This window comes from Salarias fasciatus, chromosome 1, assembly GCF_902148845.1.
Source record: "Salarias fasciatus chromosome 1, fSalaFa1.1, whole genome shotgun sequence".
Lineage (NCBI taxonomy): Eukaryota > Metazoa > Chordata > Actinopteri > Blenniiformes > Blenniidae > Salarias > Salarias fasciatus.
Genome location: NC_043745.1, coordinates 35,736,450 through 35,808,538, shown reverse-complemented (window position 1 = coordinate 35,808,538; position 72,089 = coordinate 35,736,450). Strand labels below are relative to the sequence as shown.

The 72,089-nt window shown below is 40.2% G+C and overlaps 3 protein-coding genes across 4 annotated transcripts in view; all 3 read right to left on the bottom strand.

Annotated features, from left to right (window-relative positions):
* LOC115386574 (excitatory amino acid transporter 2-like) overlaps positions 1-11,552 on the bottom strand; it is a 12,066-nt gene extending 514 nt beyond the window's left edge. Inside the window, exons 1-10 of the mRNA XM_030088955.1 lie at positions 11,409-11,552; positions 9,489-9,628; positions 7,999-8,151; positions 5,778-6,028; positions 5,578-5,686; positions 4,392-4,518; positions 4,062-4,295; positions 3,248-3,442; positions 2,058-2,192; positions 528-738 (exon numbers count right to left, since the gene is read on the bottom strand). Of these exons, the coding sequence (XP_029944815.1) occupies positions 528-738; positions 2,058-2,192; positions 3,248-3,442; positions 4,062-4,295; positions 4,392-4,518; positions 5,578-5,686; positions 5,778-6,028; positions 7,999-8,151; positions 9,489-9,618 (1,545 nt within the window). The 5' untranslated portion in view covers positions 9,619-9,628; positions 11,409-11,552. The remainder of the gene's footprint in view (positions 1-527; positions 739-2,057; positions 2,193-3,247; positions 3,443-4,061; positions 4,296-4,391; positions 4,519-5,577; positions 5,687-5,777; positions 6,029-7,998; positions 8,152-9,488; positions 9,629-11,408) is intronic.
* A 12,240-nt stretch (positions 11,553-23,792) lies between these two features.
* pamr1a (peptidase domain containing associated with muscle regeneration 1a) lies at positions 23,793-41,858 on the bottom strand. Its single transcript, XM_030097356.1, has 11 exons — positions 41,562-41,858; positions 40,569-40,730; positions 40,106-40,231; positions 36,754-36,868; positions 35,181-35,398; positions 33,562-33,759; positions 33,273-33,467; positions 32,857-32,923; positions 28,497-28,645; positions 26,814-27,139; positions 23,793-25,125 (listed from the first exon to the last, which is right to left on the bottom strand). Exons 1-11 carry the CDS (start codon positions 41,650-41,652, stop codon positions 24,559-24,561), a joined length of 2,214 nt encoding a protein of 737 aa, XP_029953216.1. The 5' UTR covers positions 41,653-41,858; the 3' UTR covers positions 23,793-24,558.
* Positions 41,859-44,297: 2,439 nt separating this feature from the next.
* On the bottom strand, positions 44,298-48,895 carry slc35c1 (solute carrier family 35 member C1). Of its 2 annotated transcripts, XM_030097377.1 has the most exons (3): positions 48,846-48,895; positions 46,957-47,475; positions 44,298-45,388 (listed from the first exon to the last, which is right to left on the bottom strand). In XM_030097377.1, exons 2-3 carry the CDS (start codon positions 47,471-47,473, stop codon positions 44,808-44,810), a joined length of 1,098 nt encoding a protein of 365 aa, XP_029953237.1. In that variant the 5' UTR covers positions 47,474-47,475; positions 48,846-48,895; the 3' UTR covers positions 44,298-44,807. The 2 variants fall into 2 exon arrangements, with proteins under 2 accessions (XP_029953237.1, XP_029953228.1); XM_030097368.1 differs by lacking the exon at positions 48,846-48,895 and having other exon boundaries at positions 46,957-48,290.
* Positions 48,896-72,089: the final 23,194 nt, after the last annotated feature.

The window sequence follows — 72,089 nt, the reverse complement described above, 5'->3', positions numbered from 1 at the left end:
ACCCATGGCTACAAAGGCTCTTTTTAACTGGTGGTCAATAATTGGAAATTGCAATTTGGTCAGGGTTGCCATAAATACACGCCCAATTACTGTATATAGACAACATAAGAAAAGAAAAGTCATATACATGGACAGAAATACAACTTAAAGTGTGTACAAGACAATGCAACAAGTCTTTTAAAATAAACATTTGCATTTGGTGAAACAGAAAGAGTTTTTGAAGATGATTTGAACTGAGTGTATTTTAAAAAATGGACAATATTTGCTTTTGGTGCACCAGGTATCACAAAAACTGCTTTTTCAAATGACAAAACATACATTTAAGTACACATAGAAATGTTTTTTTCAAATCCATATTATGAAAAAACATTTCTCTGGATGGAAATATAACTATTTACATCGACACAAACACACCAATATAGAAAGTCACGTAGAAAACAAACACAGACAGAAAAAGAAGGAGGAACACAGAGTTGGGGGAAGATGCTCTACATACAGGTCTCTATGTCCGTTAATGTGAAATGTACCTTGCAGTCGTCTATCAAGATTGAGTTGTGGTGAGCGTATACATTCTGGTTGGTGTTATTTTCAAAGAAGGACTGTGTCTTAGCCATCTCAAACTCGTCCATCCGTGTCTGCTGGGCGTCGAAGCTGTCGAGCTCGTGTTTGGAGAGGTGATACACGATGCCCGCTCCGTACGAGTCCCCAACAACGTTGACAGAGGTACGGAAACGATCCCTAGGAGATGAAGACGAAAGAGGCTCACAAGTCAGACTGACCATTTCCATCCATCTTTTGGATAAGTTCATCCGACTGATGGCCACGAGAGGGTAGAGCCCGTCCCAGATCACCACGGATAAACACACACACTCACACACACACACCTGTGGTTAATTTAGGCACCATTTACAGGTAAAAAATGGAATGTTTTCATTTCCTTTTGGGTGTCGGTTCGCACCACAACTGTGCTTGTTACTGTGATTTTTAATTTTTTAGTGTTCGCTATGCACGTGTGTGGTTTCATCACAAAAACGACCAACAGCACCGACTAGTGGTCCAACACGAAAACTAGTGTACGAGGAAAACGTTTTCATTTAAAAGGACATAATTTTCAAAATGTTGCTGTGTAAACGCTAAATATTTCTGAAAGAAAAACTCAAAAATGATGCATTTTTAACTTGAAACGTGTGAACGACCCACAAGACGACCGTGGGATTCAGAGTTCAGGCTGCTTGGCCTCCCCTACCTCCTCAACCCAACATCCGTCCCTGGACTCTTTTAAATCCCACCTTAAAATCCATTGTGTACTGTGAGAAATCATCATTAAAGTAAAAATCAAAATTTTAGGTAAGTAACCAGGATGAAGATAAGTCTGTGTGACTGCAGCCTTGCTTGTGGGATTACCCTCTTTATATCAGTACCTGAGTCTGAGCTTCCATTGGAGTGCATTTAAAACTCATGAACTGTGTGAACAGTTTCTTATTGTTTTTATCATCTTTCACATGAATTCTTCAGAGCCTTTTTTTTTTTTTTTTTTGCCAGTAGCTCCACGGTGCCTCTAGTTGGGCAGATGTGTAGGTGGGAAGGGTTTATTTCCAGCTGAGTAATATCAGTGTCAGCCCCTTTTGTCCTGTTTCAAAGATAATAGCTGTGTGTTTACTGAGTAAATATGAAAACGGCACTGAACTGGAATAATGATGATTTTTTTCAACACCTTCACACCATATGTTAGGCATCGCTTGTCAAACATAAACCTGCACATGTAAATAAATGTGTATATCAGTTGCACTGGAGTGTATAGAAGTTTGAAAAAAGTATGAAGACATGAAGAATTGTTTATGCGATCTATATTACACAAAGAGAAAATAGTGACCAGCCAAACTTTAGGCGGGCTTATTGGTGAGATATTTGCTGAACTGTTCGAATGAGCCCACATAGTGGGAAGGGATGGTTATCATTATAAACTGACGAGAAACAGCTTCAAAGCTGCTGTGAGTTGTGGAGATGTGCCCGTCTGTGTCTGCGGTGAATAACGGTGGTGGTGGTGGAGAACTCACAGCAGCCAGTCGACGGCCACCAGAAGGCTGATGTCCTGAGTGGGCAGACCCACCGCAGTGAGGATCAGAAGCATGGTCACCAGTCCAGCGCTGGGGATGCTGGCTGCACCGACACTGGCCAACGTAGCCGTCATGCTGCAGGCAGGGAGCGGTTCAAACGGGCAGTGATGAGAGCAGGATGCGAGACGCAGGCATACCAACATGATTTCACAGTGCTGTTATTGCAATGGAAGCTTTTTTAAGAGGTGGCGAGTGAACGGTTTCACTGGATTTCAAACACATTTCGCTATGTGAAGACAATCAGTGTTCATTTGTATGGCGCTTTGCAATGCCTACAATAACCAGAACATGCGGAATAAAAAAGACTGTTAATACAACTGTAGTCTACAATAGAGAAAAAAACTTGAAAATACAAAAGGGATTAACTGAAACTCTACAGACACATTAAGGCATATATCTATGTTTACCCCTTAAACTCAAATTTGGTAACTTTTTGCAACCTCCAAACTTGAAACAACAATAACATTTCAGCAAAACATTAAATATGGCTTTTAAATACTGATGTCAACAGAATTTTGAGAAATCCTGACAACACTTCTGCTTTGTGCATCAGCTCCATTCTGTTTGAGCACAATATTTCATTCAATGCACTGACTGAAGAAAAACATTACAGCAAATAATCATAGATCTGCTTTACCATCTGGTAAATCATAAATAATTCTCTTTATTTTTTGAAATAACACAAGATATTGTAATTATTTTCAAATCCAAGAGGAAATTTACCTAATTTAGATAAATATTTAGGCTTTACGTGGTAAAAACAGATGCATTTGTATTAACTGTAACAATCTCCTTAGGTAAATCTTGGAAAAAAAAAAAAGAGCAGAAAACATTCATTTTATGAGGGGAACTTCTATTATATGTCCAGAGCAAGAGGACTGTTTAATTTCAGTTGCAACATCAGTCCATAAATTGTGCAGCTTATAAGTCATGTAATATCGTATTGAACTACTCTCTCACAGTGACTGATAATTGCATTTCTTGGCTTGGACCAACTGTTGCCCAAAGAAAAGGATCTCCGTTCTTACTCCCAGGCAGATTTAATGTCCCACAGAGAAGAATTTTCCTGATGCACTGCCTAAAAGTGACATAGCACGCGTGGCGATATCTTTCTGCAGCCATCTACTCACCTCACAGTAATGATCTGGCCCCAGTCGAGCGCAATGCCATTCATCTGAGCGATGAAGATGGCAGCCACTGCCTCATAAAGCGCCGTGCCGTCCATGTTGATGGTGGCACCCACTGGGAGGACAAAACGCGTTACCCTCTTGTCGATGCCGAGGTTCTCCTCTAAGCATCGGAACGTGACAGGCAAGGTACCGGCGCTGCGGGGAAAAAAAACAGGAATGCATCATGGTAATAGTTGTAGACAGCAGGTCATACGTTTTAGCTCGCAAACTGTGCACATCTTTTCCTGAATTTTGCAGTAAAATGTGCAGAAATGAAGAAATCCAAAGCAACAGGGCAGCAAAAGGGACTACCCTGATCTTGTATTCATTGTGTAGTGTGATGATTGAAACACTTCATATCTATCTATCTATCTATCTATCTACAAGTATCTATCTTTGCCTGCAATGTGGATTTTTTTGAAGACAACTGCTGTGACTCAGCAGTTGTTTTGTTTGTTTTTCCCTGAAAATTTCTGGTAGGTGGCACCCAGCGAGCATGCACGGACTTGAAAAAGCTGAGATGGCCTCACGAGGAGAGGGAGTGCATCCCATGTCATTAATAAAACATAGAGGAAAGGAAAGCTTGCCCACGTGGAGGTGAGGTCAGACTAGTTCAGTTACCGCTCGAAAGAAAAGTTGTTGGCATTAATCTCCATTTTTGAAAAACACTTATTTTTTTTACATCATTAAAACATGCAGAGGTGGCCATACTGTGCACGCCAGGGCTGGAAAATATGGAGAAAGGCAAAAAGAAACAAACGAATGTGTTTCATACCTGGATGCCGTTCCGAGCGCGGTGACCCAAGCCTGGAATATTCCCATGAAGAACTTGAAGGGGTTTTCTTTCACGATCACAAAATAGATCAGCGGTAGGAAAATGCCCCCGTGAATGATGAGGCCCACGATCACGGTGATCATGTACATCCCCAGCTGCCTCGCTACCACCTCCAGGTCGGCGATGGAGATGATCTTCCCACAGATGAGGCAGGCGATACCGACAGGAGAGTACCTGGAGGTAAAGTAGAGTTTCGCCATTAAAAACGTCCAGAGACGAGAAGTCCCAGACACCACAGAGACTCGATGTTCCTGGGACGTGTGCACTCACCACATGATCGCACTAACGAGTCTCATCACGATCTCATTCAGGACGTTGAAAAACTCCAACATCAGCTTGGCCTTCTCTCCCATCTTCCCCATAATGACTCCAAAAGCAACGAAGAATCCGATCAGACCTTTGAGATGAAAAAAAACAACAACAACATGAATGATGGAGTAAATATTTTGACAAGATTTTAAAAAATGCTGTTGCATCAGCATTTAAATAATGATAATGATGATCTTATTGAGGAAACACTTTCAGTCAAAGTAATGCATATGTGCATTCGAGCACAACAAACTCATTCAAAAATTCTGTTTCCTCCTATTTGTTCCAAACTGTCCGTCACAAAGAAACTGAAAAAAGAAATAAGCGCTGCCTGTCCGAACATTGACACTTCTGCTTCAAAAATTGGGATTTTCCCCTTTGCCTTGAAAAAGAACCTCATCTAAAATCTGACCAAATGTTTAATCTCAGTACCCGTGAAACAACGAACACAGTGCCTGGTGTGTTGAGCCGCACTGCATCGTGGGACAGAAATGCTGAATGAAATGTGTCAACAAGATGCTAAAGCGTCTGACATGAATCCAGTGAGAAATGTCACCTTATGAAGATATACTTTAAAGCTACACATTTTAAAAATCTTTTTTACACTTGACCTGCATGATTTATTAGAAATAAGCCACATAATTGCTTTAGTTGTTGTTTTTCTTTGTTGATTGTATCGTGATTATACATGTAAATAGTGATGGTTTTTCCAATTTACTTTTATGAAAAATACAGAAAAAAAATATACAAAGGGACAATATAACGAATAAACAATAACCAACAAACATCCTATATAACCAAATACAAGTGGATGAATCCCATGTACAGATACTGTTTCGGCAGCTCGGGCGGCTGGATATACATATTGTACATGCTAGACATACCTATATAGTATAATGGAACAGCTATGGTGTAAATATGTTGTTGTCATTGCCTAAATAAGGTTTTTTTTTTCCTCTCCAGGATGTTTAAAAAATGAGACACAGATTCACAGACAGAAGCTTAAAAATGGAGGCGCAGTATCTGGGTGTTTCATTGTTATATAACTGAAAAATGAAACCAAAAGAAAAGAAGAACTTTTCTTAGACTGAGACTTTTGTGTCTATTTCAGTTGTGCTGTGGGTGCATTTTCAGACTTTTCACCTACCCAGGACATTCATCCCACTCTTGAACTGCAGCGACCTTTTGATAGTGAATTGCGGAGGTGCTTTGGTCCTGTTTGTGGGCACCTGTACTTTGGTGGTGACTGTCTGGATCTGGACGAGAGGAGAGAAGAAACAGTTGGAGCAGTTTGACATATGAATCAGAATCTGAGAGGTAGGTGAGAACCTCCTGTGAGACTCCTACCTGTTGGAAGCAGGCCTGCACCAAGTTCTCCGGGAACAGATTGCGGATCAGATCGAAGAAAGCGTCCACGCTCGACACCTCGTCGTTTTTCTTGCCCTGGCCGAGGTTTGCCCTCAGCTTGGGGTTCCCGGGGTGGATGAGCAGCACCAGGATCACGCCCAGCACGGCGGCGATCACCGTCGTCGACATGTAGTACACCATGGCTCTGGTGCCCAGGCGGCCGCTGGATTTGGCATCCAGACCAGCAAGTCCTGCAGGAGGAGTTGGTTTTTAATCAGAAAAAAAAACAATGCAAGGAAATGAACACTTCCATTTTAAAACAGAAGAAGAAAAAAAATACAAGTGCATCTAAAAAGCATGTTATTTCTGCACTAATAACTGTAATTAAATTTGGTAATGATGGCATTCAGATGAGATACTTTATTTTAAAACTATAAATAAAAAACCAAAAGACTTGATCTTTTTCAGTTCTTTTATCATAATTCTGGACGATATCAAACTTTTACTGAATTCCTTGAGACACACCTGTATAAGCCCTCCTGACAACTCTCATCTATTCTTATGAATAATTATAATTATCATCTATTCTATTGTAAGTTGTTAAATGTATAACCTTCCAACTAAAGCATCACCTCATGTTTCCAGTCTGTGGTTGTTAGTGGTGATTGGCACTTCCTTGCTTTTAAAGGCATATATTGCACATAATTTGTGAGGAGACATTCTGTACTTTCATTTTAATTCAAATTGTGTTTAACCCATAAGATCACATCCCTGCAGTGTGACACTTTTGTTCTACTTTGTAAGACCGAAACATGTGGAATAATGATGTGCAAATGGACCTAATTGTAAGAAATCTGTATAGGATTGATTAATTTGCAAACACATTTATTAACTTTTATCTGTTTTATCGAGAACACGCTCTAGGAAAAAGAAAACATTGCTATTTCTCCTGAATACATTCCTTAATTTGATCAGCAGTGAAAGATGAATTTGTCTGTTGAGCACTCTGATCAGTAGATTATAAAGACCGCACACTATATGTTAAAAAAAAAATGTCATTCATTTGATCTCTTACACAAGTTTTGCATCAAAATGATTCAAAAGATTATTAAATTAATATGTCCTGCTTTGATTGGCTGCACAAGTATTTCTGAAAATGGCAGATTATTGTTGTCTTGAATTTCCTCTTCATGATGCTTCATCACAAAATGGTCAGAATTCCTGTTTTTTTTATGTTAAGTAAGACAAATAAAAAAAACAATTCAAGTCTGTTTCATTGCTGTCAATTTAGAAGCAATTTTTCTTGTGTCTCTTTGGTTTGTTTTGCATAGTTGTTTAAACCAACTTCTTGGGTTCTAAAGAGATTCATTTGACCATGTCAGGGAGAGAGGATGACGTTTTCATGAATTTATTTTTTACATTTCTGAGAAGCAAATCATGATGGAAATAGATATGTGGAGGGAAAAAAAACCTGTTATTTATTTTATTCAAACACATTTTTCTGACTGAATTTAATCTTGAAATGAATCAGTGCCTGGTTGTTTAAAAAAAAGTAGCCTGGGAGCTGGAAGGGCTGCAAATTGGTTTTAAGTATCCTTCTACACTTTAAAAAGGCCCCTAAGTAGCCAAATCTAATCATTTCTCTTGATTGATATTGGAGTCTCAGATCAGAGGTGGGCATGAGGGGCCTGCCAGGCACTTTGCATGATGACGGTCATTCTAAGCATTTTAATTTGTGCAGCTGAAATTGCTCCAAGCTGCTGCATTCCCCGAATTTATTTGGAGATGAGGGGTATCAAGTGCACACATGTTCAATGAATTATCTATTTTCATCAAACTAGAAAACACACTTCTCATTAAACCTTGTAGGAGAAGCACTTCATTGTAATTTGGCTCTCTGGTAGTGTTTCTGATTTTTTTGTCTGGATGATTTATTTGAAATAAAATGAGTTTTTTAACAAAATATTGCTTTATCTGTTTGCATCTAGCTAAAAAACATATGCATGCTCTTGTCCTGCAGACAACTTTTCTGCCTATAGACAAAATATGAATTTTTAACAATGGTTTCTCAGTTTGGCAGGAACATAATGCATACACACATCGACTCATTTCTGTTGCAGGAAAACCAAAAAAAAAAAAACAAGCAGCTCCATGTGACCTCGTTTCAGGAAAGTTTTGGGTAAATTCGGCGTAACATTGCACGCATTGTAAACTCACCCACCTGTGACTAGACTGGAAACAACAAGAGGTAAAATAAGCATCTTCAGCATCCTCATTAGGATCTCCCCGGGGAAGGCAATGATCATGATAACATCGGGAGGAAGGGGCGATATGTGTCGCAGCAGCATCCCAGCAATAGATCCCAGAAACACACCTGAGATACACACAGGAAAAAAACAAAAACAAAAAAAAATAAAAAAACAGAAATCACTCCCTAAGAAAGTTCACTCTGACCTTTAGATTACCTGGACATGGAAGGATCTGGATTATGTCAGTCAGATGTGTTAATAGTGAATAAAAATATAAACCATTTGTGTTCATTTCTAAGATTTATCATACAGGGTTCATTCTCTATGCCGATGATGCATTTCTTAAAGATTACATGCGTCCACCTGTTGGTCCAGATTTGCATGAAGGTAAATCTGATTAAACTGTAATAATGGTAATAATTTGAACAGAAAGTAATGATAGTTTAAGCTAAAGGTCAGGATAATTTGAATTTGGACGCTGTACCAATTCGAGCTAAAAGTTAAAGTAGTCTCTGATAAAATTCATTATAGTTTGAGGGAAAACTTATGATTCTTTGAGCCGAATATTGCAATAAACATCCTAATAATTCAGTCTTAATGTCTCAATAGTTTCAGTTTACATTACAATGTTAGCTAAACATTCTAACAATTTGGTTTTAAACTAATTGTTTTTAGTCTTGCTCATCCCAACACTATATTTCACATTTTCGGAAAATTTACCTGAGCCGGTTCCAAACTTAACAGCCACAAAATTCTTATTTTCAGAAGTTTAATATAAGGATGTTAATAAATAGTGATAATAACATTTTAATCGATATATATATTATATTGTCTGTACCTTATGTTGTTTTTTTTACTACTACTTCAATCAGACTGCTTCGTAATGTGTGTGTGTGTGTGTTTTTTTTTTGCCTCATCCAGAAAGTATGAAATTTGAATACAGTGCCAAATAAACAACCATAAAATATATCTAATTTTCATATAAAACTTGCAGGTCAGACTGTAAATGCCATTGCTTTAAGCTCGCTAATATATCATTTTAATCTACTTTGTGTCCCAAAAAGAACTACGATTAAAAAGAAGAATAATTTCTGGAAACATCGAAATATATTGATTGGATTATATTTTGAATCTGGGTGGTATTTGAAAGGATTTGCATCTTTGGTGTCCTGGAGAGGCTTTTAAGACAGCTGGAAACAGAATCTTCGCTGTATCTTTTCATCTTTGACCCCCTGTTGTCCAGACTTTCTCTCTCCAGTTCTGCACAGGCTGAAAGTTCATCTCCAAAGTGTGAAGTATTCTACCCCACGGATTTTGCCAAGTTTAGGTCTCAAACAGCCAAGAATAGCACAGTTCCACTGTGCATTAATGCATGATGAGAAAGACAAAGCCCCCCCTCACTTTGCGAAAAGTTGAAAAGCAAAAGAAATGCATGTGAATGAAAGGGAGGGACGGGACTTACCGAGGATTGTTAGAGTGAGAACCATGTTTTTCATGATCTTGTCGCAGAAGCTGCTGCATGCGCTCTCAGTGGTGTCGACCACCGGCTCCAAGTGACTCTCGTCCATCCTGACCTCCACTTGCTTTTGCATTTTGTTGGCACTAAAAGACACACATAAAGAACAATGAAAGAAAACAAGAGGTAAAAATGATGATCCATAAAAAAAGAGTTTTATTATACAAACTTTGAATTCCATGAATTCCAGCTTCAAAAAAGAGGCAAATTCGATTTAAAAAAAAGCAAAATGGGTGTTTATGCTCGATATTAGTGTTTTTAAAAAAGTTTTGACAAAGTACCGGTATTTAGACACGTGTCCATGCATAAATTCAGCTCCAAATGCATGCAGGGATTAAGATGTGGAAAGTTTGCAGATGGTCTTTCACAACTAGTAATTGACATTTCCAAACAATCAACAGCGAATCAATAAAAGAAGCTGTTCACAATCTGCATTTTAAACCATTTATTCCAGTCTTCGTTGGTAAATTTGAATAAACAGAACAGCAGCTGTTGCTCATATCCCTCCCTCCTGCACTGCTGGGGTGTTTTTTTGTTGCAGGTCTTTTCATGATGATTTAGGGTAATTTGAGGCGTTCGTGCCTTAAAGTGCAGATGCACGCAGGAGAAAACCTTCATGTGAGTTGTACAAAAGGCTTGAAAAAAGAGCGGACAGCTGGATATTCCACAGGCATATGTTGCTCACTTAAAGCGTGTTTGTGTAGTGACATTTGCAACACACAAAAAAAAACAAACAAAAAAACATGGCGTGTTTACTGCTAATTGTAATTCCAAAGTTCCTCCAGCTCCTTGTGGATGTCTTTCATTGAGCGCTCTGAAGCAACAGTATCTAACATTTGTTGTGGTCTGGAGTAAAGCCTCTTTGACTTAATGATGAACTCTCCCCTGCGCAGCCTTTAAGTCTCCTGAAGAGCACAGACGTACGTGGTTATGTAACGGCGGACGCCCGTGTCATTCCAACAACCTCAAACCTGTTGACTTCAACACCTTGAACCTCCATTCCAGCTGCAAACACTTCAGAAAAACACTCATTTTTCCCCATCGTGGGTTGTGAGCCGTAAGAGGACCTCGTTTCACAAAAGAAGAAGAGTGAAATCCACAACGCTGGTGGAGAGAAAGCAGCGGAGAAAAACGTGGGTTTTCTACACAAAGTGGGTAAGATATTTCATGATTCAGAATTTGCATCACCTTGTGCACAAGACATGAAAGAGAACAGGTAAGGTGAGGCTGGAACAACTGCCAAGTCAATCACGCCTGTCTGATACACCGTGCTCCAGCATTAATGGGACTTAAGCCCTTTAAAGAGGATAAAATTAGCACCTCCAGCACACAAGTGATTGAGTTACGTAACAGAAAAGGGGCTTCCCAGGAAAAGTCAAGGTGTCACCACCACCCGCCTTAAAGTGTTATGCAGGAGATTACTTGTTTGAATTTCAAGTTTATCTTCGCTTAACTGCTGAAGTTCACAGAAGAAGAAAAAGCCCAAGCCTTTTCAAAACAACACATTTCCTCATGAGTAAGCAGAGTAGGAAGTGTGGCTGAGAGTTATTTGCTGAGGTTTTTCTACTTTCATTAAAAGTCACAGAAGATGCGATCGGTGAAGATCCTAAGCTGCGAGGGCGGTTTGAACACAAAATATCATCAGAAAATTAGCGATGCATCAGCAAGAACTTCACATTGACTATAGATTCAAAACCGACTGCGATAAACACTCATATATTCCTGAACAGAGCAGATCACAGGTACTGATGAGTCACCGATTACAGAAAGGTGCTCATCAACATTCTGTTGGCGCCTCTTGAACGCCATTGTTTCGATGAGTCACTCAATGAATTACCATCGCTACATCCTACTGAAAGTGCTTACCGGCTGTTTTCACGAGTTGCAGCAGTTTGAGGTTGTACTTGAGGAGAGCTACTACACAGCCACAGGCGTCAGAGGAGACATTAACGAAGTCATGACTCATCTATTGATAAATCCAATCAGAACCTTGTAAAAGAAAGAAATCCCCTTTCCGGAAGGGCGCTTCCAAAGTCTGCAGGTCGACTGCTTCCTCAGATGTAAATCCACAATCGCAGGTGTCTGGTCATTCAGCTGCACAGAGGCGTGGATAGGTAAACTGACTGAAGTCGGAGGTTTGACAAAACGCTCCCAGACATGAAGGGTGGAGTCAAGCCGCTAAGATTAGCCCGGGAGGGAAAATCCTCACTGCATTCTCTTTGCTTCAGCTTTGATTTGTTTACTTTACCTTCCCATTCACTGACAACGATTTACACGGTCCATCAACGCAAATATGACCTGAGCTGTTCTCAAATGTGCAAATTCTGCAGTTGCAAAGTTCAAAAGATGCAAGATTTGCTGATGTTTGTTTTTATACATCGCCAATAATGCAATCCCAAGACTTTTAAAAGGCCTTGTTTTCACCAAAGGCTGCAATTAATATTTAATTCATGTCACAATCAAGGAGCCTGTTCTGAATGTGTGTGGAGATCATTAGAGCCTTTGAAAATGTCAAATTTATCACTTGTTCAGAAACCAGTGATATCCTTTTTTAATTCTCAGAAATACAGTTCTCAACAGTCAAATATAGATGTTGGAAGATCTTGGAAAGGTTTCAGCTCAACACATTTTTGATGGAATGCTGCAGATTTGCAGGGTTGTTGGCATGTTGCTGGTGTGCAGGAAACCAAAATTTCTGATTCACGCCAAGTTTTTAATTGATGCTAAGTAAAAAAGCCTCGAAGAGAGTTCATTCAGCCGTATGAGAGCTAATTTGAACAATAGCGAAAAAACCGATTGCGGCTTTTCTTTTTCAGTTTTCATTTCCAAATATTTACACCAACTAACAGCTCGTTTTTGTAGGATTTCCTAAGTTTAATAGAAGTTTCTTCACGAGTGTGACGTCGATCACGTATTCTTTACTCAGCTTCACTGGATCACTTCAGACGACTTCTTTTATTAAAGGGGCCGATAAAGTGCAAGTCAAGGAACATTAAACCTGCTGTCGGTTGTGCTTCGGCGACAGAATCCTAAATGTTTCCTGTGCTTGCTGCCAGCACAAGACTTTTCTCTGCTATTTCCAATCAGAACGCACAGCGAGAGGGACTCTGATGCAGGATATTTGTGGAGGCACAGCTGTTCAGTGCTGCTTAGTCAATGAGCGTCCTCAGTGTGATTATTCTGTTCCGGGAAGTTACCACAGCTTCATTTAGCCTCGCAGAGTGACATGGCTATTTTTCATGCTGTCACTGTTAATGCAGTTTCCTTTATATGATGTTTTTTTTAGCGATGGATTCTACATACAGAAAAAAATACATATTCCACAGGTGTTCATATTTGAGATTAATGGTGGTCAGTGAGCGAGAGATATCCACAGACCGTGCAGCTGGCTCAGTTTATATCATGCAACTGAAGCACAGTTTTGCTTCATAGAGTAGAATTGAATAAAATATTGATAAAACATTAAATATATAATCAGAATAGATTTTTAAATTGTAAATATCAGTATATGTGTTAATTATAGTGTCACTTGTTCAGATATAATTGAGTATTTGCTGGATCATTTCATCATAAAGTGACTCTTTATTTTAGAAATATATCATTAAAGGGCATTCAAAAATATTTTCCCTTGGTAAAATAAAGTGTTTAAATTAGATTATTTTCTTTTGAGCAATAACTGTGAAGGTTTATGTAGTATTGGTAAATTCTGCTCTTTCAAAAAGATTTTCTGGTGTATAAGTTGAATTTATTGGTGTTTATTTAAAAAAAAGAAAAATCCCCTCTGGGGTTAATACAATATTTTCTATTCTTTTCTCTACTTTAATTCAACTTTTAAATCAAAAGAAGTAAGTCTTGAAAAAGCATTATACAACACATGTTTCAGAGATGCTTCAATGAGTGATTAAGAGAGAAATCCTTCCTCGCGGAGTTACAGGTGTCAGTGTTTTGAGCAGTCTGACACCGGAGAGTGTGTGACGATCCCACTAAACCGAGCTGCTCTTAGAGCTTTGAGAGAAGTGGCGAGCGGGAGCACATGGCAGAGCACTGGTCCACTAGTCCCTCACCTGGCCCCGCCTCTTCTCCCTTCAGCAGCAAGCCCACCTCATGCTGCAACACCTGACAACACAGCGCCACGCTTAGACAGCAGGTGTCTATAATTATCTAATCTGTCCTGAGCCATCCTAATCCAGTGCACATACACACTGAGATGGATCAGACACACTCGGGGAACAAGTCTACAGCTGTGAAATCTCCCAATCTACGTCTTAAAGTCGCTTTATAACAGAGGCGTCGTCTCCTCTGCAACGCTGCTTTATGGTGGTAGTGGTACTCCACTGTGTAAGTAGGGACGATCTGAGATGTTGAGTCTCAAAGCCAAAACCTGCAAAGAGACCAAACACATCAAAATTTGTGTTCCAGTTTTTGGCCCACGAGCCTTATGTTTGTCGCCCCTGTTCAATCCGGCTTCTCTGAATGACATCCCTGATGTTTTAATCTCATGATCTCACAAACGTGCTTTTTCAAAGCAGGAGACGAAACGATTATAACGCAGTATTTCATCCAGTCACAAGCAACCACATGAATGCATGAATGGTTGTCATTCATTCAACTGTTTCTGTTTGCAACAAAAAAAAAGACTATCACACCTCTAGGTTATTTCAGTAACAAATTGGCCTAACATGCAGGAGAAAGTCAGTTGACCCTCACATGCGCAGGAAGAAAATGCAAACTCTGCAGGCACCAGGCTTTTTCAAACTGTAAAGCGAGTCTGCACACTTGTCGACCATGCACTCTGCATTTAATACAGTGAAGACCAATTTAAAAATGTGATTTTCCCTGAAAACTCTCCTTTTCTTGAGACTCGCAGAGGATTTGGTGAACACATTGCACGCTTTAGTTGGTCTCCGCGATGTTAGGCGAAATTAAATCACTTACTCACAGTTTGTCAGTAATCAACTTAATGTTAGTTACCACATAAAAACAACAGGACTGCAATAAAAGCACCGTAAACAACCAGCCAATCAGTCAAACAGCACTTTCAGTGGCAGCATTAATTAGGTGACTTTATTTGAAGTGAATCCACATTAAAAAAGAACAACATATTTTTTAACAACCATCATCAATTAAATTTCAATTTTAAACTAATAGATGGATACATAATGTAATCAATCTTGGCATTTTTATTATGGCTCTGCTTTGGTAGTGCGCCAGGAATTTCTTAGGTGTGCAGGACATATTTTAAGCAAATAAAAAAGAAAAAAAAAATAGCCCAGAGGGCCAAAGTGGTCAGTTCAGTGTTTTCTGTTACTTAACAACACCTACGAGCCTCGGTTTTTAGTGGAGCCACTCCTGTGCAAATATCTTGACTGGATTACCTTTCATTTTCTGCATATTGTAGATATACATCTAAATGCAAGTCCATAACCGCAGAGGAATTTACTGAAAAGAGCCCAACATCTAGTGGGAAAAGATAATCAGACAAATTATCACCCTCCCACAAGGATCTGCTTACACGCATTTAACTCTCTGTGTGTCAGTGAAGTGCAAATAAAGCTGCCACGACAGAGGCTGGGAGAACATATAGACACTGGATCGACTCGCGCGACTGTCGTGTCACCGTACGCAAGGGGTCTGGAAGTGTGGGAGAGAAGATGAACATTATGCCCTCCAGCTCCACAACTCCCAGCAGCTGTGAAGTTAACTGTTTGCATGCCAGATGGAGGCTCAGATGGAAGTTTTCGATCACGTTATGTACATTCCTCAATCGTCGTTACCCTTTTAGTTTTTAAATTAATGCCTATTTTCTAACTATAATTTGTCTCTTAACAAAATTCATATGTAATAATGTTCTTTTTGATAAAATTCATAGAGCTTCACCCTGAACTAACAGTAAAGTCTTGACCTCCGTAGCATAACTGCCACAAGGTCAATCAGGAATTTTGCTTCAGAATTTCCACCACGTATCTTGTGCAGCCAGCAGCCTGATAGCTAACCCGACTGGAGATCATCACCTGACGCATGAGAATCTCATGATTATTAAGACTGTCCAAAAGTTTCAAACTAAGGCCCATTTACACAGCAGCGTTTCAATTGAAAATTTTTTCGCATTTTTGTTTGGGAAAGGTTTCCTGTTTACACAACAACGTTTTGAAAACCATTTATACGAAAATGGCAGAAATGTTGAAAATGATGTAGTGAACATGCCAGGCCACAAGTTGGCACAACCGTTTGTTTTGCAGAAAATAATAAGATGACTAAGGATAGATGACAGAGCAGGATTTCTCTCTCTCTTTCTCTTGAAAAAAAAAAAAAAAAATTGTGTGACTCAGCTACAAAACTATGGTACCCAGGAGAATATGAACCGGGAGCTGTGACACTCTGGATCCTGCCATTGTTGTCTATCTACTCACGTATGTGCAGAGGAGCGATGTACTACGGCTGTGAAGCATTTTCTCCTGTTTCCATGGAGACAGAGTTGTACGGTTTCAAGAAGTTCCACCTTGGGAGTCCTTTCTTTTCAAAAGTTATGTTTTCAGTGAGTCTGAGCACTGCTGTCATGTAAACTGACACTCAACATGCAATGAAGCTTTTCAGTTTTACTCGAAAATGTTAATCAACATCTCACATCTTCACATATATGTAGAAAACTCATCTGCTGAACAATTGCTCTTCTGCACAGAAACAATAAAATGATATTGAAGGGTTTATGCTTCAAACTGAAACTATTAATTTGATATGCATGCAAATACAATATATTTTCCAGCTAAATTAGAGAACTGTGAACAGTCATTAAATACAGCTCAGTGGAAACAGCTCTGGAGGTTTTCATGTGATAAAAAGACACTGCCGCATTGAAAAACAGAAAAGATTCCTCCTCTAGTTGCAATTACTTCCTCATGCATCAGTTTTATCTGCCTCCTTTGTCGGGCCAAGTTTTTGCAATCGAAGTGAAATAATTCTACTAAAAGAGTTACTTTAATGTTTTTAACAAGCGCGGTGTACATCTCTGCAAAAGTCAGTCCAAGGGGAAATGAGAAGCTAATTTCCAGCTTCGGCGGAAACTTGGGTTTCTTTTGTTTTTCTTTCTTGAAGAGTCTTTAAAAAAGAGAAGAATGTGAGCCTGAACGTCTAATTAAGAAGGATGGTCTTTGTCGCGAAGCACACCGACAGCTGCTGTGTGTAAATGACTGCCTTCAGTAGATATGCAGGATCTGTTTATTTCACAAGTCAGAGGAATACTAATTCACTGTGTTTTGTTTCTTTCATAGAGGCGAGGAGGAGTAATCAGGTAATTTAACATATATGTCACCTCTCCTTTATTTTATCCTAATTTTAACTGTTTATATTTTGTAGTGCTGAATTTTGTGGGTAATCTTTTTATAATATCAGAATGGAATTTTTATTGTGAGCAACATCTGACAAATAGGAAATTCACTGCAGAGGTCTGACATTTTTGTGCTGTACCAAATTTTAATTGGTAAAGACAAATCAGCCAAGCAGGACTTCACCGTGAGTGATGCGAGCAGACAGCAAATCAACCAATCCATCATGTCAAATCTCTTTCTGCAGAGAGCTGCACTGTGTGAAAGCAGGTAGACAGCAAATCAGGCAGAAACAGCCCCAAAATCCTGAGAAATGTATAAACTGATCTCCAGTAAAAGCGTTTGAAAAAAAAATTGTATCGTTCAAACCTTTAGATCCACTTTTAGAAATCTAGATATCACCGCCATTTGAATGGTTTAAGAAATGCATGCAGGGATGCAACGCAAATCAGTGCACAAACTAGTGAACGCTGTCACCAGCTCAACAGCAGCCCCACCTCATGTTTTGCATAAGTACGGCTTGCAATCACGACGCGCGTCTGATGATCATGTTTTGGTAATGATTTTAATGACATCTATCTCGTAAGAGCAGGATTTCTGTTGGATCGGAGCCAGAGCTCGTGCTCCGGCTCCTGATTATGAGTTAACTGCTCTTACTGATGCAGGAGATGTACAATTAAAAGATTTCAGATCGGATGAGCGGCTCTTGACTTACTCCGCCATCATGCCATCCACTTGAGGGTGGAGCAGCGAAGGAAATGATGTTACCACTCAGACTCCATTCACAAAGTTTTTCCTGTCCTCCCTCGAACGCAGCCAAAGTTAAGTTTGCAGATGTGATTGCAGATGTGACTGCTTTGTTTTTGCCAGTAAGAAAACACATAGCAGGGTTCATTTAAAAGTTGGGACCAGAAAAACGTCATTCGCAGTGATTTTGACTGTTTGAGTACCAATTAGGTTCTAGATGACATTAAATACTGAACTGATTCAAACGGGTCATTATGCGGCTCTTGTGGACACTATTACGCTTCTCTAGTGCACTTGATGAGGACACGTCAGAAACATGCTGGGCAGAAAACCTCTGCAAACGTCATCAATTACCCAGAGTCATAAGGTCTGTGGGAAGGTGGCCTGGACTCAAAATAGGTTTATATACACGTCATTGCTGCATATAATGGCGCAACTGCTTTCAGTTTCTGCTGGTATACATACAGTATATCCCAGGTTTTATACATGTACAAGTGCTATCTCCAAGTCCTCCAGTTTTTTTTTTTCCAAAAAACATGCGCTTGAGGTTAATTGGTGACCCTAAATTGCCCCGAGGTGTAAATGTGTGTTTTGCCCTGTGATGGACTGGCGACCTGTCCAGAGTGGATCCTCCCCGTAATTAGCTGGAATTGCCTGAAGGAGGCTGCTACCCTGCACAGGATAAAGGAATATAGACAGACGGACAGATGGATGGAAAATCCAATAATTAGAAATACTGGGAGAAAGTTTCTCTTAGGAAGACAAGGTTCACACCCTCCAGTCCCATCGTGAATCCTACCTTTTAACCATGTTTTGCAGATGTTCTAGGCACAGGCAGCACCAATTAGAGCAACTTTCAACTGATGAAAAATTATACTTATATAATATGTTGTATAAATGTCCCCCAATAATGCCTGTTTTCAAAACTGTGTCATTTACTTGGTGGATGGTTGGAATAAAACCCCACTTTGTCACATTCAGCTGAGTTATGCAAGAGAGATGCATCGTGATTTGTCACCATCATCATCGTTAAAAAACTAGTGAAGCAGAGCTGTCGTCTCTCAAACTCACACCATCAAGTGTATCGACCAGACTGGTATGATACTGACCACCTGAAGCACCTGCTTTGATCTGATTCTTCTGAAAACATTAGGTCTTAATAAAGCTGCAGAGACTGGTCTTTTAATAACATTCATTACATTTTTACACTCATTTATATATGTATTACTTTCATGGAATGTTTCATCCACTGTGTTTAGGAATAAAATCGTTTGCAACTCCATTGTGGAGACATTTCTTGCTTGTTAAGATCAGCTAAAATCCACTGAAAGTCTGAAACTCACCCTTTGCACTTTCATGTGACTTCTAAATGCTGCATTTTTTTCCATAATTATCTAATCTTTTCTCATTTAAGTAACACCTTATCTACAGATTATTCCATATAATCCGTCTTTTACTGCAGTTTTTTTTTTTTTTTTATCATTGGTCGTTCACTAACTATTTTTGTGGTTTATTGACTCTTAAACTGTTGCAGTTTTCTTTACTGATAAGCTCTTTTGATTGATTGACTGTGGAGGCGATTCACGAACACACTCTTATATGCAGACATATCTTTGTGTGTATGTAATGGTCTCTTTTCTTTCCCATTTAGTGTCTATAAGCCTCCATGCAAATAGAACTTGTCTGACTGATGGATTGAAAAGAAGCTGGAACAGGAACGGCACTTAGTGTTTGCACATGTAAATTATAGAGCCATGTCAAGGTCCCTCTCAGGGCTTTCTCCGCCTTTTTCATGCTTTTCCGCACTTACTGAGAGTAATTGAACATTAAAAGGTTAATAACCAGCCCCGTGCCTGAGGCTGTAAATGGGAAAACCGAGGAGATTGAGTTTAAAAGGACTAAAATGCATTTTAAATCTCATAAACTCTGGAGGGGCTATACCCTCTAGGGAATGAAAGAAAAAGCTTTATTATTTTGCAGTGAATGTTGTGTCTTTCAGGGTTTTTTCATTCAGAATTGAATGGCGAAATGGAACCAAGATGCAAAGAGACGAAGCTCAAGTTCAACTTTTCTGCTATCATTGTATCAGAGCGCCTCATTAGCCTTGGAGTGTATTCTGGTGCGATTGAAGCAACTGGATCTTTAAAAAAAAAAAAATCAGCATTACATGATTTAGTCCATTTAATTTTCTGAAGATGACCATGAAGTTGCAAAGCTTTGTATTTCAATAAAGCGCTCTTACAAAAAAAAAAAAAAAAGAATAATTATTTATCACAAATTGGACCTTGTATACGCTCTGCATACACTCAAGTCACAAACAGACTTGTTATTTGGTTTAATTACAAAGATAATGATTTATGTAAGAGAAAAACTTTAAATATGTAATTGTTTTCACACATGTCCGTTAATGAAAATGGAGAAATGTGTACTTTAAGTAGACACACCAAACTTCAAATTGATTGTATAATTTGTCCTTAGTGAACTTAGTGAATTATACCAATCATTGGAAAATCGCCCAACAGATTTTAAAGACACCGTTCTGATTTGATGTACTAAAACCATTTACGGCGGTTTCTAGCTTTAAAGCTCAAAGGACGCCTCGGGCAGCTGGTCAGTCAATCACAGGGTGGAGACACACTACAATTCATGCTCGTATTCACATCTTGTCATCAAAGCAAACCATCATCTCTCGTCTCGAATGTGGCGAAACACAAATGCAAGCACAAGGAAAACATGCAACCTCCACCTTTGAAAGCAAACGCCTGCCTGACAAGTGATGTGCAGCAGTCAGAGTGGGCTCTGATGGATGCACTTAGCAGTCTCAGATAAGTGCTTCATGCCTTAAACCATTCATCTCGCAGGAAAGAGGGAGAAAAACCTGGATCCATCCAAGCTTTGTGGGGATTTTTCAATCTTCATTTTTAGCTTGCTGTCCTAATTATGACGCCCCACTTGGCTCAGGTCAAGCTGGTAAAGAAAAGTAATTATATTCCTATTAATCAATAGAAGAGAAGGCAATTTCACATCAGACTAGGAAATGATGTGTGGATTTTAAATTTGATTCTCTGTTTAAATCAACATCTTAATTCAAATTTTAGCTGGACTTTTAATCGACTATTTTGCACTTAATTTATTTCATGTCTTGTCTATGTTGATTCCAATTTACTATTGTTGTCTGGAAGTGTTGCTGCTGCTTGCATGTTTTGATGAGCTGCTGGACATTTGGCTTTTCCTTTGCGGCTCAATAAAGTGCTGTCTAGATTTCTAGATGTAAATCTATGAACTTACATTTATAAGTCAGCGCGAGACCTCAGTACAATGCCATGTGTTAAAATGTTTCAGAACAGGGGGCAAAAAAAGGCTACTGCACCATTTCCCTCTCTTTACAAGAATGAAAAACTTAAAAAGACAATATATTAAATATGTATACCAAAAAATCCTAACAGCGGAAGAAGGGTGGCATGCTGGCATCCTCAACTGGCCAGTTGTCCCCGTTTGTCGCATTCCCAAACAAGAAGCAGAGAGAAAGAAGCTGTCTGATGTGCAACCCATCTAGTTAATTTACTTGGGATTTACAGTGTAACCCTGCAGGCTATTCTTTTGAACTCCATCCTCATGCAGCCTTGTCTGGAGTTAAGGAGTGTGGTGGGAGTCGATCGCACGGAGCACCATATCTTTAATGATGCACATGTGGCCTACGGCGGGCAGTTTTGCATTGCTTAAAGAAACTGTCACTTTCATAAAATGCACTGGTTGACCTGTTTATGTCTGGAGATGCAAAGTCATTAATCTTTTTGATTCAAATGTAGCCGTTTTCAGTGCGTTTCTGGCAATTTTGGTCCAATCCGGCTTATTTCATGACTTTGAGCAATGATGATTTCCACCAGTTGGCATTCTGCCTGTATCCTGAATTGACCCACAACAAGACATTCGCTCATGAGGACGAGTGGAAATACAATCACGCACCAGCCACTGCATTTAGGTATGCTTAGAAATGGGTCACAGCAGTGTGTCTGGCAATTCCTCCCTAATAGCTACACATTAGAAAATATGTCTACCCTAGCAATCATACTTAGTATGATGACTGTCATTCAACATCAACATAACAAAAGGCAGGAAGCAAGTTAAGGTTTCAATCAGCAGGATGTAAAAATTCTCCATTACATTCATGCATTTTGAAGTACTTTCACACAAAGCTCGCAGTCACACTTCAAGAGCAAGTTTACCTGCAGGAAAAAAGAGAATAGCTCACCTGTGGAAGTCCTCTGTTGGTGAAATCTGAAATTTCCTTTTGTTTGTATGCTGTGTGCGCGTGTGTGTGTGTGTGTGTGTGTGTGTGTGTGCAGTCAAAGCAGCATCGAGACTTTCAAGAGAAATTTTTAAAGAGACACTAAAGGAGTGCAGCAGGTTCCTCCTAGTCTAAGGTATAGAAACCTAAGCAAGCTAAGCCTGCTCATGCACAGTGCGACGACTGATGTGCACACAGGGCTGGGGATTTCAGATGACAGGTCAGTGCCTCCGCTCAGGCGTGGGTGTGGTGTTCTCTCAGTTAAAGAGTAATAGATTAGCAGACTTTCGCCCATTTATAGCATCATGACATCATACGGTGAAACGGAGACCTTCGCCTTTGCAAAACAGCTCAAGTCAACTGCGTCCACTTCAGCGCAATACTTCCATAAACGTGGATGTGGTTGCATTGAAAGTGCATTATTTGCAGATGTCAGGATAGGTTTTGGGTGCACAATAATAAAGACGATGCTGTATTGCATTGAAATGCATTTCGCCTGTGACCTGTCCGTTCGCTCCGCTGCTCTGCTTAAACACAGTGCAGTAAAATGTCTAACAGCTGAGATGCAGATCTTAAGTTGCCAGTTGTTGCTTTCTCTTCTTCTTCTTTTTTTTTTTTCTTTTTTCTTTTTTCCAGGCAATTCACTTTGGAAGTTGCAGAGACCGACCGCAGAGCTACTCAGTGTTTAATTGGCCGGGCTTAAAAGGTGTCCTGCACAAAGCCGCGGAGAGCACAGCGGGTGTCTGCGTCTCAGGAGTAAGAGCTAAGTTTAGCAAATCCTCTCAGTGTGTTTCTCAATGACAGCACATGTTGGACAGTCTGCAGGGGAAACTCACGAATGCATAACCTCACATGCGAGCGCGCCGCCGGCACACAGGTACGGCGATCGGCACATGGCGTGCAGCCACACATGTTCGCACATGCAGAGCTCGGAAATACATGCAAACTGTAAACTCATTCTATAAAATAGCGGGTGGGCTTTGTGTATGAGTTTGGAACACAGTGCACAAACTGAGAAGACATCAGAGATCTAATTACAACTTTTCAGCCGAGCAGAATTCTTTCTTAAAAAAACTCTCATATGCATATTTGCACAGCTGTGAGCCCAACTTTGCAGATAATGAGTCCTTCTTGGAGAATGGTTATCTCTAATGTAGTCAGAGGTAAGAGGCCTGAAGCTGGCGTGGAGTCAGTGGATTGCCAAAGATAATTCATGCAAAAACTTTTTGTCTTTTTTTTTTTTTTAATCCACAATTTTGAGGAGAGCTACAGATACTTCAAATTTGCTGCCAGTCGTGGTGCCGCCAACTTGTGTCGTAGAGGTGAAACAGATGTAGAAAACAGAGGCCATTCCATTTGAGAGACGATTACACCTGACAGCATTTTACATAACTTTGAGTTGTTTGACATGTGAGTGGCTCTAGCAGACTCAGACAGCAGCAAGACGTCTTCCTGCAGATGTAACGGTTCACAAGACGACATAAAATATAGACATAATTCTGTTACTAACCAACATTACTGGATACTTACAATTACAAGGTGAAACTCCTGGTTTTTTTTACATGAAACATGTCAGAGTTACGGAGCTGCTGTGACTGTGGGGGATCTCAGATTGCAGGATTCGTGGTTCGATTTCAGTCTAAGGACGTCGTAGTGTTCCACATGAGTGATCTTCAAAGTGTGTGGCGGGGGAAGCGTGGGGAGATGGGGGAATCGTGATACAAAAGAAAGAAGTGAGAGGTTCATCTAGTAATAGTTGCCTTTACTGAATACAGTGGAAGTGAAGTTGAGACAGATTTAAACAAGTTGGAGACTACAAAGTCTCATTTGTCATATTAAAAGAGATTAAAAGCATTTAACTGGCAATGGGCTGAGAATGTCTGTGTATGTGAATGTGTAAAGCTGTAGAAAGAAGCGGGCTTGGTAAAACGCACAGTTCAAGTGAAGTCTGTATTCCCTGTTACTGAGGTGCCAAGTACTATATTCTAGCTAAAACATGTGTACTTTCTCTTTCTCCAAACTGGCTCAATGCTTGTTTTAACGATTGAGAGTTAAGAGTGAAAAGATGAAAGCGGCTGATTGTAAGTTTTCCCAACACACAACCACAAAATGCTTCAAGGTGTGTATCAGCCAATAACGTAAGAACCGACAGTTCTGTAAAAAATATAGAGACACAATTGACAGAGCTGCATTACATGAATGTTCAAGACCTACTTTTAATAAGCAAACTGCACAAAACCTGCAGAGAAGGCTTTTATTTTCAAGAAACGCAGCCCTATTTATACATTTTCACAAAATTGGCAACACAGACTACATCTATGAAATATCCCATTAGATTATTGGCATAATGTTATTACGATGATGGCTCAAACATCCTTTTACGTTATTGGCAAATTAATTCATTATTGGCTTTTTCACAACTGAAATGACTAAAATTAGAACAGTATTGGCAGGTATTGCATTATTGACTGATATTACACTGGTGGTTCTTATAAGGTGCTTTAAGAAAGTCATTTTTACTTGAGTGCATTGCAGAACTTGTACTTTCTGTTAGGATTAGCAGGAGACTGATGGTGTGTTGTTGCAATGGTAATCCTGAACAAGTTCATTTCACCAAACTTTTTTCTGAAATCCCGAGGAATGTGAGCGCTCTCTCCATCTACTTCATATTTTCTTCAATCCAGTCAAGAAAGTTTCCAATTTTGGTCTGAACCGAGTGACTCTGCTGGCAGTTGTTCGTGTCGACGGAACTCTCCAAGGCGAGCAGCTGCCAGCCGGCGCCCGAGTCTTCCCGAGTCTCCTCGTGACCCGGCGAGCGTCTCCCCGAGGAGAGAATCCGAGGTGGCAGGACTGTGATCCCTGGAAGAACAGCGGGACAGAGGCCCGGAGGACTGGCCGGCTCGCTCAGGACACACAGCGCAGTGTCACCGATCTCTCTGGTCCGCGCTCCACTTCGAGCAAATTCTCTCTCGCACTGAGCGACGTCGGTCAGCTGGACGGCTCTGGTCTCGCTCAGTGCAGCGTAGTGGCTCAGGTGCCTGTGATCACCCGGTGAAGTCCACCTGGCGGTGAACGCCTCCTGCGCCGTCACCTCCCCTCCCTGCACTTTGGGCAGACACACTGGCAGCACGCGTTGGCTGATCTTGGCCTTGTCTTTCAGTTTGAGCACAGCGACATCTGAGTCTGCCGCCGAGTAAAAACGCGGATGGATTATAACGTCTGAAACCTGTTGGGGCAGAAAGAGAGAAAAAGTGAAGGAAAGTGGAAGCACCTGAGGAAAAAAAAAGACTGATGCTCCTCCTGAATGTGCCAAGTTCTGTTGGTTTTGGAATATATATCAGACCAGATTATATGCATCAAGATGCGCACGTATTTCAAGTCCAAGTCAAATATATTCGTATCCTATTCAGGCATACAGTGCACATCTGAACGCCAGAGGATTTCATCTTGTACCATTTACAAACATATACTTATCCAGAGGATTACGCTTATTTAAAGAACACTCTTTCCTTAAGACTTTATCACTGCTGTCAGGTTGATTTTTTTTCTTTTTTTAGGTATGAGAAACTTTTGGTTTTAGCTGAAAGATGAATAATCAACTATAGCTGTGTTGTCCATGATAGCTCAGGCATCATATAGAGCTAAATATGATGTCCAAAGGGCCAACTTAGTAAAATAATTGCTCATTAACCTGAAAATAGCAGCTGACCTGTTTTCTCTCTGTTTCAGTACAAAATATAATGAAAAATCAGAATTAATTCAAATATTGTTTCAGCAGCAATGAACAAATTGATCCTTTGAGAAAGAAAAGTGCAACCTTAACATTATGAAATTTTTAACAATGCTTGGCAGGAAAAAAAGCCATGTCCTCTGTTTTCTGTGGATTTTCTCACACTGAATGAAACATGCAAACATGTGGCATACAACAAATGACCTAACCCCGCCCTTAAATCTGCAGAAAGATCTCAAACCCTGTTTTGCAGGAGTTTTTCTTTTCAAATGAATGTAGGCAGAAGCCTGTTACGTCACCCTCACAGAAGGGCTTTGATTGCTGAAGCTTCTTTGTAAGCGATATTATTGCTCGCTTTCACGGATGCATCTCTGATCTCTCAGTGTTTTGTTATTTCTGCTTCTCTTACTAGAATGAGAACTAATCTTTCATTGACTAATTAATCCTGTCTGCTTTCTGATTTTTACGCTTTGCAAGGTCATCCCAGGTCCGGGTTTGGCCTGCAGGATGCATGTTTGATACCTGTTATCTACATCAAAGTTTGGTTCAGAGCAGGGTTTTTCAAACACATTTTAGTTCAGGGACCACATACAGCCTAATTTCAACGCGCCTGGGCTGCACCGGTACAATATTAACCCTGAAATGTAAACTTTGAAGTTTTTCTTTGCTGTGGCACACAGGGAAATGTCCATATTTCTACAAAACCAAACAATTACTGCCGAAAATGACTATAGGCATTTTTAATCTTACCTTTTGGTGCAAAACACTGTGGAATATTCCAAAAGGAAACTTCTATATCTGTTGTATTGTACATATTTTTACAAACTCACTCTGACAATATGGTATTGAGGCTAATGCTAGTTAGCTAGCTTTCCTGACAGCTTCACTGAAATCTCAGCTCCAGTCTCAGAGTTGTGTTGTGTTCTTTAATCTTAAGAAATGTCCTTATGTTAGTTTTAAATTGAACCTGGATTAGACTGTAACACTGCAGTTAGGTTACACTTAAGAAGTTGGTCATTGAAGCCCAGCCTGTTGTGTAGCGTGTGGTTTGACACACGCTACACAACACGTAGAGAGTTAAAGTCAAACAACAACACAAATCAGAACCTGCAGCTGGACACCTGAAAGCTCTCCTCTCAGCAGTCTGATCCAGCGCCAGCGGTGTTTTCTGGTGAGTGTTGTACCCTGAGGTGGTAATTCCTGGATGTCTGGTACTGCGTGCCTGGGACGACCTTCACGTGCGCGGGGTGGAGGGGCCTCTGGCCGTCCGGGCCCACCACGCAGCGGGCGGCCACCAGGACCCTGCGCTGAGCCACCAGGGCCCCGCTGCAGACCAGGTGCCAGAATGACGACTCCTCTGAGGCCCCCTGCTGGCCCAAAGCGCTCCTCCGCTGGGCTCTGCGGGAGCTCACGGTGTGATCAGGAGCTGAGCGGATATAGATGGTCACATGCCACGGCCACTGAGCGTCTGGAAGGTCGCGTCTTCTCAAAGGGTCCATTTGGCCGCACGCTGTGGAGAAACACATCAAGAGAAAAACATGCAAGGAAAAGTGAATCTTCATCATATTCTTCTCAGTAAGAAGTTTTAATCTTAAGGTATATTTGAAATGAAACATGTTAAACATGAATTAGCTGAATTAACACCGATATAAAAGACTGAACACGAGTCGAATGCAACACAATGCATTTCTTTTTTTGAGAACTGACAAACACATTAGATTCATTATAAACTTGCTGTCTCCAAATTCAAGGATTTTCGGTGACACTCAGCAGCTAACGATGTGTTAACATACACTAATGCAGATCTTTTCTCATAATAATATCACAAAATCAAAGTTACAAAGAAAAACTCTTGTCAAAGTGAAAATAGAGGAGAAAAGTGACCCAACTGGTCATTTCTCAATTTACATGCTTTGTTTTCTTTTAATGTAAAGTTTTGTTTGTTTGTTTTTCTGGTGTAGAATGAGTCCATGCTGTTCAGCTTATGAGAGATGCTCTTCATGTGTAAAAATTAGTCCAATACTACCAGAGTTCACCATAAAGGCTGTGTTCGAGAGAGTTTCTACCAGGTTTTTATTTATCGATTATTTTTGCATGACCGCAGATACGGAAGGTGAGAATTCACTGACCATTTACCTTCCAAAGAGCACATGGTGTCAACTACCCTTGTTGATGTGGGATCGCTGTCTTGTTTTTTTTAATGTGAAAGTTGATCTTGTTTTTTGGTGCTCAGTACACTTGCAAACAGTGTCTGTGTGAACTCTGCAGGGAGATTGCTCCGAACAGCTTGATGAACAAACCGCAGACCTTCTGTGGACGTATATGCATGATGAAATCTCTCTGTATCTTCCTGTAACAATCTGCCAATCTTTCCAAAAAAAAAAAAAAACCCCAAAAAACTCAAGCATGAAAAAGTGCATTTTTGTCCATTTTCAGAAAAGCCTCACCCAATTGGTTTACAAACAGGAAAAAATATATGCATGAATTACATTACAAAGCTTTGTTTTCTGTGATGTGGAAGTTTAAAGCACATGTGTAGATGATTAACTGTGGTGTAATACTGTTCATTTTGCAGTTTTCTATTCAAATTTCAGGGTTGTAATGTTGTGTAAAAGTGCAGGTCAGTTATTTGTGAACTTCATAATAATATACACTCACTGTGTTCCACCTTACGCTTAATTCTTGATCACATTAATTGTGCGTTCTTTGTTGGGCTGCAGAATAACACTGAAGCCTATAAGATGTCTTCCTGACTCCTTAACTTTAATGGATAATTGGCGCGTTCACCTTCCCTCCAGAAAAGCTTCACATGATACTGCATGGATCCTCTCTGAAAGTACTCCATGTGCCACTGCTGATGGTCTCACCCGGCGAGCAGGAAACATGCCGGCCACTCCACCGGCCGGTCTTCAGACAGGTACGGCGAGAGTTTCCCGTGTGGCGGTAGAGAGGCAAGGCGCACCTGTACTCGATGCTGGTGTGGACTGGGTGAAAGCCTCGAGGAAGGGCGGTGTATCTAGAAAAAAGAGAAGAGTGTTTGGTAAGAATGCTTTCAGTGGGAAAGAGAAGTGGCATCTTATATCTTATCTGGCAAAAATGAGTTCTCGGAGTGCAATTTCCAGAGAACTCGAGCATATCTCAGCATATAGAATAAATGTACTTCTTGATATCTTGTTAAATTACAATATCTGAGGTGGATAGTGAAGATACAGATACTCTGAGTTTTGCTCAAGGGTTCAAAATATTCATCATACATTTAATTAAATTGAGTGAAAATTGATGAATTGTATTAGAAATTCAAAGAGGACTCTCAGCATGGTGGTATACGTGAAGAAAAAAATTACTGAAAACATAAACACAGTGCAGCATGTGCTAAGCATGTATTCGAAACTACAGAAAGGTTTCGTCTTTTTATGGTAACATTTTGAAAACGATGTCCATTTACACTGAAATGACAAAACGCTGAAAATAATGTAGTTAGCAGGCCAGGCCATGAGCTGGCACTGCTAAAGTGGAGTAGTGGGATTAAAGAGACTTTCAAATGGACAGAAGACCAAGTTGGATAATGATTACGAGTGACTTTCAACGAATCCCAGGAGAACATGGACCGACAGTCACGACACTCTGGAGGCCACCGTTGTCCATCTTAGAAGAACTGTTTACTACGAGCATGGTGCACACAGCAGGGCGCACCTCGGCTGTATGCAGAGCGTGGCAGCATTTCAGGACAGTTGCATTCTCTTCCTGTTTGCATGGAGTTGGAGCATTTACGAAAACTTCCACCATAGGAGTCCATTTCAAAAGTTTGCATTTTCAGTTGGTCCAAGTGCCGTTGTGGTGTAAACTGATACCCATCAACCCAAAGAAAGTTTAGCAGTTTCATTTGTAAACTTTGTCTTATAAACAAGTGCTTGGACGTTTTTCTTTTAAAGCTAGGGTAGACGATGTTGTCCAAAAGCACTTTTTGTCATACTGAGTGAAATGCTCCTTGCCCCCTGGGAGAAGTCAATACATTACGTGGACGGAAAAAGATGCGGAAAAAATCTGACAACTGTAGCGGCCAAAAGACAGTAAAAACTCCGACCAATCGTAAGGCGGGGACCGCTCTTAAGAAACCAATCAAATCCCTTCGCTGTTCTACCAGCCCCCTGCGCGTACATTTCAATGGCGTGCACTGGCCCTGGTTCAGAGCGCGCGAGCGTTGCCAAGGCGCTCTCGGCTCGTGTGAAAAATAGAACGAAGCGGAGCGGGTGCGCTGCGCTCCTATGCGCGTTGTGTGTGGGCAGTCAGAAAGGTTAACATTAGAGGCGATCACAAACTCCGTGCGCGCGGCGCTTCCGCGTCCAGTGTGTTCGCTCCCAACGGGAGCTCCTCCAATGGGGTGGGAGTTGGACAGAGCCTTGGGGAGATGCTACATTCGTGCTACATGCTAGTTTTCCAAGATCGCCGACCCTAGCTTTAAGCCAGGAAACTATAACATAATGTCGCTATGCCACAATGTCCCATTTTACCTTTCAAAACTACTACTATACCTTTTCTGAAGGCATATTTAAAATTAGTCATACTGGATATCATCAAATACGATGTCCAAACACAATGACATTCATGTTATTATGAACAGTTTGAAACAGAAGTGTAATCCATCTTCAAAATCCTCATACATTCTACAAATCCTTACTAGATACACCTACTTCAGCATCACTTATTAGTTTTCAGCTCACATGAGAAAAGTGGAAAAAAAATGTGGCCTCCAGCCTGATAAAGGGTTAAATCTATCGTTTTTATTCAAGTCAACATGCCACATGACCACCTTCACCTATACGTAGAATAATGCTGTGTTTAGGGCTTCATTATGCACCATGGGGCCTCATTTAGAAGAAAATGCCGTGCAATTACATGCACAACGGAGCTAACAGCCAAAGCAGTTAGCTCAGCCCTAAACTGTTGCTTGTGCCAGCGTCAAGACGAGTTTCAGTTGAGAAAAGAGACCTCTGATCTACCGCATAGGCCCTGCTGCGATGGTAATTGACAGTCAGCGTCTGACCTAGGGCTGCGCCTGGCCAAATGGAGACCCTAAGTAAGTGGAAATTATGTTCCCTCTTAAGGCATAATTGCTGCACATTTCATCATAAAATAAGGGCTGTAGTGTGGCATAAGGCACTGTAATGAGTATTGGGAATGAGAGGTAAGGAAACGATAACAAAAACAGATTTTTTGAATCCAGAGTAAAAAAAAAAAAAAAAAAAAAAAAAAAAAAATCAAGGAAACTGTAGTTCTGTGCTTTTCCCTGATGCTATAATGTTCTGGTCTTGTTCCACACTTCCTGTTAGTGCTGAACTTATGGAAATTAGCCTCGTGCTACATCAGACTTGTTCACAGCAACCCTGTGCAACCTTCATGGCATTGTTCATCAGCATGCACTGTCCTATCTGAATGTCCTGTTTACACGACAACATTCCGAGTAAAAAAATGTCATTTTGAAAATGAAAATAGTAGAAACGGTACATGCAGTTTGCATGTTGGGCCACTAGTGGGTGCTGTTTGTTTTTTGTAATGACTCCACACATGCATGCAGAGAACAACACGCTACAAACATTAGCAACGTCGAGGACACATTTGCATGGATTGCTATTCTGAGGATTCCCTCAGCTATAAAACTACCAAGTTCCAGCAGAATAAGGACTGCAAGTCATGACACTCTGCAGGTTGTTGTTGACCATCTACTCATGCAAGCGCAAAAGAACAGAAATGGCATCAGAGCACTACAAGCACTGTTGTCATATAAAGAGACACCCAAAGCGGAATGGAACTTTAGCATTTTCACTTGATGTGAACTTGTGTAAACTTACTTCAGCCTCGTATCCGCCTCTGAATACCCTTGATTGCTTTCAGCTGTACTTTGTGTGCCTTCTGAAGGTTTCACTATACTGCTTTTTTGCGTTTTGGGCCAGTTTTTTTTTTTTTTTTTTTTTTTGGAACGCTCGTTAACAACCTGAGCTTCACAAGAAGATGGGCTTAACGGTCAAAATATACACATCAAAGGTTTGTGCAAATTGTCCTGTTCTTATCTAATAACGGCAGGATAAGAGTGAGCTTTGCTCCAGAGGATTCACTTTTACCCGGCAGTTCGGTCTTCTCTCTGTTTCCTTTGCTTTTGCGACACCTCCGCTCTCACATCTTGCCACATTATATCTCACTGTGAGAAAGCGTCCTCCTCGGTGCCTCTGTTCTTTGTGTGTTACTGTGTCCTTCACCAGCTCTCCTCAGCGGCGGCCGGAGCAGACTGTGCTGCACCACAGCCAATGAAGGGCAAGACAAAAGAGGGGAACAAGGGGACAGAATATAAATCTGATATAAATAAAGTGAAATGGAAGAGCAGGTAGTCTTTCACAAGCAGGGCAAGCAGCTCTATCGGTGCAAACTGAAGAGGAGGATCCTTGCTAAGTTCACCACAACAACCCTCAGCCATGTTCAAGCAGGTAATAGTCGATAGAGAGTGGTAGAGCAATTAAAATCGTGCATGTGGACAAAGTGTAAGATCAGAGCTGTGGGCGGCACAGATACGAGTAGCACAATCATGTGAGCAGTGATTAGACATGCATGGAGAACTTTCACCAAGGCCCTGGGCTAATAGCCAACCCAACGAGTGCGAGCCAACAGGAAAACTGCATCGTTTTCAGCATTTCTGCCATTTCAGTGTTAACTGACGTTTTCAAAACGTTGCCGTGTAAACGCGAAACTTTTCTGAAACTTCTCTGCATTTTCACTTGAGATGTTGTCATGTTTAATGGGGTGTAATATTCAGAAGAACATGGTAATTAACATAAAATGTGAGTATTACTGTGAGTACTGTTGCTCTTTGTGATGTAGATTTTGCCTGCAGTTGCAATGGCTCTTAGTTCGGAGGTGGTAGTAATTTTCCTTCACTTGGGGCCTTCATTTGTCCAGGATTCTGATTCCGGTGCCTCTCACAGGCACCATCAAAGATAATGTGGCAGCTTGAAATGTGCGCAGCTTTTTCTCATGCTTTCAAGCCACTCATTGTCATCTAGATGAGGTATTACAAAGCAGTACATGAACTACGCCAATTTTCAACATTACGAAAATCTTTATCTCCACAGTTCCCATTCTATAAGAGTAACTTGTATGATGGGAACAAACATCACTAGAACCAACACAAGGAGGCAATGTATGCAAGTACACATATCAGAGGGTCTTGAAATATACCTTCCCAGAAGATGTGGCTTCACAACACTTTGTCGCACAAGTTCAGACACTTTGGGTTCTCTGCAAGCTGTGGGGGGAAAATCAAGCATGTGATGAAGAAAACACAAGAATGCTCTGTGTCTGCTTCCAGGAAACAGCTGTTTCTGTGACATGAATGATTTTAAGCAGAAGGGCAAGACAACTGCAGTAAACATGAATGGTTTAAATGCATATATTTGTTACAAGCATGCTTTATGAAGAAAAAAAAAACATTAAAACCATATAAGACTATTTTGATTAAGTGCTTCGAATAAACTACTTCTTTTAAAGACACAAAACAATCTTGGACAAAGCTGAAATAAATTGAAAAAAAGCTACTTCTTGTGTGTTAAAGTATGTGTCCCAACACTCTTTAAAAGAAAAAAAAAAAGAGCTACCTCTTACACACTCGGGTGGCCTGCTACTCCAAGAGCCGCTAGCAAGGCAGGTGCTCTGGTGGCTTCCGCTCAAAATGTAGGAGTTCTTACAGAAAAACTTGATCGTCTCTCTGTTTCCAGCTGTGTCCCATGCAGACGTGTGGAAGCCATGCAGCAGTTTAGGTGGAGGAGCACACCGGACAGGGCTTGTTTGGACTGTATGTGAGGTAAGATAGGAAGAAAATAACAGAAAATTCCTGATGTGACTTTTATTTATGTACACATCAGAAGCCTCCTGCTGATAAAGTACCTTTCACACATGAGGGGATTGTGCCGCTCCATGTGCCATTAGGCAGACAGCTCCTCTGCTGGACGCCGGTCAGTATGAAAGGTGGAAGGCACTGATAGTTTACAAACACCAGCTCCTTCTCTGGTCCATATACGGGCTCCAAATAGCCATTTGTTGGTCTTTCTGGGAGCGCACAGGCTGTGGTCTTCAAGGTAGAAACTGTGCAGAAAATTGTGAAATTTCTCTTCAGAGAAACACTTGCCAATGCATCCCTGGAGACAATAATTCCACTGTTTTAAGACACAGGCACTGTTGAAATGAGGGCTAGAGAGATGAATATGCTGATGATGTTTGAAAGTTAGCTGGATGGACAGGATTAAAAATGCACAGTTAGAGGTTCAGTATTTTTAGAGATGATTAAGATCGCCTAGACTTATATATTGTATTTTATGTCACTCATTTTAGCCTTACTGCAATCTAAATCTACATTTCCTCTCTGTAAAGTAAGAAAGCTCCAGAACAATATAACGGGTGGTGTTAATATTTCAGAGTTACCTGCATAAATGTGGGAGGAAAGCAAAGCAAACGTTTAACATAGTGAAATGAGTAGTGACCCGAGGACACTGCTCTGAGGGACCCCGAAGAGGAAATATTTACTGAAACATACCAGAGAAGTGCCCTGAGACAGTAGAACAGGCAGAGCAACACTCATTAATCCTGTACTGCTCTGATATGTTCAGGTTAGGAGGTGTTGCCCACTGAGGTAAAGGACTGAATAAATGCAATGCAGGCTGGATGTGTGATTTGCTACACAGGGGGGTAAATAAGGAGGAGCAGAGCAGGTGTGATAAATTTGTGTCATTGACTGTCTCACATCGCTGCACATTGCATGCAGCTGCACAGACACAGAGGAGTCAAACTAAAAAGGTCTGGGAGCTGCATGCAAATAGTGACACTGTGCTGCGGCGTCTATAAAGGGGGCAGCAGAGTGTCGCCTGTATTATGAATCTACCGTATCTGATGCAGATATTAAATTTCATGAGTATCTAGACTGATTGAAATGTTGTTATTCTTTGTGTGCCTTTACAAATCGCAAAAGCTGAGTCGTTTGCCAGTTGGCAAAAAAAGAACAACGTCACAGAATGCTCCGGTCAGCCAGTGGATTATTTCCCTTTTATGGGAGTCTTTACACCGAGGCAATTAGACTGCACTCTACTGTTGAGTATCTCTCTTGGCTATTTTGTTCATCTTGTATATCAACATATGTACTTATGTTTCCTGGGTGCAACGGGGGATTTACTCCCCTTCTGGTGGACCATCCCTCCGTCTGTCTAATTATTTTTACTGCAAGGAGGGATCAACTCCATCTCGTCTGCATAGTGTGCACAACTTCACCGGCAGTCCAAATCATGTCTAAAATGTTTAATAAGATATCAGTGAAGCAGGACTGTCACCTCTCAGGCATTGAGAGCAAAACTCCCATAATTAAGTCAGAACTTATACTCACTGTGCAGGAAATCTGTTACTAATAAATAAATAAATGTTGCATTTTTTTCTGATGGAGTGTGACTGTTTTCACACTGTGTGTATATATATAATGCACGAGTCCTGTTCACATCACAAAAACTAATTATACCTGCCTGAACTCTCCTGAAATGTGACAACAAATCCATCAAAGTTATTGTAGCCGTCCGAAGAGAAGAGAATGTGCAAGACGCTTCCGGAACTTCTGATGGGAGGAGGTGGCCGATCCCCACAAAATCGACCAATCACAGGGGAGCTCGAGTCGTCGCCGTCTCGCACCTCGACATAGTCGTGACGGCAGCTGTGGTCAGCCTCCAGACTGAGCAGTGAAAACCTGCAGGCGACAGAGGCGCTCAGTTTCCTAAACACATTCCTACCTCTTTTCTTGTGTGAAGTAATGTTTGGTTCTGTCCACCCCTCTACTCTGTTATATCCATTCTATCCATAGAGCTAGAAATGAGTAACAGGTTTAACAGAAAGGTGTCAGACAAAGCCTGTTTTGGTTGAATCCTGAAGTGCACAGAGTATGTATTTTTTTCAACAACTGGTTGCTATACTCATCGTATTTCACCAGCAAGGACGTCGCTACTGTTTGATCTTCTCTCAACAAAATCGCTGTTAGCATTTGCTGCATCTGCTGGCAATTTTTGCACCACTTTAATATGTGCCCTATGTCATGATCTGTAACTAAAATATACAAGTTACAAGTTTGTAGCACCTAACAGAAACAATAATCTATAGATCTGTAAAACAACAATAACAAAAATCAACCATTTAAAAAAGGTAAAATCCCACTTAGACCTATTATCTGTATTTTAGTATATAAAATGTTCCTTCATTAAAGTGTATTGTAATCGTTATGTTAACAATCTATCTTGGAGAATTTATGGAAATAATGATTACTTTGTGCACATCAGCTTTAAAACTCTTATTGCAACACAAACACTGTGACACAAAATCAATTTGAAATATGAAAAAATGTCCAAAATGATCGCAAAAAGTTCGATCACATGCAATTTTCAGGCCACGAGTCATAATAGGGTCATATTGTTTTTGCGAATAAGACATTGAACTGTTGCTCTTTGGCGGTTTTTAGCTCTAAATTCTAAATTGGCGTGTGCCCTAGATCAGTTTTATACTGAACTAAGGCACACTTTTACACAACATGGATTAAATAATAATGGCGTAAATTTGTGGAATAAATCTAATTATCCTTCTACATAAACCAGTTAGTTCTCAAAACTACAGTATCATATAAATCTAAAGTCAGAATAAAAACACAGGACCAAAAAAAAAATCGCTAGAAACACCCGAGTGCTAAAACACTACAATGAACTCAACATATTGAAAGAATAAAATAAGACTGACTGCATGTGTGTTACAAATGATTCCTCACATTAGACTGCATGATCTCAGGCAGATGACTGTCGGTGATGCTCCACTGAATCGGTGTTTTAACTGGAAAATACTTTCAGCTGCAGCTCTTTTATCAGTGCTACACACACTATATGCATTGTCTTTGTTATATCTTTTGAAGGCCAGCAGATCTTTTATTAACACATTTTCACTTCAGATCAGATTGATCCACGGCGAGCTTCATAAATAAGAGTGAAGCCTTTTTCTGTTTGGAGACGCGGCTCCGATCGTATAAAAGGCCATTTGCATTGTGGCCTTGGAGAATCCACCTACCTGAGCTCGATGGTGCTTTCTCTTCCCGCTCGCACTGTCCATTCACAGCGGGCATTTGTTGGGTAACCCTCCAGGGCTATGTGACCCTGAGCTCGCTGAATGACACCTCCACATGCTGCACAGGGAGGAGAATTGTAATTACTTTCACTTAGCAAACGCACATTCCCATCAAATGTGTGTTTATCACAGTGGCACCGGACATTAGGGACTGTTGTGTTATGTGACACGCTGTGTGTGAGGGCAGCTAATGTCCCCCAAAATTATGAGATGATAGGATCCGAGCAGCCACTTCAGTGACCGCGGTTATTAACGTCCTGCTGGCGTTCACGCTGCTGTGTGTCCCTCACAGGACAAGAAACACCCGAACACTCAGAGCACATCCGACCGATTCAGCAGTCTGCTGTCCAAATGAGGGTTTTACAAATATTTCATGACAATCGATAATTAGTTATTTGTTTTACCACCACCACCCAAACACCCCCCCCACCCAAAAAAAAAAAGGCAAACTTGCCTAATATCATTACTTAGTGAGTTAGTAAATTAGTAAGTTCATTTGATTGTCAGTTAACTAGTGAGGTAAATAGATAATTGCTACAAAATGTAAATATAAGGCTCACTTTTATAGACAAAGGGGGGGAAAAAAGAAAAAATCTCATATATTTGGACTAGTTAGTTAGTTACATGTAAAGACACCGATACATTTAACTACTTGAAAATTGAACAACTTTTATTTCCACAAAAATTGATATATATAATTTTTATCACAGCAGAACAGGTGAGGACACTGGGATCAGGAAACAAGATGCAGGTTGATTTGCTCGACCGCTGTCTGTAGATGGGGAGGTAGATAGATACAGTCTCTGTATACCTTTTCTCAAGTGTGCGATCATATTCAGTGTGCATCCTGGTTCTTCAACATGCTGTTCTCTGAGCACATCTTTGTGAAGTATGAATGCCTGGCTAAAAGCATCGTCCAAATGGATCTGTGGATGTATGGATTTATAGAGAAGAGAGGCTGGACAATGACTGCGAGTTAAAAGAAAATGTAAAATACTATGCGAGTGAATAGGAGGAGTGGCACTCCTGAGCGAACCTGTTTATTTCCAATGATAAAAGCTAAAGGTGCAGTGAGCTTAACCAGCACATGTTTGCTTTAAAGGTTTTGTGCTGGGAAAACACAAAGAGTGTATTCTCAGAAGACATAATATATTGTGCAGAAGTTTTAGATTGCTGTAATATCAGGCTCGCTGCATCTGATTGGCTCCAAGTTTATTCTGCAGCAGAGGAAAACAAACCTGAACATACAGCCAGTGTTTATTAAGAAGAACCTGCAGCGTGGAGGGAGAACAAGGGCTCCCTGATCCAAACGTAATCAAGCCGGCGTGCGTTTACATGAAGAGACAGAAAGATCTGAACCAGACATCTACAGAAGATCTGTGCTGAGATATTTTAAAACAACCTTTAAGTTCATGAGCTGTGTACTGAGAACAACTGATGCTGCTTTGAAGGTCACACTCATACGAATTCAGGTTTCAATTTGCATTACAAAAAAAAATAAAAAATACAAACACCTCATCTTTAAAATCACTCTTGCAGCTCTTCGTGTTCGCACCAGCCCACATTTGCACAGTGCGGTGTATATAAAAATGACAAGATTCATTTTTTTAAAACCAAATTCAACTGGTGACTGTGGCTGGTGCAGCTGCAGCGTGACTCAAACCAGTAAAAAGCACTGTCGCCATCAAGTGGTCATATGGAGTATTACATATGAAAATGTAATTATATATTCTTCTCATTTATTACAGAGCTCGTTCATACTCGGTTTAATGAGATTTTACATGAAATCACACAATGAGTAAATGATGGAAATATTAATACATTTTAAAGCAGGGGTGTTAAACACATGGGCAGCGAGTCAAAAATGGTCAGCTAGGGTCCAACAGGAAAAAAAAGATGATGACTTATTAAGGCATGAAAATGACAAATCACATATATTTTAACTTTTTTAAGAAAATTCAATGCTTTCTGAACTATGATTGTACTTGTTTTACTGAGAGTAGCAGACGTAACACAGTTTAACATTCAAACTCGAGCTGCAAATTGCCAAAAGTTGAACTGAAAGTATATTTTATGAGAATTTAATGGCATTCATTTTCACTGCCATAAAGGAACAGATTTGGAGTTGATATTTAGAGGTTATTATCATCCTCTCACACTCTTCAAATCAAACCAGGCAGGTTTGACACTTCCGTTTTAAAGACTTTTTAATAGAATTTAATGCATTAAATCAGGGTTGTTGAAGCCTATGGGGGGAAACAAAAAACCTGCAAGAAGCTTAAATCTACCAAACCACCAATCAAATTGTAAAAATTTGAAAGAAAACAGATTTTTAAAAAGTTTATTCAGCATGGCAGACAATTTACAACACTGAGACCTGAACTGCGATATCAGTGATGCTGCCTTGAAGGATAGTTGTCTAAATGCTAGCAGACTAGCCTCAAAGCCCTGCTGTCAGGGTGAGTTTGCTGAAACATGCAGAACATAAAGGTTTTTTTGGGACATTTTGCAACAGACATTTTCATTCTAATTTTGGCTTTACACTGACACTGCAGTAATTTTCCAAATTGTTTTGGTTTTGTGAAAGTAAAGATATTTCCATCATGTATATTATGCACCACAACAAAGAAAGACTTGAAAGTTTAACCTGAAAGGTTATTGTGCCTCTATTTTACCTGTCTGGCCCACTCAAGATGAAATGTTAATGTATGCGCCAGCTGAATTAAAATGAGTTTGACACCGCTATTAAGCTGTTTTATAGTCTCCAATACTGCTGATGTTAGGCCCCGAGAAATTACTGTATTTAAATTATTTTATATATCTATTATTGAGATGCAAAATGTCAATAGAACCTGGAGAAAATGCGATGCAGGTGTTTAAACTTACAGCCAGATATTAAAAAAATATTTCAGCATAATCTCTACTTGCAGAGATGCAAGCGTTTGTTTCCTTACAACAGTTAAGTAGATTATTTAGATAAACTGGTTTGTTCCTTGTTTATCCTGGATGAGGACGATTCAGTCGCAGAATAAATTTACAATTCAAGAAAAGTCAAGTTACATAAATGCTGGCTGAATGCTGGAACTTCATGGTTCCACTCCACAAATACATACATACAGTATTAGATCGACATTTATTACACTGTGAAGCCCACACCGTAACCAGTGTAAATGTATAGCAATGCATTTTTTTTAATTCTTTGAAAATGAAGAATATTTTTTTGTTCCCTCATGAAGTTTAGAGCATTGCACCTCGTCTGTTTGATACAGGGTCAGGTTTGTTTTCTCTTACTCACTCCTGCAGTCTCCTCCACTCCAGCCTTGTCGACACTCAGTGCAAAACTTTCCATTCACAAAGAAGTCGTCATTGGCTTTCCACGTACCGTTGTGGCACGTTTTACAATTCTCAAACAGACTGCAGCCTACAAGGAGAGCAAAAAGAAAAATCAGTCATAAATGCAAACACCTTCCGGCTGGGTTTATTTGCTGACGACACCATCAGAACAGGCCTTAAATCAGTTCAGCCTAGAGAGAAGAAATCAAAGAACTGATGCAGTATTCCGAAGACCGAAGCAGCATAATCACTTCCTGGACGACAAACATCTCCGCCCAGGTGAAAAATGTCCAGCAGAAACTGTATATCACACTTCAAATAAACTTATCTGTAGTAAGGAACACGACCGTCTCTGGATTGAGCAGTGAGCAAAAGCCTGGAAGGAAAAGAAACATAAAAAAAAACAACAACAAATGAAGTAATACCTGGGTGATAGATGCAGGGGTCACACTCATCCAGAGCGTTCCGGCAGCAGGGAACGGTGTAGCCCACTCTGGAGCCCTCTGAGGGGCAGCGGCACTGGATCAGCTGGTACTCACAGCAGGGGCGACACATGACGTTCCACTTGGAGCTCGGGCACTTGTCTCCTGTCACAGATGAAGGAAGCAAGACGAGAGGACCTGCACTCAAATTTAATCCCCGTCAGTGAAAGAATCCTCTCAACGTCTGACTGCGGCTCGAGGGAGAAGGGGAGGCTGAGGGTCTCTCTGAGGATGGAGAGACGGACGACATGCAGGAAACACAGAGGGTCTCCAGTGGGAAGCAAACCCCTCAGGTGAAAATGCAGAAGAAGGAAACAGCAGGTCTGAGATGTGCAATTTTGGTTTGGAGAAGCTGCAATAACAATTAGATTTGGCTTGTTAAAGAGCAGTGTGGCAGTGTCTCCTACCTTAAACCTAAACAACTGTAATGCACATTTAGAGCAGCTTCACGTCTATCTTAATAATACAGACAGAAACACTTCACAGCTAATGTAATGCAAGGTAATGTAATGGATGATTTTGTGCTGCTATCATTTCATGTCATATCATTTTTTTTTAATCAGTTCTGCACTCTCAAACATGTTAGAATATATTGAAATGGCATCCAAGGGTGTTATTCTACCTTGACTTTTACATATTTTGATGTTCGAAACACACAAAAGTTGGATTTGTTTATCTATTTTTGACTATTTCTATAAGTTCCCTATCAAGGGGTTAAGTGAAACACACACTGAGACAAGTTTCAGACATGCAGCAGAAATGACTCATCCTCACAAAATAACTCCACAGTTAGTCAGCACCGAAGTCTGGGGGACTGATCTCTTTTTCTCTTTGCAAAATGTTATCAAATCTTTCAAATGTTAAGTAGCAAAAACCACTTGTAAAAAAGATATGCGCAGTTTGAAAAGTATAAAAAACCAAAAACATTTGACTCACCATGTGTCCACCCTTTGGCACAGAGGCAAAGACTGAGCAGTAGATACAAAACTGTGGAGTCCAGAATATTTCTTGTGAGCAAATTGATCATGTTAGTTGGTAAACTCACAGCATGAAGCCTCCGATGACAGCCAAAGAAAGAAAGTTTTGTGCGATCTGTTTAAAAAGTAACAAAGCCCTGGAGGCAGAGTCTTTCCATGTAACCTGGACAGAGCAGATTAACCCATTCCTTCCTCGGAGCTTGTTTTTGCTATGAAATTGGCTCTTTCAGTCATTAGTGGGGCTGAAAGTGGCTCCTCTTCCTCTCCTTGTCAGTTCAGAGTGAGAGCAGAGCGCCAAACTGCAACAAGGGGGGGAAGAAAACTGGCAAGAGGAGAGAGCATTCGAGGAAAATAGACATGATAATGAGAAAAACAGTGACGAAGAAAGTCCAGAGGAGGGGGAAAAAAGAAAAAAGAAAACACCCATCTGTGTGAGGTTTCAAGTGAAGATGGAATAATCTCCTGCAGGTTACACATTCACACGGAGTGCTCTTTGTAAATACTTCAAAGTCATGTGGGAAAACCACAGCCATCAAGTCTGAGGAGACAGACGGCAGATGTCCTCTCTGATGGCGCCATGAAAGCTCCGTGGAGTCAAGTCTTTACACATCCTCCATCCAGTTTCCATTACCTCCAGCTTTTAGCGTGATGTTTCCGCGCTTCGCGTATCTGTTGTCATCTTCTCCTTGACAGCAGGAGGCAAACACACCATCTGAAGCCACAGCGCAGTTCACAATGTTTGTAGTTTGTAAATAATGACTGCTGTAACTTCTGACATCAACACCAAATCACGCTGAAATGACTAAAGAAAATGGATTTCTTGTTCTTCACCACAGTCATGGTAATTTCTGTTTTTTTTAAAGAACTTATCTTCTCATTCTAGAGAGACAATGTACTTCGTTTTATTTCTGTGATTCAAATGAAGTATTATCTCATTATTAGTCTTAAGAATTAGTAATTTCTAAGCTATATTATTAATAAAAATGTAATTTTTTTTTAGCTATTTCAGTATTTAAGTGAAAGTCTGAGCACATCGGCAGTCTCAAGTGGCCACAACATCTAAAAATTAGGAGACTGAAAACATAAAACTATATCAAAAACAAAACAATGCCATTCACAATTCATGGTGAAATAAATAAATAAAAACTACACAGAGATGAAAATCCTGCAGTGGTGCCTCCTATCTGGAGGCATCACGGTCGTAATTAAGTCTCCCATCAGTGATGTGCCAACTGCATTCTGATCGGCGCCTGGAGCCGACTGACGACTGACCACTTGTGATATTTGCACCCTTTGAATTGTCAATCAGCAGTGCAGACCCGTCCTCGTCCTGTCATGTTGAACCGAACGCAGCCACACTCCAGAGAGGAGGGGATTATGGATCCACATGGCGGCACAGTTATCAAACTTTCATTGGTGTCACAAGGCCAGACGCAGCGTCGGAATGGGTTTTGGACATCAGAGACCAGTGTTTTTTGGTTCATGCAATTACCCACAGAGCTCTCACTGCTATTTTTAGCGTTGCTGCAGCTCGGCGGACAGAATTTAAACCGTGCTCCAGTAACTACCACCCAGCTAGTCGTTGGTCTGTGGTGATGGCGCGAACACCGGCGAGACATGTTTCTACCCCTCTGGCCATCTTGTGAGGATTCTGTACCTGATGTCAACCTGCTGCAAGTTCATCACGAAATAACAAAGACGTCTGCAAATATCACAACCAGAAGAGCCACATTTCAGAATAAAAGCACAGCAAGTATATTCAGATACACTGCACAGATACATAAATTTATACTCATATATCAAACTTTACACTTCAAGGAAGCAGAACTACAGAGAGACCAGTTTTAGCCATTTCAGCTGTTTTATCAGTTTTCAGTGTTTCTTGTGTTGCCTTTTGAGATGTTTTAGTTGTTCTTGTCATTTGAACTGTTTTATTTCTGTTGTTTTTAACAATTTTGGCTATTCATGCAATTTTTGCAATTTAAGTCTTTCAGCTTTGTTAACAATTTTGGATGATTTAAACAGTTTTAGCCATTTTGGATATTTTCATCATTGCTTTAGCTCATTTTAGCGGTTTTTGTCCTTCGGTTATTTTACTTGCTTCACTTGTTTCCTCCCTTCTTGGCTGTTTTAGCCTTTGGGCTCTTTTGAGTCACGTGGTATATTTTATCACTTGAACAAACGTTTTTTTTTCTTTTTCTCTTTTTTGGTGTTTTTCTCCACACATCCAGGCAAACCAGTATGTTGATCCATGTTGAATGAAACCCTCTTCCTTCATTAGGACGGGTCCTCCGTTCATTTATGGTAGACATGTAAACATGCATCACCTGCAGTGAAACACTGGGTGGATGACATGCTGAATCTTTTAGTACTGAACCATCTTTTGATTCAAGCGTCACATCTGTTGCCTTAAACAGATGATTAAAGGCCCTTTTGAAAGAGTGCACTGAAAATGAGATCAAAATATTTGCTTACCGGTACATGTAAAAAAAGAACTGACCAGCACTACATTTCACATCAATACCTAAAAACAATAATTTTGAACATTTCTGATGGATAACATTGAAATGTGTATTTGCCGTGCAGACAGGTAAAATCTACAGCAGTTGTATGACAAGAAGACGACTGCTGGAAATATAAGACGTCCTCATCTCCTCGTTCCGTTTTGAGATGCGAATAGACTTTCACAGGCTGGACTCTCGACTGTTTCTTTACATTTTTATTTGAAAATAGGATTCATAAACACATATCAAAACTGTTCTTTTTAAATCCGCGGTACTTCAAAGTGCTGTAGGCAGAGTTTGTCCGAGGATAAAAGGCTTATTGTGTGCTCGTCCAGGGTACACCAGGTTTCTTATTACCACGTCTGGCCTGTCTTAAATAAGATATAGGATACTGCTGCTGTTCTGGAGACGTGGCTTTAACCAGTTCCTGTCCAGAGACGCCTCCACCAACATGAATCTCATGATTTGTAAGCTTAAAATGGCAAATTGTGATGATTGAAACGTTTCTAGTGAGCAAATAAAATAGAAATAAATAAAACCTTCTCTTAAGTCTTCACATTTTAAGCATGATATTCTGTGTTTTCTATTTAAAAAGGCAGATGTTTAAAAAGTCCCAACAACCAAAAGCCACATATCACATTTCAAAAGGTACAGTACTTTAACATTCTGGACCGCACTCATTAAAAGTAAAGCTTCCTCATCTACACCCCCGGGTCGCCTTTCTCCCCGGCCAACAGTTTCTCCCTGGCGGAGTCTTGGGGGACTTTTGTGGGAGTCCTTTGCATTTCGAGACTTTTGACCCAGGTATAGGCCGACGAGCCGCAGAGAACCATCATGTTGCTGGTCCACCACAGCACGCTCTTGCTGGACGAGTTGTACACCACGGCGATGACGGTCTGCGCGCAGGCCTTGGCGGTCCCGGACACGTTGTGCGTGAGCGGGCTGGTGAACTTGATCTGGAGGCCCGTGACGTAGCCGATGGCGAAGCCGAACACCCCGCCCACCGTCATCATGCTCCAGAAGCGGAGGTCGGTGAGGCGGCTGAAGCTGACCACGCGGCCCAGCTCCCCGAACAGCAGGACGAGCGGGACGAACAGCACGCACGCGTTGATGTTGTTGTAGTAGGACAGCTTCCAGATGTTTCCGTCCACCGCGGGCATCACCTTCTTGGTGTAGATGGCATTGAGAGAGACGCAGGCGCTGGCAAGCACCCCAAAGAAGACCCCAGACCAGGAGAGGGTCCCCGTCAAACCCTCCTGGTCGATACCAAGCCAGAATCCACCTGAGAGACGAAGACACATGAAGGACGATGACCAAGATCTATCTGCATTTCAAATGAGCAGCTCAGGTTCTTTTAGGCTTTTAGTAAACCACAACTCTGTTTATAGTTCAAAGATGATTATTTTATTCCTCTATAATTGTCTTTAATTCTATGGCAATCCGATTCCTGCTTGGAGCATCTGGAACATAAATAACTTATCCACAGAGGTCAATAAAGAATGGATGACTCCTGTGGATAGAGAGGCTGCATTAATATTCCAATAAACTAAGATTAATTACACTAAAAAGTACTGTCTAGCCAGTTTGTTAGAGTACATAATGGCAACTTGCACCTAGAATTGGATAGATTTGTTATTATAAGCACACCTCCAGGTGGGCTTATAGTTTTAAATACAGTTAACTTATATACAAACATTCACAAAAGGACTGCATACACTACTTGAGTTAAAGCGACACTAAGGAACTTTTCAACCTTAAAAAAACATTTGAATATCTTTTGTGATGATACATCGACTTACAACCAGTTGAATGAGCCCTCTGTCACGGGCTGAGGGCGTCAGTATTGCTTTCACTTGGACTGAGCAGCTGTGAGGAGGGTGGTAGGAACCCTGCACACTAAAAAACTCCAAATGTGCGGACTGCTTTACGGCATGCGTCACATCATGATAGAACATTGTTCAGCCACCATTAGATTCATTACCTTGTCGCTATCCATCCTTCACACAGCCACTGGAAACAAATGAAGGCGAGTTCAGTCCGACAGCACGCCACCGGGAGCAGCATTTTATGACGCTACGCGCTAGTCCTCATGGGAACTGTAGTATTCCTTCAGGCAAAACACTACCGCTTTTGTCCACTGGCGCCGCCAAAATCAACAAAAACTGAAAGTTCCTTAGTGTTGCTTTAAATGAACCAACACAATCCCAAAACTGATTTTTTTTTTAAATATGGGAAACCCAGAATGGAACTTCTATATTTTTTTTACACAGTTCAAAAGTTTAAATTGTCAAAGGATCATTTTTTGGCTCTATCACTTAATGCTGGGTTGAGTTGATGAAACCTCTTGGATCACGAGAAGAACGACACCCGAGACATACAAGTTAATCTGATCTGGTTACTTTGATTTGATATTCAGTGCTGCTTCAGGTCTATTTGAGCTTGAATGCAATCTAATCCATCGCAGGCTTACAATTAGTGTTCCTCTTATTTTGCTCGGGATGGAGGGATTTCTGTGTTTTAATAGGTAGATTTTTATGGTATGTACCCTTTGATTGACAGTGTCCAGAATTATTTTGTTTGACAGACTGAAATATTTTTGGAACATTGCGGTATTTGTGTATTGTGTGTCACATTTTGTTGCACTGTCAGAGGAGCAGCCCCCCCACTGTAGCACACTGTGTAATGCTAATAAAGGCTTCTAAAGTAGAACTTCTATCATGATGCACATTTGCAGATGATTCTGGACCTCTATTTGTGAATATGAATAAAAAAGATTTAATTCTATGTAGATGCATGATAATAAAGGCGAGTTATCTTGACTGAGATTCAGGTTGTAGAGAGTTATCTCACCCAGTATGATCCCGCAGCAGAACAGGGCTCTCACAGACGTGGTCTTCTTCAGGATGAAGTAGGAAAACAAAACGTTGAAGACGGTGCTGAGGGAGCGTCCGATGGTGTAGAAAGCCACGCCGACGTGCTTCAGACACAGGTTATTGAAGGTGATCATGCAGATGAAGACCACGGACAGCGGCAGCACCTCCCGGGACGTCTTCACGCTGAACCCCACCGGGGGGAAGTCGATGAGTCCCGGGCACGTCTTGGACAGCAGCTGCATGAGCGCGCACAGCACGGAGCTGACCGCGCACTGGAAGAAGGTGATGAACAGCGGGGCGTCCAGCTCCTTGTTGTCCAGCAGGGAGTTGTTGAGGAACACCATGGTGATGGAGACGAACCAGTACAGAGCGACGACACCCGCGATCCTCGCGGCTCTCAGCAGGAAGGTCTCTTCGTGGTCCCGACCCGGCGTGTCCGATCCGGTCAGAGCCATTTTCAAAATGTTGGACCGCTTTATTTGGGTCCGGTTCATGGCTGCAAAGCGGGACGAACAGCCGGTGTGAATTGTGAAGCATTAAAGAAGAAATAATTGAAGCAACACACGTCAGGTTGAATGTATGCAAGAGTAACTTGAACTTCCGTATTTTGCCGGAAATGACAAAATCGTAGTTCCGGTTTGGATTTTCAGCATATAAGCGTGATAAAATTTGAGCATAATAACCTTCAAATGTAAAGTTAAACGTTTTTCTACAGAATGCATGGTGTATGTATTTATATTTTCACAAAATCAAATAATTACAATTTTAATAAAACCTACTGGTGTAAAATGCATTGAAATATCATAAAAAAACATCCTGTGTTAAGCATGATTTTGCCAACCCAGTCTCACAGCAGCTATCTTTCAGCCAGCACCACTGACATTTCAGCTGTGTTGTGTCTACAGCTCTGGAAAAAACCCGTATACTCTCTGACAATGACTGATGCAACTAAAACTGTAATTCATATCAACATTTATGTGAACAATGCTGTATCTAGAGAGCAGTCTGCAATTAAATCAATGAAGTGTGGGATCATCTGTTTGCACTGGTGCTTGTGGAACAACAGGTTGTCACACAAACCACTCCTTGTATAGTCAGAGAGAACAAAACAATTTACACTGTACTCGAAGCAATCGTCTGTACATTAGACACTCCTGGGTCATCATTCAGGGAAAACTGGTTTGCCATTTAGAAGGCAACACCACTTCTTGATTCCACACTGACAGTAATCAAGCTCTATAAGCCAATAAACAAAGACAGGCGACTCCTTAACATCTGAATGTAATAGCAACAGAGCTCTTTTTGTGCAAATTTTCATAAACTTTACATTAATTTTGCCTATTAACAAACATTATATTAAAACAAAGCTTAATTTCACCTTTTTAGGTCACGTGAGTGAATTACACAAACAATAATTAGCTCAATTTAATTAATACAATAATGCAACATTTTTACTTTATATTTTAGAAATTTAGAAATATCAGACTAAACATATACATTTAAACAATATCCTCATTCTTTGAGAACAAGCTGTACTTAAAGAATGAGATTTTGAACAGCTTTTGTTTTGGTAAATACTTAAGACGCCCTTCTCTTTATTCCTGCTGAATCCTGCAGGGAAAGTAGTGACTGTTTTATATGAGCTGTGTTTAAAAGCAGGGAGACAATAAACCCAGTCCAACACATCCGTACAACTACAAAGAAATTATGGTTTCTGTGTTGCATTTACAACACTTTAAACATGTAATCCACTGACATAACACAAGATTGATTAGAAAATATTGAACATCGTAAAAACTTAACACTCAGTGTTTATTTTCTTTCTTCTTAGTCTCGAAAGGTTTTGATTGAAAGAGAAGTACTTACGTTTGTCACGGAGCCGTAAGTGCAAACCAGTTCCACAGCATCACTACTTCCTTAAAGTGCGACCTTTATCATTTAAAGTGACAGTGTCCTCAATAGACTCATTCATATCTTCGACAGTGACTTGTCAGTATTATTTTTTTTTTCTTCTTCTTCTTCACAGTAATGATCAGAATAAGAATAAGAATAAGAATAAGAATAAGAAAAATTACAGTGAATTTTACATCACTCCTACTTCTTTGCAACCTGTTTATTTAAAATGACCATGCCAATAATGAAAGTCTGTTCACCTTTGTGAATGAATTGTCAACAACAACAATAATCCTACAACTGCAACCACCAATATTTTCATGAGATAAAGCCAAAGATGAGGAGTCAGTGTTAACACGCTGGACATGGAGGCTGTATTTGAGGGTATCAAAGGATGCAGACAATCAGCTGACTGAGAGCAAAACTAATGCTCACACAGAACTCCAAGCTTTTCTGACATTGTTTCAATTGCTTATTATTTAGACAATAGCCACCAGAATAATCTATGTTGGTTTTCATATCAGAGGTCATGACTCGTAATCTTTTGTTTTTTTAAATGTATGACTTATTTATAAATTTTGAACAAAAAAGCAAGCAAGTGGATAACAGCAGTAGGTGTCAAAGGCTTGCACGGAAAAATATGAATCCACAGATATTAGCAAATACATCTTAAATGTGGCTAGTATCAACAAAAAAAAAAAACAGACAAAAAAAAGAAACAATCTACACTGAGAGCAGTAATAAGTGCTACTACTTTTGTTCTAATAAAAGATACAAGTGCTTTCTGAGATGAGTGCACAGGGCATGGATAGACAACCATAATCTCGGGTCATGGGCTTAGTTCCAGTGTCAGTGACATGGCATGGTGCTGAAAGGGTAACCAGACTTCTCAAAAATTTTCATCAGAACCTCTGAGAGAATACTTAATTTTTTCCAAATTCATAAATGAAAGCGCATCTCTTATCCAGTGAGAGGTGGGTGAGGATCTTTCCAGCGCACAAGAATGGCTCTTCTAGCCAGTAATGTGAGATAAGCAATAAGTTCGACAAAACGATGATGGCAAAGAATGCAGGGCAGGTAGAATCCCAAATAGAGCAGTCAGGGGAGATTTTGGAACGCTGGCAGATGAAATAGCTGAAAGTGAATCAAAAACTGCATCCCAAAACGTAGACCCAGTACAGGGCAGGTTGGGAACATGTGGGTGAAGTTGGCTGGACCTGAATTACATTCAGGACAGTTGGGATCTGTGCCTGGAAAAATCATTGCCAGCCTACTTTTTGACCAATGTACCCCATGGACTACCTTACATTGGATGATGCAGTGACGGGCACAAATAGATGAGGTGAAAATATTCCATAATAAAGGCAATGATGAATCACACTTAAATATCAAGTCCAAAATAAACTAGAAAAATAAAATAAAAAGAAATACTAAAAATCTAATTTAATATAGATGATAACTGAAATGCAAAAGAAGACTAAAACATATTCAATAGTAAAATTAGATAGATATTGGAAGACTTAAAGAAAATACTGATCCAAATAAAAGGGATGATGTTGCTTTTTTTTAACTCTATGCTCTATCCCTATGATAAGTTTTGTTTGTTTGTTTGTTTGTTTGTTTAATTAGTCATTGCTTGAATGAAGAAGTTAATCAAAATACTGCAAGAACATTATTCTCTTTTTCCTGAGCAATCATCACATTCTCACAGTATAATCCATCTACCGAAATGGCCCAAATAATAAACACTGATGTGCACGGATGTGCAGCTTTCTTAACTCAGCAATTTGAACTTCAGACAGTAGGTGGCAGCAAATGTGCATCGCATTGGATTTCACATTCAGTCACATCAGTTTAAAATCAAAGTGATACGTGCTTTATTAAAACTGCATGAAGATCAGCCTAGATATTTATTCAGACTTTGCTGAAATGCAACAGTAGGGAACAATCCCTCTAACAGACCACAGGATAATGAGCCAAAATACCACTTCTGCACCCCACCGCACTCTCTCTCTAACAGGGATCTCATCATGTTTAACATGTAACAGCTGCAGTTTTAAGATAGATCCAAACTTTAACAATGAGGCTGGATCACTTAATTTTTTTTAATGTTATTGTTTGAATGCAGCTATGATCAAGAGATTCATTAAATCATTGAATATCAGCTAAATGTGACAATGATATTGAGTGAACCAACAAAAAAATGATTTTAGATTAATACAAACACGTAGTTAATGTGAACAGGTTGTTTTTCTATCGAGCCTTATTTTTATTTTCATAGAGATCAAATACAGTATAGAAAATATAGTTTATTCCATTCAGTCTTCTGCAGTGTATGTATTCTACATGTTGATCTCACGATGACAGATAACAAAACAACTAACACCTGAATGCAACAAGGCCAAACAGATGAATGTGTAGAAAAGCGAGCCGTGGAGTAAAGGAGCTGTCACCAGTCCAGACTGTCAAGCCTTTGTGTTTGTGCTGTTACTGTTTTCATGTTCCACTCCTCAAGCTTGCTCAGCTGCTGGAAAATTGCTGTAAGCGAGTGTTGTTTGTTGGTTTTATGTTTCCTGCTGCCGTTGACAGAGAGTCACTTTGCAGGGGGATGGGTGTCAGTAAGCGGCGTCCGTGGACCTGTTCGCCATCCGTCTGTAAACACTGTGTTTGTGTGGTGTTATTCAGCCGATACAACATGTCCGTGAGTGGGTGCCCCGACCCCACGCTGTGCTCTTTTTTGCTCCGATTTTTTTGGAAAACGGGAGAAATATCTGGCTGTAGTCGATTCAGTATTCACAAAACAGTCTGCCTTCCTGACCTCTGCCAGCCGGGGAGATTTTCACACTTTATTACCTCGCACAAAAACTGAGGCCGGTGCCGCAGGTGGTACCTTGGATCAGGGAACGCTCTGGAGCATCCAAACGGCTCCGGCTGACGGTTCTGCTCCATTCTTATAGAAGTTATAGGAAACAGGCTGAAAGCAAGAGGATGATGATCCACAGAATAAATGGATGTAACCGTTTCTACAGAGGCTATGTGCTAAATTGTGAATGGCATACTTTAAGTTAAAAAAACAAAAAAACAAAAAATTTATGATGAAATTCCATTGACAATGTTAACATTTTTTTACTGAACTGTCAAGACAATTTGACAGATTTCACAGTATACAAGCTCCTTCTCAGGCAAATGGAAGAAAATCAAACATATTAAAATCTACAGCAGGGGTGTCAAACATGAGACCCGTGGGCCAAAATCTGGCCCACACGAGGCTCCACTCTGGTCCGCCAAGCAGGTTATGAACGCTGCTACCTTACAGCGAAAATGCAAACTGGCCTTAGCCTCAAAGCCATGCTGTCAGGGCAAGCTTGTAAAATGATACATAGGCTTTTTTTTTCTTTGACATTTCACTATATTTTGCTCCAGAATGATCATTAAAATTGGCTTCTTATTCAACACATAATGCTTCACAGCAAAGAAAAGTTTACATTCAAAAGGTATTGTGACGCTTTTTCACTGGTCCGGTCTACTCATCTGATATTCAGCTGTATGAGGCCCCTCAACTAAAATCTAGATAATATAAAACCTATAATAGAAATACATAATGACTCTGTGAGACTATTGTGTGTATATGTGGATGAATGATAAGCTGTTGTTTTCATGAATAGATAAAGATTTGCTGCACAAAAAGATCAGTAATCCTCATTCCAGGAGTAAACATGTCTCCTTTATAAATGGCCCAGAGTTAATCAGGTAAGCCGTCGCTGCAACTGCAGTAATTTCCACATTTTCTCATGCGGTAGACAAAGTAACAAGGTTGAGAATCATCGTTATAGACTATTTCCTCCAGTACATAAAGGCTTCATGTCCTCCAGATGGCGGCTTTCACCACAGAAGGACGCCTGAAAAGCTCCAGATGGTAAACATGTTCTGTGGAACAATGGTTAATCTGTGCAGTTCGCATTGAAGCAGTGCTAGACGGAGCTAATGTTGCACGTTGACACAACAGAAACAATGAGTGCACAAGTTAAAGCTCTCTCAGTCAACCCTCCAACCTCTCTGCGATGTTATCGCCGCTTCAATTAACCGGGACGTTACGAGGACAACCTCCACACGTACGCAGAATCCAACATGTAGGCATTAATGGCATACTTCAGGGCCAATTTTGTCATCTTATCCATTAAATATTAAAAGTGTCATTCACCAAACCTTCCTGGTAGATAATGGCCTCTTTAAAATGACATGAGTGCCATCACGCAAACGGACTCTGTTGTATTGAGCTCAAGGTCGTCTGAACACGGCGTCGAAGGGAAACATGTTGATTGCCTTTGAAAGAAACCACTATAGTGGAAAGCTTGATAAATATGTTTATGGGCCATAGGTTATAGTTAATAAAAAAAAAGAAAAGAAAAAAAGAACACCTGTTATTGTTGCAGCAAAACACAAAGCAAGGTTAAAAGAAATACTTGATGTATTAATTTTGAACAGGAGCAGCTCAGAGCTTAATCTCACAAGAAAACAAATTCACACTAACAAAATATGTCAGTCGCTTATCTTGAGATGTCTTTTTCACATATAATAACAAAATTTTAAAGGCACCTCAAGTTAAATTAAAATAATTATATAAATTATGACAGAACATAATTATTATTATTAAGCAAAATAAAGCTGTAACCCATAAAATGGAGAGCTAAAATCTTTTTTTTTTTTTTTTTTACATTTTAAGGTAGTTTGGATATTTCTTTTCAGTAATATTTCAGTTTATTTTTATTTTTTTTGTCTAGTCTTTAATTTAGATACAACTCACTGTGTTTGAAGTTATTAAAAAAAGTGAGTCAAAATTTTATATAATGCTTTTTGAACAATGCACATCTGCAGACAAATATCCCAGCTTGGAAAGACAGAGTCTGGCACAGTTTAGAGGACGTTTTAGGTGAAAACATGTCATTGTCATCCAAAAAGTTTCAGGTTTTTGAAAAGAAAGAAATGGCTAAAAACTGCATTACGTAAAGCAATCTGGCAAAATGTCAGCAATGTTGGACAAAGCAACACTTGGTCTCACATTAATTTATTTTACATCACATAGAACACAGGAGAACTGATTTTTTTTTTTCTCTCCTTCACTCAGTTGCTACCATTTAGCTTTTCCAGTGCTTAAACTCAGAACTTTGACAAGCTAATTGATTTTATAAGTGTACTGCATAAACAGGATAAATACATAGAGAGTTCAGTTTTTCAGTTACGATAAGTGGCCATAAAGAAAAATTGAACAAAATCTGTCAATAAAAACTCTATGAGGAGACTCTGTAACAACATGTTTTATGATAAAACTCACCCTATAATGTAATAGGACATACGCTAAATGCCGAGAGACTGCTACACTGCATAGTACAGTTTTTAATTATATAGAACATACTCTATTTGTATAATATTACAATGTGAGAATGGTAAAGTTGTGGTATTTCTGCCACTGCAGTAGGAGACAAGGTAGAATACCAGCATGGAAATCAATAAGGCTTACATTCATAAAAAACAGAGGTGTCAAAGGCATTTTAGTTCAGGGGCCTCATGTAGCCCAATTTCTAACTTCAGCGAGCTGGACGGGTAAAATAGCGCAATAATAACCTTTAAAGGTGCAATCACCACTGCATCATATAAGCTTTTCCCTGCAGGACCGACATCACACCGGTGGAATGCTGTGCTGCTGGTTTGGCAACCGTGAGAACTCCCATATGATTAGCTGTGGAACCCGGGAGTAGCGCCGTTCAAGCTCCGCCCGTCCAAGTTGTTCCTTCCTGTAACTCTCAGTTTGAAAGAAAAAAACTTGACCAAGACATTGTTGATGGAGACGACAGACTGTTTAAAGGGACTGTTTCTTCAATAACAGGCAACAAACAGGAATGTTTCTAATTATTTTCAGAGTAAATTTCTTGCTTAAAGCACCTTTAAATTTAAACTTCAAAGTTTCACCAACATTTCGCATCAGGCCTCAGTGTTGTGCTGTTTCCATCAAGGCCTCTTCATACTCAAACGAACAACATTGGCCTTTGTTCTTATGAAATTTGCTAAAAAAAACAAATCAATGTTTTAGTGCTGTCAATTTTAATCGCGATTAATCCATTGAGGTCTGCCAATTGGGTCAAAGAAAAGAACTAGAGGATAATAGTGTTTTTTCCTGACATTGGGACTGATTTATGAGGATTAGATTCTTCATTGCAATTAATCTCAACTTTAAAAAAGTTAATTGTTGACAGTTCTCCACGAATTAATCACGATTAATTGCGATAAATGCGATTAAATTGCGATCAATGGGATTAAAACTGACAGCACTACAATGTTTTAATTGAAATGTTTACCATTTACTTGGTGCATATGGTGGGCCGGATTGGAGCCCCTTGGAGGCCGACTCTGGCCCATGGGCCTTATGTTTGACATGCCTGTTGCCGAAAAAATGAAAAAGTAACTGTATATGGAGGTTGTGAATAATATCAAAATAGCGACAGAGCTTTATTTTTGTCTGTTTATTGTCAGTGCTTATGCAGGCTTTCTTTAAACACAGTGTAAACATGCCAGCCTAATTGGTCCAGTATGGACCAAACACTTTCCCAGGACCAAAGACAAGAGGGGTTTTACTACACCCTCATGTTTGTGTTATTAATGATAGGCCCATCTCTAAATGAGACTCGTGTGACTCCAGTTTCATGGTAAACCCATGTGATGGCGTTACGCCGCTCTATAGGTAATTACAGTTTATAATGAATCTTACATTAAGTAGGGTTAAAAGATATGAGGCCGGTGGAGGTGAGCGGTGTGGAGCAGTCCACTGGGCATCTTCATTTCCAGCACATGTAATCCTCCCTCATGGCCTGAATTTGGCTTCCCAGCTATGCAGCTTTCGCTCCTTTGATCTCGCACTGGTTGTAACAACCTTGGTTTTCCCTCCGCCTCGAGAATGGAAACACCAAGAGGTTCTTCTTTGTATGATTTCAATATTATACTATAGTGTTAGAAAAAAAAGAAGAAGAGAAAGAAAAAAAAAGACATTGAAATAATGCTTTCCTAGTGTGTTGTAGAAGATTCTTCAAGGTTTTGAAGGGCTGTGGTTATTTTTGCCGCCTCCCAAGATTTTCAGAAGGTTGCATTTTCAGTAGCGATAAGTCTGTTTTTATATGTTGCTTAGCCACTAGATGTCACTGCGTGACAACATAATGCTGCTACATTATGGCAGAAATATCTCCAGTATTACCATATTTGATTGGAAGAGCAAGAAAAATGTCACCGGGAGGAAAAAATCACACAGCAAGAAACTATAAATATGAAGTTTGAATTGGAAACAGAGCAGCAGAAAGAGTTACGTGTGAAAGAGTTGCTCAGGACTGTAGCAGAACAGAGACACTATTACTGTGATAAAGAAAAACAAAAAGGCGAATCGAGGGATAAAGGCAAGGTGGCCAGAGCTGAGGAACAAATTCATAGAAGGATCTATAAAAAAAAAATGCTGGACCAGGACTATCAGCTACATTTGGATAGGGAAAAACAAATACATCTTACGCATCAGTGTGACTTAATTATGGATTTTCCCACCTTTTTTTTGACATTGAAAACTTACAATGTATGCTATATATATATGTAGTGAATTTATTTTATGTTAAATCTAATTACCAGTAGATTGAAGCAGGATCTTGAAACGTTGCTCTCTACATAAGATCATGCTTATTTACTGGAAAGGGTTCGAGGCTAAAACGGTCCATTTTAACAGCGACTGACCTCAGACGATTAACGACTTACTTTATTCCTAACTTATTCACACTGTCCTTCCTGCTCGTGATGAATTTATGCTGTGATCCTTGGCTGGGGGACTGCACAGTGCTCTTGGCATTTATTTACACTGAAAAGCACAGACATAAATAAGTAACTAGGTCTATAAATATACTCCACAAACACCCAAGGGTTGAAACTTTCAGTTCCCAAATCTTTCAAGGCGCGCTCCCATAAAGGCTTCAGCCATGTCCCGTGAAAAATGCTTCGTCTGACTACAAAATGACATAAATCAACGAGTAACATCTGTTTTGTTGGGAGCAGAAAACGTACCTCTGACAGACTTGAGTAAAACTGCTTAATAAAGCAGTTTTAAAGGGCAGAACATGTTGAGCACAGTTTGATTTGTGCAGCGAATGTTCTTTGAGTAAACATCTGAAAAAGCACGGCTAAACTGTAAAAGAGAAACACCAAGCACGCAGGTGGAATTAACAGCACTTTCTAAGCTACAACTGAGGTTAAAACACTACTTTGCTTGCGAACGCCGAAATATTGCTGGGGAATAAATGAGCTTACTATTCAAAGAGTGTAGATTTGAGGTACAATTCGTTGGTCATTATGCCACAGAAAACACTGCAACCTTGTAAGACCTTTAGAGCCTGAAGACGAGGACATTTGCTTGAAGAAGTGGGACAATAAAACATGAATGAGCCATCCACTCCGAATTAAAAAGCACTATAGAGCTATTAAGAACCTTTCAGCTATTCAGCGTAAGAGTAACCTGTTGAGTTTCCTCTTGAATCTGCGGCAGCAGGGACAACGCAGAAATCCCGTTTATCGCCGTCAGACGGAGCATGGGAGACCCCTGTCATCTGATACCGAGTGGACTCCAGTGACTCACCTGTCCGGGGGGAACAGACACGGCGTGCAGCCGCATGATGGCTCTGTCCTGCTCCTGTGATCACTTGTGGTTCTCCAACATTCACTAGGTCTGAGAAAACAAAGGTGAAAAAATGCACATATGCCGTAAAAACCACACACAGTTTGTGAATGGTGGATCATTGGCAATAGAAGCTGTGTGCTATTAGCAGATTTGATTTAGCACATTTCTCATGGGGCGTGTCTTCATACTCGGTTTTGTTGCTCATCCCAGAAATACCTATTCCCTAAAAACATGGCAGAGTTGAAAAGTATCAGGCTTTTCAATCATATAACCAGAAAGCATTGTCACACAAAATATCTGCCAAATGTAGACAGCAAGAGGGAGCAAGAGGGAGCAAGAGGGACCGCCAAAAGTCGAAATCACAAACCCAAACAATTCTAATTGTACAGGGTGGAGCCAGAACTCCTTAATTACATCCACTTTACTATTTAAAAACCACCTCATATAAAACAGTTGTGTACATTTGTTCATATTATGGTGCCAAGTGGCAACTTGAATGTTATCAAAATTACCAAAAAATAGCACTTGATTACAGTTACTATTTCAAAAAGTATTTCATTGACTATTCAGGAAATATAAAGTTAATTGTTACTTTCCCAAGTTACCAGGTACAAACTACTTGTAGACATCTGGTAAAGATGACTTGAAACTGTGGATATTGCTCTTTTATCGTAGTGCTGCTGAGACAAAATAATTGAGATGGGTTGATGTAAAGGTTACATGTTTAACCTGTCAACGTTAGCTGAAGTTATATTATCACCCAAAACAGCGACCCAACAGTTGTCTGTCCATACAAATGTCCGTGTATTTCCATTGTTAATGCTCATAACACATTGATCTCTGTGTGCACGTGTGTGTGCGTGTGTGTGGTTTCATTACAAAAACAGTTAACAGTGCTAACTCGTGGCATGCTGGCATGCTAACTACGTTGTTTTCAGCACTTCTGCTGTTTACATGTAAACACAGAGCAGTACTAAAATGAAAATGCAAAAACGATGTGTTTTCACTCGAAATGTCATGTAAATAACACCTCACTTAGCTTGGAGGCTAAAAGCTAACAGTTGGTCCAAGGCGCTCAACAGAGAGAGAGCAGCTTCAGAGCGGTTTTTGGACCTTGCAAGACTCAATCAAAGAATCAGAGGTGACAGAGAAAACGGTTTTGAAAGATTCATCTAGTTCCGGGAAATAACTAATTCCAGGAAACTATGTTCCGGGAAATACTATATAATTACAAAAAAAAAGAAAAGAAAAGAAAAAAACCCTCTATATAGCTATTCTTGTGCCATCTCTCTGACTCCGTTAATTATTTCTGGTACATTAAGCTGAATATGCCCCAAAGAGTCGAACATGGCACATCATGTGCGTACGAGTACACTACAAAAGGTCACCAGCCAGCCACCTCTCAGAGTGACTCACCGCTAATGACGATGAAGTGCTTGGTACTCCACACTTTTATTTCCACTCCCCTACGTTGTTGCCCAAGGTCTTGATTAATTATCGCCTTTGTTTAAAGTTGTTCTCACACCCGCCTGAAAGGCGCTCTTTGTGAGGTGAAAGAGCGATTTGTGCTTGATCAATAATAGGACTCCTGTGTAGCAGCAAATAACCCCTATTCTCGTCTCTAATGGGTTTTTTTTTTAATTCTCACTCATCTCTTTCTTAGGTGTTTATTTAGTCTCTTCTGATATTTTCCTAATTGCTTTCTTGTTATTTTCGCACGCAGCTTCATTAATTACTTCAAAGCCGCAAAAGTGCAGTGGTAGTTTTACGTAATAGAAATAAAAAAGAATGCTTTTATATTTAATAATTCACCCCGGCATCTATTTTTCCCCATGTTTCTTCTTGTGATAAAGCAGTAATATAGCATTGCTTTAAGTCTACCTCTACTTTAAAGACATAAGTTCTGATGAGTAACTTTAAGCTGATTTGACAAAACCCAAATTATTGTGCACCTTGATGGCAATGTGCGAGAATGTGTGAATGTGAAAGTGTTTTAGGACCGGCGCACCATTACAATCCACAATGCAAAGCATATGTTCTATTTCCAATCCTGGATAGTTCATTGGGGAAAAAAAAAAAAAAAAAACACACACACACACACTTCAGTCATGTCACTTTTGCCTTCTGGGGAGAAATTTAATCGAAAAATAAATGTACATGAAGAATTCAGTGTCCTCACAGTTTTTAGTCTTTACAGGAAAACCCAGAGAACTTGCTCCAATTACTTTTGACAGGGCTTCACACCAAAAAAAAAAGAAAGAAAGAAATATACAAACAACGTGAAATGTAGCAGAGGAAAACAGCAAGTACATATCCTTAGTGCAGTGAAGCATTAAGTGCTGAACGGAAACCAAAACAACACCTCAGCAATGGAGACAAGAAAAAAAAAAAGATTTCAGTATGTGACAGGGTTTCTGCTCATTACCAAACTCCTCTTTTATTGTTTGTCTTTGTGACTTGGGCTTCATCCAAAATCAGTTTTTGTTGTTGGGTGGCTCTAAAGAAAGACATAAAAACACAGATTTTACTTAGCAAAGATTTTGCATCTTCTGATAAATACCCTGCTTGGCACAGCTTTATAATTTTATGTTATATTCAAGCCCAGTCATAAAATAGTTGGGATAATCTGTAAAATTTAGTCTTGTCTCCTCAAGGGTAGTCTTGGTCTCAAGACTCAGTCTCAGCCCCATAGAGTCTTGGTCTTGTTTTGGTGTTTCGATGCTCTGGTTTACTCGGTTTCGGATTAAATGACCTTGACCAAAACATGAGTAAAATGTGAAAAAAATACAGGAAATTTCAGAGCAAAACACTCAGCAAAGAAAGCAGGACCCACAGAAAAACTGCAGAAGGAGAAGCTTGCTACTAACGCAGGTTCACTGGAAAAACATCTTTAACAATCCGACACACAAGATAAGAATTTCATAGAAGCAGAGTACCAGAAGTACAGGTGGATTAAAGTTCACCACTTAATAATTAAGTGAAGTTGAAATGGTGAAACTATTTCAAATAAAAAATGAAATTTCAATTTCAAGGTACCATCATCTACAGAGTGTGGTTACATGGTGTTTTTAATACGGAATTGGTTTATTCTGAATTAAGTAATTCAGAACTATATTCATTAGCGTCATGTTTACATGTGAAAAACGAGAGATTCTCTCACACGTCAGATTCTGTGAAGCGTTCTGATTGGACAGGGGGCGGCACTGACATACTAACGTCTCCCGGAAGTAAATAGCGATTTTCATGTCTTTCTTTCTCGATTAATGTTAACTCTACAGCTTTGAAAATGTCCACATTGTTAAGCGCCAATCAATCCGCTCATTTCTTTATATCCAATTCTTCTAAAACTGCCGTCAAATGCATCGTCTCCATATGATTCGAAACGCGGACAGCGGGTCGCCATCTTGGAATATTGCGTCATCACGACAGAGCATGAGCAGAACGACCAGAATGAAGTCGCGCCTAATCAGCATATAATTCCGCTTCCAAAGGAAAATAAACTGGTCTATTCAGATTTAAACTCAATTCTGAATAAATATTTCAGGTGTTAACAAGGTCGTTTTAGAGAGAGGAATAAAAAGTCCCATGTAAACGCACGGGATATCACTGAACAAATCTGAGAGTCTGAAAGTCTTTTCCCACACTGGAATGAAGTCCAAAAAGAAATGAAGTGAGAATCTCATGTGTAACATCTTGGGTTGAACGACACAGATCTTGTTTCTGATTGATTCAGTTGTTGTACGCATTGTAGAGCCGAAGAACGGGAGTCGGAGGCGGCGTGTTCAGCAATGAACTCCAAACTGTATTCTCCATTGAAACCCTGAACACGTGAGAATGAATGAGAGTCCCACCAAACCAGTCCAGGCGGAAACCACGCCCTCTCTCAAGATAAACCTTCCCCCCGCCCCACAGTCCATGGGTGAATTATGAATAAACTGATTACCACAACATACAATATCTTAAATTTTAATCATTTAGCAGGAAGTCCTCTCAGTACTTTGTGCTTGAAAGCTATCTCGCTATATCATGTCTTATCGACTCACTCCTCAGTCCCTCCAGTTAGTAACCAGCTTCCACGTGTGTGCACACACCATCACATGATGGGTCCTCCAGGCACACATTACACACGATCATAAACTCTCATATGCACTGCTGTAGAGGTGTGTGAGTGACTACAGCAGTGTGTGTGAGCAGGTGTGTGAGTGATGCAGCACTACACACACCATTATAGTCGCTCACATCACTTTCTCTTGTCTCTCACACACACACTACTATAATCTCACACGAGCTATATACCCTGTCCACATGAGAGTTGAAGATAGTGTGTGTATATCAGCCCAGAGGACTTTTTTTGTCCATGTAAAGCTTTGAAAGCCCCGTTTAACACAATGACATGATGAATGTCTTCTTTCTGTGGTTATATTCATGAATTTCTATGATTTCCATTGGGAGACTCTGCCAGTCTTTACCTGTGATGTTAAGACCACGACTGCTGAAAATTACACCAAGGTACCTCTAGAGAAGTCAGTGTAAAATTTGTTATTGTACGCTATTGTCCAGCTAAGGCAACATAATGTTCTAATGCCTCTATCCCATCATGCCGTGTCCAGTCTGTGCTGTTTTGTTCGCTCAGTCTCTTGCCCAAGTCTTTGTGTTTTGGCCAAATGCTGTGTTCCCTTCAATTGCTCCATGTGTATTCTACTGAAAATTCCACGAGGGAGCGACAGCTGGTGCTGCAAAAACAGCTTTTCACTGCTACAAAGGGGGAAGATGTAGAGATTGAAAATATATACTGCTCAATCCTGGATTTGTTTGAAAAACAGTATCTAAAACTATATTCAGCATGCACGGTCAGTTTTCTATCCTGCAGTGGCAAAAAAAAAAAAAAGGCAATAACTGAATAGGTTTATGCAGTGGGAGGCCATCTGTAATGTCCCCAGCAAGGGTCTGCATTACTTTCCAGCTGTGTTCAGGCTGTCAAGACAATCCACGTCTGTGCATTCACAGGGCTTCCTGAGCCTTGCATGTAATGTGCATCCCACACCCGGCACATCTCCTGCTTTGATATCTTTGAGTCATGTCTATTTTCATTTGCGAGCCTCAACAAACGTTAAAGCGTCTTTTCTTCTGCGCTCGCTGTCATAGCACATGCAGCAGCACATGCTTTCTCGTGTATAACTGATGTGTCAGAGATGGATAGAGAGTGATGGGAGGGAGAAAGAATGTTTTTTTCGTCCTTTTCCTGCTTTGTTATCACCTCTGCTGTGTTTTACAGCAGCAAGAAGTCAGGAGATGGTTATACACATTTACATATGTCCTCATCATTCCTGTTGTTAGATGTGGACCTAATGATCGTGGTCTGCTGAGAGGAAAGTCAGCTTTCAGGATCAAAGTGGTGTGTCGCCGATGAAATCATTATTTTCGCGTCATGACTCCCAATCGCTCACTCCACTATAGCAGCTGTGAGTGGCAATGCAGTTGAAGGTGCAAAAGTCAGATAAAAAACATCAGAATGACCTGGGAGTGTGTGCTTGGTTTGGCTGCAAAACACAACAAATTTTAACCAAACAACTCAGGAGTGCGTTAGAAATGTTGGTGCTGAGGACCAGATGCTCCTCAATCATTTCCAGTGGACAATAAAAACAGCAGAACAGATGAGAAGGGAATGGAGCACAGCTGGGCTCTGTGGTCGGACGTGTAAAAACATGAAAATGAATCAGTCAGGTTATGCTACTGCAGAACAATACTGCGCCCAGACTTCAACAACTCTTTGTGTTGCAAAACCTTTCTTTCCTATAAACCTAAAAAATAATTTACATTTTGAAATGTGGGGCCAAAACCTTTCAGGAATACTGGATTTTGCAACTTTCTCACAAACATTCAGCTTTAGCAAATACACAAGAATGTATGCCTATAAACATCACAACTGTCCTTGACTAAACATCACTGCACAAAACACTTTTACCTAATGGATTCAATCAAACACTGCAACATAAGGAAGTAGTTTTGAAAGTGCAGGATGTGCCTTCGACAACTACAGGAAGAAAGTCAAACATTGAGCTTATTAGATAAGCAATAGATTAAAGAAGGAATTTCACAGTTTCCTCTTTGGATTACTGGAATGAAGCTGGAGATGATGCACAAGAACATATTTGGCTAATTCTTCCTTCTGCATCTCAGATTTCAGACCTTTGGTTAATCAAATACTTGTCGCATAATTATATTTTCACACTGGAACCTTCTGACACCTCAAACCCTCCTGTATTCACTTCTTGGCAAGAAGAGTGCGCCACAGAGCTTCAGGGGTGTGAAGGAGCAATCCAAGCAGCAAAATCTGATTTTGCTTTTTCATTTTCAGAATAAATAATGATAAGGATCAATTAGTAGAATGTTATTTTATTGATTCAGATTCTTAAAACTGATTTCAGCATGTTTGTAATTGGTAGTCTGTTCAGTTGGTTCAGTTGAAACGATCCCAGCTGATAATGAGTGAACACATGACGATCCCTGGAAAGATCACCCGTCCATGGCTGGAGGACACAGAGAAGCAGACAAAGAATCATCGACTGGACTTGAACCAGAGTCAAGGGAGTGCCAACCACTACGCCACTGTGCCGCTCCGGTGACAAGCGTCCTGCTGCGTTCCAGCAACCCCGTGCTTAAAGTTCCCTCAGCTGAGCTCTTTGAAATACTTGGTCAACTTTTGACTTTCCATCCCCTGCGTCACCCCATCCCTGAAAACCGCGCACCGTGGAAAATAACTCATCAGACAAATGATTAAATAAGTGGGGCAGGCATGCATCTTTGTGCACTCACATTCACAGAGCGTGCGTGTGTGTGTGTGTGGAGTGCGGCGGTAGAGGGGGCGGTCTGGTAAAAAGAAGCCGTATTCTCCGTTCTCCTGTGGCCCAGCCGGTGTTTCTGCTGACATGGTGAAATATTGATGTGGAATAAATTCCCATCTAATTAGAGTGGCTGAATTAATCGGGAAGCGTTTAATTAGCAGAGTTTTCTTTTTTCAGTGGAGGGGAGGTTTTGAACTGAGCCATATGGCTGCTCCCTCTGATGTGCTTTGGTTCACAGGCTTATAAATATGAACTACTTTTATTAGAAGCTTCAATAAAAATGAGTTTTCGGTGACAGAGGGTAAATTGTGTAATAGACCCAAGTATTATGGGATAATTGTAATGGCATGGTCCTTTAAATAGCATATCTGTAATGTTACCCAGAGAAATGACATGACTTGTGGAAAAATGGAGCTTGGTTATTTGCATCCACTATAAACTGTATATAAAGATCATCTGGATCTCACACTTCGTCTGGATATTGGCTCCACAGTGATTTATTGAAATGCAGTTTAATGCACAGAGGCAAAAAGAAGAAAAAAAAATCTGATTTGCTCACAGGTTATATAACACAGAAAACGAGGGGATAAAAAGCTTTAAAGCCTCGATGAGTTTGTGCTCGGGAAGGGAACACGGCGGCCTGAGAAAGCCGCTAACAGCAAGCCCTTCGTCATATTCACCATGAAACTGCCTTCATGCTGATGTTAGCTGCCAGGAAGCAGGGATGGCTCTCCTGGTAATGCTATTAGGTTTGCAGATCCAGGATTTTTTGGTAATAAAGGTATGTAAACTATTAAAACATTTTACAAGCTGTGGATGAAAAGCCGAGAGATCATCACCAAAGTTATTACAGTTCCTCCTCATGGTGACATAAACGCCTTTGACGCCCTCTCACAGGAATTCGTTCCGTTTTTGAGATACTTATGAGCTCCTGGTGGTGCTGGAGGAAATTTCCAGAGATCATTGAAGTTTTTCACTGTCTTTTTCCCCCCATGTAGTTAACACAGCTGTACACGGTGTCAATGTGACTATCTCAGGCTACATCTTTAATCTGTGGTCTTATGTAGTGCAGTCAGGCGGCTTTTGTCATGGTCATATGACCACAGACGACCGCAGACCATTTTCTGACAGTGAAAGGATTTTCGCCCCGGCCGTGTCCCGACACTGCACGTTGTGCCGGCTGCTGCGATCAAAGCCACTCTGGATCTGCATAACTGCAAAACTTGTGCAGACCTCTCAAGGCTACATGGCCACATTCTCCATTTCCTCTCATACCAAGCTTTTCCATTGCAGTTAAATGCTCCTTAAACAACAGCTTGACTCTTGGTTTGCAGTGTTTATAGATGATATACAGAATGATGTATTGTGCATTATGAGGTCTATTATTCCTCTTCCTGGTGTGTACCTAGCACTGAGTTAGTCCCTGTGTTTTCATTCATCTGTTTAGCTCCCTGCTCCCGTACGATTTCCTCCCTGTAACTGTGACTGTATTCTTACTGTTCTTGACCTGAATATCCCTGCATTGTTCCTCACTGTGTTTACCCTTCATCCTAAAAACATAATTTCAGTTTGAACCAGGTACTTGGTCATTGGGTTCTCATGAATACAGCAGTTCTTCATGAAACTGTCTTTTAGTTCCATGTTTTTTCTCAACATGCTTATTATTATAGGTCTCTTTGGCCTATATTCAACTGGAGCATAACAAATTGTTCTGTTAATGTCAAAAAAAAAAAAAAATTACTTGTAATTGCAGAATGGTGTGGGTTAAAATTACCTTTTTGCAAACCTGTAAAACACACCTGAGATAACACCAGCCACTTGTAAATCATATTACACATTAACATTAACCAAAGGTGTGTAAATCCCTTAATGTGGAATCTCGTAAAGTACCGCTGAGCGGTTTTGGATTTGATTGATGAGACGGTCAAAAAAACAATCTGCCCTACTGTCATCAGTCCATCAGTGATGAGTGGGAAGACGGAAATAAAGATGACAGAGAAGTCAGTGGTGCAATTTATGAGTTGGGACCTGTTGTTGCACACATGGATGCATACAAATGATGCGCTGGATGAGGGAAAGTGGAGTCATTTTTCTCCTAATATTTGTATTTTCACTTCAATAAAAGTACATCTTCCCAATCTGTCATGTTCAGTAATGATCCCATTCCTTCATTTATTCATATTTTTTGATTTATTACAGACCATTGATGCATTCAGTTCAATATATATAAAGATGTACAAATCATTCAAAACAGGTTATATATCATTAAGCTTGACTGCCACAAAACCATCTCGGTTTCAAATGTATTTGGAGTTGTCAGTGATTACAGTCATTCAGTCTAATTCTTGTATAATCCTGTACTTGCTGTGGAAGCAGTACGTGGGCACGATTGATGACACTTTTATTCAATTTGGTTACAACAAGATGATGGAGGAGAAAAACTGAAGCGCACTGAATCTGAAAACCACGCCGGGCGAGGTCAAGCCGAGGCGAAGACTATTTATCTTTAAAGGTAAATAATGAAGATTGGACAACGGACTCGAAGGGAGTGGACATTTGTTTGAATTAAAGTTGTTAGCTCAGCAAGTATGTCCAAAGAGTTGGTTCTCATCCATGTCGTGCATCCTTCTGCACACGAGAAATGAGTTGTTCAAAACTTCATCATACTAATGGGAACATAAAGCTTACCGAAAATGATCTGCAGCTTCATCCACAGAGGCATCGCCTCCGGTCACTTCCTGCCTCAAGTCCCATTTTGTGACTGCAGTAGTAAAGAACAGAGGGTCTTCATTATCCAGGAAGAAGATGTCTACTGTCGGTCAGGCCCATTTTATTTATTTTTTCTGATGAAGCATATCTAGAGGGAAGTGTTTGAGTGTTTCCAGGACATGAAGACCTCACACAGTAGTGTATGACACATGCTAATATCATCGCTGGAAAATAAAAGAGGATGCTTGCCACAGAATTTTATGTTGATGTACCTTTACGAAATTTCATAATTGAGCTTTTTTTTTGGTTATTTGTCTGTATGCTTTTTATATTTTTATTATATATTGAAAAGAAATCAAGATTAAAAGAAGTAAGTCGAAGGCAACACTAATGTTGATTCTAGTAACTCAATTTGCAACTTAAACTTGCTTGAATGTATGCTTGAGTCTATTTTCTATATCCTATTATGTAACTTAGAAAACCACTGGGTTCCAGGGACCAGTTATCATTAAATGTATTACTGTGCATGTTATGGATGGCAGAAAAGGCACCCAAGATGCGGATGCATGGGTCTGAAAAGCAAAGCATCTTTAAAATTCATATTATGTACATTTAACTTGGACAATCTTCAGGTAGATAAACGCCGCAAAACCAGACTATGTGGAGAAAATCCGTGCATGCATTGTGAGAATTTGCAAACTACATGGGAAAGAATAACCTGCACACCAAATCTTTAACAGAGATGTGTTGGGCCCTGCTTAGTTGACAACATTTTAAGTTAAAAGGCACTATTTTTGGTTTTCGTGTTTACGCGGATGCTGGAAAGGTGTCTTGATTTTCTTTTTTTTTTTTTTTTTTTTTTTTCCCTTGTCCTGTTCGGCAGCTGGGGCGTGCAATATTGTATGATTGTAGCCTTTTACTATCCGAACAGATTTTAATATTAGCAGCAGGACGAGACTGAGTCTCCTCCTGCTGCTGCCTTTATTTAAAGCTGGCATCCGGCATGGCTGCCGGACAGGACCGGGACGGAAATGCTCTGAGAGCAGGGACAGAAAGAGAGAAAGATAAAGAGAGGGAGAACGGAAGGGGGGGGGGGGGGGGGGGGGGGGGGGGGGGGCACAACCTATGTACAAAGTCACAATACAAAACAGTGTTGTCGACGCACCACACGCAACCTAGAACAATCCCAAACCCCCAATCTAGACAATACCAAAACAGAGCCGACAACCAACACAGAAAATTACAGAACCATACATACATTTTTTTTTTTTTTCTTCTTCTTTTTTTTCCGAACCATATTAGTGAACAGACCAGGCCACAAAAATAAAAGGAGGTGTAGGGGAGGAAGGAAATGCAAGGACACCACAAACCGTTTTTTTTTTTTTTTTTTTTTTTTTTAATATAGCTAGTCGTAACTAGTAGTAAACTAGGGGCGTGCATCAAGAGAGGTCTGCTACAGATCACCATTAATCTAACCACCACAAGAAGACAAGGTAACCCAGTATGTAAAGAGTGATTAAAGATCAACGTGATCATGTGAATATGATGGTGACAGTGATGGTGATAGTGATCATGCATATATGACCTCTGAGAAGGCCAGAAGCAGGCCAGAGAGGCCCTCAGAGCCCAGACAGCCGGCGGACATCACAGAGCCCGGATCCAAGCCGCCCCCCCAGGCAGACGCCCACGCTCCAGTCCAGAAACGGGGCAGATTTTCTAATGAAACTACACACACAGAGGCAAACACTGCTACTATTGTCCATCTGTTTGCACATGTGCAGAAGAACTATTCTCTATAAACATGACAGGATAGCAGTGTTTCAGACCAGGTGCATTTTCAGTGGTTCCAAGTACCATTGTTGAGCAGATGGACACCCAAAATGCAACCAGAGTTTTCCGTTTTGACTTTGTGTAAACGGTGCCTTAAGGATGCTGATCATTCTTTTGAGCTTTGTACTCAAAAAAATGTTTTTTGCTGTTGCACAAATCTTCGTGTCCACCTGAGCTTGGCAGCTGTGGACATAATTTTTTCCAGGAGACGAGGATGCTTATTACAATCCACAAAGATCACTGTCAGTGTTGAACATCTTTCCATGCAGAAATACACTCCACCCGGCTGATAGTGATTTGTTAAGGGGATGATCTGTTTATCCTTTATGTCAACAGCAGTCACAGCAGAAACGTCTTCACTTATCTGATTGGCAAGACGGTGTGTTTGTATACGTTTTCCAACAATGGCAGTAAAGGATTAATCAAGGTTAAAAGTCATATTAAAGCATCTGTGTGCAGAACTGCTGCTACTCGTGTCGTCGCACTCACGTCACGTCCACACCCTCATTTCTCAGCTTCCACTGAAGCATGAGCTCTTTGGATTTCTTATTAGAACATTTTGACGCTATTCAAAGACAGCAAACGGTCTAGACATAGTAAAAACAAGCACACACACACACACACACACACACATACACACACACACACACACACACACACACACACACACACACAATGGGATTTTTCCTTTTGAATCCAGCCCTGGATGGATAGATAGATAGGAAATGCAGAAACACAATGGAATCTAAAAATACCATCTGTGGAGTTTGAGGCCATACAGATACAACTGAATTGAATTAAAACAACATGCAGCATGTACCCGGTGAGGCAAAGTGTCTTTTTTTTTGTTTTTTTAAGGGCACTCGTGTGTATGTGAACATGGATTTAAAAGTAGTTGTTGCACCTTTCACATGAAAACTATTTGAAACAAGTCTATTTTGTAACGAATTAGAAAAACAAAAAACGGCAGATTTCAAGGAGAGTATGGACTGGGAGTCATGGCACTCTTTGCCATTGTCCATGTATTTGCACATGTGCAGAAGAGCTACTAGCTGCAGTAGTGGTGTGTATCCACACTGGCAGTGTTTCCACACCATCTACACGGAGACGCAGTGTCTGGAAAAGTTTAATTTTCTGTTGCTCTGATCACCCTTCATCCAGAACGAAATGAAAGTTTTGCATTTTCACTTAAAAGGTGTGTTAAAGTGATAGGACTAGTTTTATAACAATGCCGATGACTTGTTTTCACAGTGAATACTGATAGCAGATTTTTTGTCAAAAAAAAAAAAAACACAGATCCAGTTGATGCCCTAATACATCATCCATCTACTCAAAACATGTTCACTGCAGTGTGTTAAATTTCACATGATCACCAGTCTTATCAGAATATCAACAATTTTAATTCATTTGTGATCACTGAACCCAGATATTCCCTCAGATATTACTCAGGTAGCCAACATGGCCTCTTAAGAGAAAGCAATTCAGGTCGCCTCTCATGGGTGGAAGACAAAAGTCGTTTACACTGCAGGGATGAATTATCCATCACACCGCTGCTATCGCACTGGCATCATCCATACTCGTTCAGCCTTGCAAAATTGTAATGTATGCATATGCTGTTACCTGTTTAGATAACGGGCAGAGGGAGTAAGAATTATCGCAGCTGTTCAGCTTGCACGGCAAACATAGAAGTGTTTATTTGTCTTTGGGATGCATCTGTTTGCGGTGGTAGGTCATTACAGGAGTTCAGAAATGAAAGTGGATGACCCTTTTACAAAGTTCCCACAGCTGCAAAAGTAATTTCAGATCAACACTGCTTCAGTTATTTCGAAGAAATTTCAAGCGTCCTCATAAAATTTAGTCTACAGCAACGATATATTAGCTTTAACAGTTTACAGCGTGATTACGGTTGTTTTCTGTTCTGTATTTGGATACAAGATGATTACAAAGTTCCCCCTTTAAATATTCATTGGGCAACAGTGGAGTCAGTATTCATACAAATCATCTAAATTGGAAAGTTTTGTAGATATTTGCATGGCTATAATTTGACAGTGTGTTTTTGCTGATGAGAAAAGTGAGATTTACCAGTCAGCTTCAATCCATCAGTATCAATAAGTCTGCAAAAAAAAAAAAAAAGAAAAAAAAAGGAGAGGATAAACAAAACATCCCAAACTGTGGAAAATTAGCATTCAGTATCAGGGAATCTACTAAAACTCTTAATACCATGCAACAAGGACATCAACATTACAAGTGGGGGCTGCATAATAGTACAGTGGTAAGCACTCTTGTCTCACAGTGATGAAACCACGGTTCGAGTCTTGGAGTGAATGCCTTTCTTTGCACAGTTTGCATGCTTTCCCTGTCCATGCTTTTTCCTCAGGATGCTCCAATTTTCTGCCACTGCACACAAATGTGCTTATGAAGTTAATAAATGATGGAAAAGTGTGAATGAATGTGTGGTTGTCTGTGTTTGCACTGTGGCCAATGCCATGAAGGTAATATGTTAATATGGCAAAGGAAAAGGTCAAACTGATAATGCAAAGTGAACAAAACTGTAGTTAAGATGCAGATGTAATGACAATAGTATCTCAGAAACCACAAAGATGAAAAGAAAGTTTAAGTCAAACTGTATAGTTTGAAATTAAAACAAAAACAAAACTCATACTGAAAGTCAAAAAGAAGATTCAGTGGTGCCCACCTTCTAATAAAAGTGTCAGTTTTCATCTGTGATATTGCTGCGATCTGATCTATATCTATTGTATCACCTGAAATTATATGTAATATTTGTGAAGCCAGATTTAAATTAAAATTGATGCCCAGAGTGTGCTTCTTTTGCTTCTGAATTTTATTCAAATAAAACCTCTGAGACTGATGCAGTGAGGCAGTTTGATTTAAATATCGACTTGAAGACGCTCTTCCACTGAAAACTGACGTTATATTTTGAAGAAGAGTCCCAACCGAGGATCTGACAATGGAAAGATGAACAATGCAACTGCAAATAGCTGACAATGGCCTCTTACAGACAATTCCCGAAGGCCAACACCAACCAGCCAAAATATTATGACCACTGACAGGAGCAGTGAAAAACACTGATCAGCTTTTTATCGCGTAAAAGAGATATTTCTTTCATTTAGGTTC

What these genes read in the sequence shown, in the direction of transcription:
- slc35c1 (XM_030097377.1), bottom strand. Translation starts at nt 47,473, where the DNA reads ATGAACCGGACCCAAATAAAGCGGTCCAACATTTTGAAAATGGCTCTG. An exon ending in CTGCTGCGGGATCATACTGG is followed by an intron (nt 45,389 to 46,956) that starts GTGAGATAACTC and finishes TTCGTCTCTCAG; the next exon opens with GTGGATTCTGGCTTGGTATC.
- pamr1a (XM_030097356.1), bottom strand. Translation starts at nt 41,652, where the DNA reads ATGATCAATTTGCTCACAAGAAATATTCTGGACTCCACAGTTTTGTAT. An exon ending in GAAAGCACCATCGAGCTCAG is followed by an intron (nt 35,399 to 36,753) that starts GTAGGTGGATTC and finishes TGTCGCCTGCAG; the next exon opens with GTTTTCACTGCTCAGTCTGG. An exon ending in GCATGTTTCCTGCTCGCCGG is followed by an intron (nt 27,140 to 28,496) that starts GTGAGACCATCA and finishes GTTTCTCCACAG; the next exon opens with CGTGCGGCCAAATGGACCCT.